Raw genomic sequence first — 72089 nt, 5'->3', positions numbered from 1 at the left:
GAGCATTTTAGTAGTCTTGTCTTTACTTTTGGTTATACTAATGTATAGATAAAGCATGTATTACTTTTTTTCCAAACAAATGTAAATTTCCTATGTAATGTAACGATTGTGTTTACTATGCTTACTATGTACATTGGTTGTGATACTTTAAATGACATCCACCACCCCGTAACCTTTCCGCCATCGGTTTCAGGGTGTGAAAAAAATCCACTATCTAACTCTGCTAAGTTTCTATTCTGAGATTCTTGATACATGATGTGACTGGGTCACATGTTGATGTTTTAAGAATCAAAGAGAAGTGAAGAAACTTAAAGAAAGAATATGCTGAATCTGATCGCGTAGGTGTATTTCTATCGCATAGTTTGAAGATCGGATTCTTGAGCTACTTCTTAGGAGTTATGAGATATTGCTTAGGAATAGATAACAACAAGTTTTCATATCGATTGTAAGGATAAGTTTTTCCGCAAAGTTTTAAAATAAAAGGAAAATTTTTTATTTTATTTATTTTATGTGCCCTTACAATGGCGTTTGTGGAAAATTGATGATTATATGATTCCATTAAAAGCAAGAGTGGGAATATGAATTTGATTCTTTCATTTGTGGCAATGTCTAAATTTACCGAATAAGGAAAGATTCTCATCACCCAAGTTTCAATTGGAGCGGAACTTAGAATCATGCTAGTTGTATAGCATGATGAATGAGAAGTTTCAAGTATTGGGAAAATTAAGACTAATTACTTGTCCACATGGATGTGTGAGTCATGTAAAGGACTAAGGGATCGAGTACATATTCTTGTGAACTGGCTAAGTCCACCACAAAAGATCGATAAGATTATTCGTCATGCTCAGTAAATATGGTTATACTTACAAGCTTAAGTGTATTTCTGAGACATTGGAAAAAGGTTCCAATGTATGACAGAGCGAATACGAAGAATCAACTTAGGTAGAAGGATAAAAGTTTCTCAAATATGAAAAGATGGGAGAGTACTTTAGAATCAGTTTTTGTGATCATCTTAATGATTAAGAAACCATATCAAAATTAATTCTCTATGGATATCTTAGTGCATTCTTATGACTAAGAAGAGGAACTTGAATTGTTGAAATGGTTAAATCAAGAAGATGAGTCATACTTCGTTCCAATACAAGTCTTAGAGTCATACTCCAAGATTGTAACTTGAGTGACATGTCTTAAAGAAGGTTTAAAACACTTGTCAAATGTAAGAGCAAAAGTTTTCTACTCTTGTACATTTGAAATTGGTAAGTTGTGATGTTTTGGATAAAAAAAGACCAACTATGGCCAATTGTGTGAAGTGTTTGTCTTGATTAGCATCCGCACTATCTCTTGGATGTTTGACAAGGGAGTCTTATAGGTCAAGAGGACAGTGGGAGTCTTAAAGGTCTTGAAAGTCTCAAGAACTAATCAAGAATAAAACCTAAAGTTCTTCACTAGCACACGACTTGAGGTTTATAACCTATTGTGTTGACATATTATGTGGCCATTCCAGTTAAAGTTGGCTTTGCATATGAGTTCTTAGAGTTCTCAATTGGATGATACTTGAGAGGATTTTTGAGTTTAGTCTTTTGGTAATTGGGGAGTAAACAGAAAATGACTAGTTTGGGGAGTAAACTCATGCTTAAGGCATGAGTTTACGTTTTTGGGGGTTGTTTACGGCCCAAACATAAAAGTTTGGCCGTGAACTTCTAAGACACGAGGTATTCACGGTTTAGAAAATTCGAGACCCGAGACGGCACATTCTTTCACCCGTTCATTTAAAGATTTATTAATAAAATAATCAAATGAACTCATTTTTCCTAAAAACAAGTAAAAGTAAACTTGACTTATAATATGAAGAGATTGACTTTTAGGGTTTGACCGAATGAAAATTTTGGGTTGTCACAGCATCATGTATTTGGATAGACTATTATTAACCAAAAATATAGTTTTTACATTACCGTACATCGTGTGAATGTTCACGAAGTGAATGTAATGGGATAAATATTATAGTACTGTAGTGTTGTATTAAGTAACTACTGTTGTACTAACTACCTTAAATCAATTGTTATTTAAAGTACAATGTGATCGACTTGTACCCTGCTACCGACTCAATAGTAAAACGACGATGTAAGACGCTGTAAGAAATGAGATTTGGCACCCATAGACTTGCAAGTACCACTATAGCGAGCAGCAAGGTGTAGGATAGTCAATACAGTATAGATCTATACGCAAACTCATACGCTCCCCAATTAAGGAGATTTTGGATACAAACACGGTCATGGTAGGTAGTGCCATGACCCGTTTAATAGCTCACATAACTGAATGTAATGTATATGTAACATATGTGCTAGCTGTATTGTGTGTTCTTCGTCTGTCTAGCATGTATGTTTGTTTCTCTTCACTATGTATTATGTTTGTTTCTAATCACTATGTATTATGTTTGTTTCTCATTACTATGTATAATGTTTGTTTCTCATCACGATGTATTATGTTTGTTTCTCATCACTATGTATTATGTTTGTTTCTCATCACTATGTAGTAGGTTTGTTTCTCATCACTATGTATTATGTTTGTTTCTCTTCACCATGCATTATGTTTATTTCTCATAACTATGTATTATGTTTCATGTATGAACTGACTCTTTGTGTGATTTATTGTTCTAGTATTAGCATTAGTAAAACCCTAAACTACGCCTATTGTAGTTTAATAGTAATATAACTAGTACGTATGAACATGGAAGTATATCCTTGCTACCCAAGGGTATTGACTGAACTGGGAGAACTTTTATGACTATATATGTACACATGATATATAACTAATATTTAAACGACCTTCGGACGGGTAGCCGATATCCCACCAGACCACATCTCAAGCGCGAAAAGGAAATAGGGCAGGCGGCCTTCCTAAGCCTTTTAAACATTTCTTATATAATTATACATATATGGACATGTAATTGATAATAAGTATAACAAAGTTTAAGTAAAGGTATTTGATAAGTAAAAGAGTTTGTAAAACAGTTTGAAGCAAAACAGTTTGAACAGTAAGAAAATCATTGGTTTTGTAGTTATTAATCACATGCGATTGATGTAATAACTATAAGTGTTCAAGTTGTATCCCCCCATTAAAACATTTAAACATTTAAAAGTATTTCAAAGGTTAGTTAAAGGGGTATGAACTCACTTGTAGTGAGTGGATTGGATTGAAGTGTCGAATACTGTGCTAGGTGACAAATGGAGACTTATACACACACACGAGCCTAGTTATCATATAATTAACATATATATATATAACTAATTAGCCAATTTATAACTAATAAATTAAGTTGGGAGACTCTAGAACATGAAAACACTTTGTTTCAAGTGTTAAAGATCACAAGGGTTGCATCCAAGTGTTTGTAGGGCAAAGCTAGAGTGTTTGGAGTTCAAGGGTAAAGTCCTTTGGAGTTTACGGTTTTAATGACCATTACCTAAGGAGTTTACAGCAGTAAAATCAAGCGTTTACGGTCGTAAACTCTACTATTTATGACCATATGTTGTTTTGAGGTTTTACAACTCCTTTGAAGCATTTCTACTTGGTCGTTAGGTCTTTGGAAGGATCTAGGGCACCATTTCACTCCTAAATGGAGTTTACGGTCCCTTTACCATTTTCCCTTGAGTTTACTACCTTAAACTCATGAGTTTACTACCTTAAAATCATGAGTTTACTACCTTAAACCCATAAGTTTGGTATTTAGGGGTTTTCAAGTCCTTAGCTCAATCATGGCAATAGTCTAGGTTAGATTTAGACATAAGGAATAACCATGGGACTTTTATGGGACTTTTACACACCTTTTGGGGTGTTTACGGTTTTGGGAGATCCCCAAACTGTAAACACATAAAAATAAAAGGTTTTTGTGCTTTTTGTGTGATAAACTCATCAAGGATGAATCTAGACAAGTCCGTAAGGCATGGTGAAGCGTCTAGGCACCTTAAGGCACCACTTTGCACCATATTTGGTGTTTACGGTTTTGGGAGCCTCCCAAAACCGTGAAGACTTTGATCTTGGTGTTCTTAGGACATTTCTTTGATGCTAACATGTAATACAAGCTTAATAAGACTCAAGGATGGAAGTACTTACTATAAAGAAACTTGAAATGAGCTAAAAGTCCAAGAACACTTAGTGTGTGTTATTGGTGTTTTTTGAAAACTAATAAAAACACAAAAATGGATGGATTAAAGGATGTAAAATCACTAGATTAAGTTATATACTAACTTGAAAGGGCTAGAAACACTTACTAGATTGAAGATATTGAACAAAACTTGGATGATACTTGAGAGGGTTTTTGGGTTTACTCTTTTGGTAATTGGAGAGTAAACATAAAATGACTAGTTTGGGGAGTAAACTCATGCTTAAGGCATGAGTTTACGTTTTTGGGGGTTGTTTACGACCCAAACATAAAAGTTTGGCCGTGAACTTCTAAGACACGAGGTATTCACGGTTTAGAAAATTCGAGACCCGAGACGACACATTCTTTCACCCGTTCATTTAAAGATTTATTAATAAAATAATCAAATGAACTCATTTTTCCTAAAAACAAGTAAAAGTAAACTTGAATTATAATATGAAGAGATTGACTTTTAGGGTTTGACCGAATGAAAATTCCGGGTTGTCACAGCATCATGCATTTGGATAGACTATTATTAACCAAAAATATAGTTTTTACATTACCGTACATCGTGTGAATGTTCACGAAGTGAATGTAATGGGATAAATATTATAGTACTGTAGTGTTGTATTAAGTAACTACTGTTGTACTAACTACCTTAAATCAATTGTTATTTAAATTACAATGTGATCGACTTGTACCCTGCTACCGACTCAATAGTAAAACGACGATGTAAGACGCTGTAAGAAATGAGATTTGGCACCCATAGACTTGCAAGTACCACTATAGCGAGCAGCAAGGTGTAGGATAGTCAATACAGTATAGATCTATACGCAAACTCATACGCTCCCCAATTAAGGAGATTCTGGATACAAAAACGGTCATGGTAGGTAGTGCCATGACCCGTTTAATAGCTCACATAACTGAATGTAATGTATATGTAACGTATGTTCTAGCTGTATTGTGTGTTCTTCGTCTGTCTAGCCTGTATGTTTGTTTCTCTTCACTATGTATTATGTTTGTTTCTAATCACTATGTATTATGTTTCTTTCTCATTACTATGTATAATGTTTGTTTCTCATCACGATGTATTATGTTTGTTTCTCATCACTATGTATTATGTATGTTTCTCATTACTATGTATAATGTTTGTTTCTCATCACGATGTATTATGTTTGTTTCTCATCACTATGTATTATGTTTGTTTCTCATCACTATGTAGTAGGTTTGTTTCTCATCACTATGAATTATGTTTGTTTCTCTTCACCATGCATTATGTTTGTTTCTCATCACTATGTATTATGTTTCATGTATGAACTGACTCTTTGTGTGATTTATTGTTCTAGTATTAGCATTAGTAAAACCCTAAACTACGCCTATTGTAGTTTACTAGTAATATAACTGGTACGTATGAACATGGAAGTATATGCTTGCTACCCAAGGGTATTGACTGAACTAGGAGAACTTTTATGACTATATATGTACACATGATATATAACTAATATTTAAACAACCTTCGGACGGGTAGCCGATATCCCACCAGACCACATCTCAAGCGCGAAAAGGAAATTGGGCGGGCGGCCTTCCTAAGCCTTTTAAACATTTCTTATATAATTATACATATATGGACATGTAATTAATAATAAGTATAACAAAGTTTAAGTAAAAGTATTTGATAAGTAAAAGAGTTTGTAAAAGAGTTTGAAGCAAAACAGTTTGAACAGTAAGAACATCATTGGTTTTGTAGTTATTAATCACATGCGATTGATGTAATAACTATATGTGTTCAAGTTGTATCCCCCCCCCCACTAAAGCATTTAAAACATTTAAAAGTATTTCAAAGGTTATTTAAAGGGGTATGAACTCACTTGTAGTGAGTGGATTGGATTGAAGTGTCGAATACTGTGCTAGGTGACAAATGGAGACTTATACACACACACGAGCCTAGTTATCATATAATTAACATATATATATATATATATAACTAATTAGCCAATTTATAACTAATAAATTAAGTTGGGAGACTCTAGAACATGAAAACACTTTGTTTCAAGTGTTAAAGATCACAAGGGTTGCATCCAAGTGTTTGTAGGGCAAAGCTAGAGTGTTTGGAGTTCAAGGGTAAAGTCCTTTGGAGTTTACGGTTTTAATGACCATTACCTAAGGAGTTTACAGCAGTAAACTCAAGCGTTTACGGTCGTAAACTCTACTATTTATGACCATATGTTGTTTTGAGGTTTTACAACTCCTTTGAAGCATTTCTACTTGGTCGTTAGGTCTTTGGAAGGATCTAGGGCACCATTTCACTCCTAAATGGAGTTTACGGTCCCTTTACCATTTTCCCTTGAGTTTACTACCTTAAACTCATGAGTTTACTACCTTAAAATCATGAGTTTACTACCTTAAACCCATAAGTTTGGTATTTAGGGGTTTTCAAGTCCTTAGCTCAATCATGGCAATAGTCTAGGTTAGATTTAGACATAAGGAATAACCATGGGACTTTTATGGGACTTTTACACACCTTTTGGGGTGTTTACGGTTTTGGGAGATCCCCAAACTGTAAACACATAAAAATGTAAGGTTTTTGTGCTTTTTGTGTGATAAACTCATCAAGGCTGAATCTAGACAAGTCCGTAAGGCATGGTTAAGCGTCTAGGCACCTTAAGGCACCACTTTGCACCATATTTGGTGTTTACGGTTTTGGGAGCCTCCCAAAACCGTGAAGACTTTGATCTTGGTGCTCTTAGGACATTTCTTTGATGCTAACATGTAATACAAGCTTAATAAGACTCAAGGATGGAAGTACTTAGTATAAAGAAACTTGAAATGAGCTAAAAGTCCAAGAACACTTAGTGTGTGTGATTGGTGTTTTTTGAAAACTAATAAAAACACAAAAATGGATGGATTAAAGGATGTAAAATCACTAGATTAAGTTATATAGTAACTTGAAAGGGCTAGAAACACTTACTAGATTGAAGATATTGAACAAAACTTGGATGATACTTGAGAGGGTTTTTGGGTTTACTCTTTTGGTAATTGGAGAGTAAACATAAAATGACTAGTTTGGGGAGTAAACTCATGCTTAAGGCATGAGTTTACGTTTTTGGGGGTTGTTTACGGCCCAAACATAAAAGTTTGGCTGTGAACTTCTAAGACACGAGGTATTCACGGTTTAGAAAATTCGAGACCCGAGACGACACATTCTTTCACCCGTTCATTTAAAGATTTATTAATAAAATAATCAAATGAACTCATTTTTCCTAAAAACAAGTAAAAGTAAACTTGAATTATAATATGAAGAGATTGACTTTTAGGGTTTGACCGAATGAAAATTCCGGGTTGTCACAGCATCATGCATTTGGATAGACTATTATTAACCAAAAATATAGTTTTTACATTACCGTACATCGTGTGAATGTTCACGAAGTGAATGTAATGGGATAAATATTATAGTACTGTAGTGTTGTATTAAGTAACTACTGTTGTACTAACTACCTTAAATCAATTGTTATTTAAATTACAATGTGATCGACTTGTACCCTGCTACCGACTCAATAGTAAAACGACGATGTAAGACGCTGTAAGAAATGAGATTTGGCACCCATAGACTTGCAAGTACCACTATAGCGAGCAGCAAGGTGTAGGATAGTCAATACAGTATAGATCTATACGCAAACTCATACGCTCCCCAATTAAGGAGATTCTGGATACAAAAACGGTCATGGTAGGTAGTGCCATGACCCGTTTAATAGCTCACATAACTGAATGTAATGTATATGTAACGTATGTTCTAGCTGTATTGTGTGTTCTTCGTCTGTCTAGCCTGTATGTTTGTTTCTCTTCACTATGTATTATGTTTGTTTCTAATCACTATGTATTATGTTTCTTTCTCATTACTATGTATAATGTTTGTTTCTCATCACGATGTATTATGTTTGTTTCTCATCACTATGTATTATGTATGTTTCTCATTACTATGTATAATGTTTGTTTCTCATCACGATGTATTATGTTTGTTTCTCATCACTATGTATTATGTTTGTTTCTCATCACTATGTAGTAGGTTTGTTTCTCATCACTATGAATTATGTTTGTTTCTCTTCACCATGCATTATGTTTGTTTCTCATCACTATGTATTATGTTTCATGTATGAACTGACTCTTTGTGTGATTTATTGTTCTAGTATTAGCATTAGTAAAACCCTAAACTACGCCTATTGTAGTTTACTAGTAATATAACTGGTACGTATGAACATGGAAGTATATGCTTGCTACCCAAGGGTATTGACTGAACTAGGAGAACTTTTATGACTATATATGTACACATGATATATAACTAATATTTAAACAACCTTCGGACGGGTAGCCGATATCCCACCAGACCACATCTCAAGCGCGAAAAGGAAATTGGGCGGGCGGCCTTCCTAAGCCTTTTAAACATTTCTTATATAATTATACATATATGGACATGTAATTAATAATAAGTATAACAAAGTTTAAGTAAAAGTATTTGATAAGTAAAAGAGTTTGTAAAAGAGTTTGAAGCAAAACAGTTTGAACAGTAAGAACATCATTGGTTTTGTAGTTATTAATCACATGCGATTGATGTAATAACTATATGTGTTCAAGTTGTATCCCCCCCCCACTAAAGCATTTAAAACATTTAAAAGTATTTCAAAGGTTATTTAAAGGGGTATGAACTCACTTGTAGTGAGTGGATTGGATTGAAGTGTCGAATACTGTGCTAGGTGACAAATGGAGACTTATACACACACACGAGCCTAGTTATCATATAATTAACATATATATATAACTAATTAGCCAATTTATAACTAATAAATTAAGTTGGGAGACTCTAGAACATGAAAACACTTTGTTTCAAGTGTTAAAGATCACAAGGGTTGCATCCAAGTGTTTGTAGGGCAAAGCTAGAGTGTTTGGAGTTCAAGGGTAAAGTCCTTTGGAGTTTACGGTTTTAATGACCATTACCTAAGGAGTTTACAGCAGTAAACTCAAGCGTTTACGGTCGTAAACTCTACTATTTATGACCATATGTTGTTTTGAGGTTTTACAACTCCTTTGAAGCATTTCTACTTGGTCGTTAGGTCTTTGGAAGGATCTAGGGCACCATTTCACTCCTAAATGGAGTTTACGGTCCCTTTACCATTTTCCCTTGAGTTTACTACCTTAAACTCATGAGTTTACTACCTTAAAATCATGAGTTTACTACCTTAAACCCATAAGTTTGGTATTTAGGGGTTTTCAAGTCCTTAGCTCAATCATGGCAATAGTCTAGGTTAGATTTAGACATAAGGAATAACCATGGGACTTTTATGGGACTTTTACACACCTTTTGGGGTGTTTACGGTTTTGGGAGATCCCCAAACTGTAAACACATAAAAATAAAAGGTTTTTGTGCTTTTTGTGTGATAAACTCATCAAGGATGAATCTAGACAAGTCCGTAAGGCATGGTGAAGCGTCTAGGCACCTTAAGGCACCACTTTGCACCATATTTGGTGTTTACGGTTTTGGGAGCCTCCCAAAACCGTGAAGACTTTGATCTTGGTGTTCTTAGGACATTTCTTTGATGCTAACATGTAATACAAGCTTAATAAGACTCAAGGATGGAAGTACTTACTATAAAGAAACTTGAAATGAGCTAAAAGTCCAAGAACACTTAGTGTGTGTTATTGGTGTTTTTTGAAAACTAATAAAAACACAAAAATGGATGGATTAAAGGATGTAAAATCACTAGATTAAGTTATATACTAACTTGAAAGGGCTAGAAACACTTACTAGATTGAAGATATTGAACAAAACTTGGATGATACTTGAGAGGGTTTTTGAGTTTACTCTTTTGGTAATTGGAGAGTAAACATAAAATGACTAGTTTGGGGAGTAAACTCATGCTTAAGGCATGAGTTTACGTTTTTGGGGGTTGTTTACGGCCCAAACATAAAAGTTTGGCCGTGAACTTCTAAGACACGAGGTATTCACGGTTTAGAAAATTCGAGACCCGAGACGACACATTCTTTCACCCGTGCATTTAAAGATTTGTTAATAAAATAATCAAATGAACTCATTTTTCCTAAAAACAAGTAAAAGTAAACTTGAATTATAATATGAAGAGATTGACTTTTAGGGTTTGACTGAATGAAAATTCCGGGTTGTCACAGCATCATGCATTTGGATAGACTATTATTAACCAAAAATATAGTTTTTACATTACCGTACATCGTGTGAATGTTCACGAAGTGAATGTAATGGGATAAATATTATAGTACTGTAGTGTTGTATTAAGTAACTACTGTTGTACTAACTACCTTAAATCAATTGTTATTTAAATTACAATGTGATTGACTTGTACCCTGCTACCGACTCAATAGTAAAACGACGATGTAAGACGCTGTAAGAAATGAGATTTGGCACCCATAGACTTGCAAGTACCACTATAGCGAGCAGCAAGGTGTAGGATAGTCAATACAGTATAGATCTATACGCAAACTCATACGCTCCCCAATTAAGGAGATTCTGGATACAAAAACGGTCATGGTAGGTAGTGCCATGACCCGTTTAATAGCTCACATAACTGAATGTAATGTATATGTAACGTATGTTCTAGCTGTATTGTGTGTTCTTCGTCTGTCTAGCCTGTATGTTTGTTTCTCTTCACTATGTATTATGTTTGTTTCTAATCACTATGTATTATGTTTGTTTCTCATTACTATGTATAATGTTTGTTTCTCATCACGATGTATTATGTTTGTTTCTCATCACTATGTATTATGTATGTTTCTCATTACTATGTATAATGTTTGTTTCTCATCACGATGTATTATGTTTGTTTCTCATCACTATGTATTATGTTTGTTTCTCATCACTATGTAGTAGGTTTGTTTCTCATCACTATGAATTATGTTTGTTTCTCTTCACCATGCATTATGTTTATTTCTCATCACTATGTATTATGTTTCATGTATGAACTGACTCTTTGTGTGATTTATTGTTCTAGTATTAGCATTAGTAAAACCCTAAACTACGCCTATTGTAGTTTACTAGTAATATAACTGGTACGTATAAACATGGAAGTATATGCTTGCTACCCAAGGGTATTGACTGAACTAGGAGAACTTTTATGACTATATATGTACACATGATATATAACTAATATGTAAACAACCTTCGGACGGGCAGCGGATATCCCACCAGACCACATCTCAAGCGCGAAAAGGAAATTGGGCGGCCGGCCTTCCTAAGCCTTTTAAACATTTCTTATATAATTATACATATATGGACATGTAATTGATAATAAGTATAACAAAGTTTAAGTAAAAGTATTTGATAAGTAAAAGAGTTTGTAAAACAGTTTGAAGCAAAACAGTTTGAACAGTAAGAACATCATTGGTTTTGTAGTTATTAATCACATGCGATTGATGTAATAACTATAAGTGTTCAAGTTGTATCCCCCCATTAAAGCATTTAAAACATTTAAAAGTATTTCAAAGGTTAGTTAAAGGGGTATGAACTCACTTGTAGTGAGTGGATTGGATTGAAGTGTCGAATACTATGCTAGGTGACAAATGGAGACTTATACACACACACGAGCCTAGTTATCATATAATTAACATATATATAACTAATTAGCCAATTTATAACTAATAAATTAAGTTGGGAGACTCTAGAACATGAAAACACTTTGTTTCAAGTGTTAAAGATCACAAGGGTTGCATCCAAGTGTTTGTAGGGCAAAGCTAGAGTGTTTGGAGTTCAAGGGTAAAGTCCTTTGGAGTTTACGGTTTTAATGACCATTACCTAAGGAGTTTACAGCAGTAAAATCAAGCGTTTACGGTCGTAAACTCTACTATTTATGACCATATGTTGTTTTGAGGTTTTACAACTCCTTTGAAGCATTTCTACTTGGTCGTTAGGTCTTTGGAAGGATCTAGGGCACCATTTCACTCCTAAATGGAGTTTACGGTCCCTTTACCATTTTCCCTTGAGTTTACTACCTTAAACTCATGAGTTTACTACCTTAAAATCATGAGTTTACTACCTTAAACCCATAAGTTTGGTATTTAGGGGTTTTCAAGTCCTTAGCTCAATCATGGCAATAGTCTAGGTTAGATTTAGACATAAGGAATAACCATGGGACTTTTATGGGACTTTTACACACCTTTTGGGGTGTTTACGGTTTTGGGAGATCCCCAAACTGTAAACACATAAAAATGTAAGGTTTTTGTGCTTTTTGTGTGATAAACTCATCAAGGCTGAATCTAGACAAGTCCGTAAGGCATGGTTAAGCGTCTAGGCACCTTAAGGCACCACTTTGCACCATATTTGGTGTTTACGGTTTTGGGAGCCTCCCAAAACCGTGAAGACTTTGATCTTGGTGCTCTTAGGACATTTCTTTGATGCTAACATGTAATACAAGCTTAATAAGACTCAAGGATGGAAGTACTTAGTATAAAGAAACTTGAAATGAGCTAAAAGTCCAAGAACACTTAGTGTGTGTGATTGGTGTTTTTTGAAAACTAATAAAAACACAAAAATGGATGGATTAAAGGATGTAAAATCACTAGATTAAGTTATATACTAACTTGAAAGGGCTAGAAACACTTACTAGATTGAAGATATTGAACAAAACTTGGATGATACTTGAGAGGGTTTTTGAGTTTACTCTTTTGGTAATTGGAGAGTAAACATAAAATGACTAGTTTGGGGAGTAAACTCATGCTTAAGGCATGAGTTTACGTTTTTGGGGGTTGTTTACGGCCCAAACATAAAAGTTTGGCCGTGAACTTCTAAGACACGAGGTATTCACGGTTTAGAAAATTCGAGACCCGAGACGGCACATTCTTTCACCCGTTCATTTAAAGATTTATTAATAAAATAATCATATGAACTCATTTTTCCTAAAAACAAGTAAAAGTAAACTTGAATTATAATATGAAGAGATTGACTTTTAGGGTTTGACCGAATGAAAATTCCGGGTTGTCACAGCATCATGCGTTTGGATAGACTATTATTAACCAAAAATATAGTTTTTACATTACCGTACATCGTGTGAATGTTCACGAAGTGAATGTAATGGGATAAATATTATAGTACTGTAGTGTTGTATTAAGTAACTACTGTTGTACTAACTACCTTAAATCAATTGTTATTTAAAGGACAATGTGATCGACTTGTACCCTGCTACCGACTCAATAGTAAAACGACGATGTAAGACGCTGTAAGAAATGAGATTTGGCACCCATAGACTTGCAAGTACCACTATAGCGAGCAGCAAGGTGTAGGATAGTCAATACAGTATAGATCTATACGCAAACTCATACGCTCCCCAATTAAGGAGATTCTGGATACAAAAACGGTCATGGTAGGTAGTGCCATGACCCGTTTAATAGCTCACATAACTGAATGTAATGTATATGTAACGTATGTTCTAGCTGTATTGTGTGTTCTTCGTCTGTCTAGCCTGTATGTTTGTTTCTCTTCACTATGTATTATGTTTGTTTCTAATCACTATGTATTATGTTTGTTTCTCATTACTATGTATAATGTTTGTTTCTCATCACGATGTATTATGTTTGTTTCTCATCACTATGTATTATGTTTGTTTCTCATTACTATGTATAATGTTTGTTTCTCATCACGATGTATTATGTTTGTTTCTCATCACTATGTATTATGTTTGTTTCTCATCACTATGTAGTAGGTTTGTTTCTCATCACTATGAATTATGTTTGTTTCTCTTCACCATGCATTATGTTTGTTTCTCATCACTATGTATTATGTTTCATGTATGAACTGACTCTTTGTGTGATTTATTGTTCTAGTATTAGCATTAGTAAAACCCTAAACTACGCCTATTGTAGTTTACTAGTAATATAACTAGTACGTATGAACATGGAAGTATATGCTTGCTACCCAAGGGTATTGACTGAACTAGGAGAACTTTTATGACTATATATGTACACATGATGTATAACTAATATTTAAACAACCTTCGGACGGGTAGCCGATATCCCACCAGACCACATCTCAAGCGTGAAAAGGAAATTGGGCGGGCGGCCTTCCTAAGCCTTTTAAACATTTCTTATATAATTATACATATATGGACATGTAATTGATAATAAGTATAACAAAGTTTAAGTAAAAGTATTTGATAAGTAAAAGAGTTTGTAAAACAGTTTGAAGCAAAACAGTTTGAACAATAAGAACATCATTGGTTTTGTAGTTATTAATCACATGCGATTGATGTAATAACTATAAGTGTTCAAGTTGTATCCCCCCCACTAAAGCATTTAAAACATTTAAAAGTATTTCAAAGTGTAACAACGCAAATTTTTCAAACAAATTTTTCTTTAAAAAAAATAAAGTATTCTAATTCAAAACAAGACATAATAATTTAAGTGTCATATAAAATACAAATTGTATAAATCCCAAGATCATAGAAGCATCCTTCAGTGTGTATCGATGACGCCGGCGCCTTCCCACGGTTCTCGCTAGTACCTGAAACGCATACATAACGACTATAAGCATAAATGCTTAGTGAGTTCCCCAATATACAACTTACGCACATACGCCTTTCCAGGCCCTGACCTTCCGGTCATCAACACAACGCCTTCCGGCCCATAACATACATAGCACATATAACAAACAGCTTACCACATATAGCATACATATCACATATCATACCTGACCTTCCGGTCACACAGTCAAACCCTTCCGGGTACAGTATAGTGAGAAGACTCACCTCGCGAATGCTGAAAGCTAGCAAATCCTGAAATCACTCGTGCACAATCCGACGAGCTACAACCTCCCTATCACATCACATATCTCATTAACACTTATATCTTCTAAGTGTGACTATCCCTAAGAAGTCAGACTTAGGTCAACTCTGGTGAACGGTCAACGGTCAACTCGACCGGACTCGGCGAGTACCATGGCGACTCGGCGAGTCTAGACGTCCTCCAACTCTCTGGGATTCCCTATCTACTCGTCTAGTATCTTCCTTGACCCGACGAGTTACTCCTGGAAGAATCGCGGGGCCACCCCGACTCAACTCGCCGAGTCTGAAGAACAACTCGACGAGTCCCAGTTAATCTTCAAGCTACTCGCCGAGTTTGCTCATCGAACTCGGCGAGTCCATGCCATGCAACCGCTCAAACTGCATCCTAAGGTCAGAACTGCTTCGACCATTCCTAGGTCCGGCCTTCCTAGGATGATCCACCACGTGAAGCCCTCATTTAGTGCTCATGATACACCATGTGATTCATAATTTACATTTTGACCTAAGGCATAAGGATTCCAATCCAAAACCTTCATCAATTCCCGAAATGCATAGACATGGGACATTCTGGACCTCCAAGGGTCTCAATACAGGGTTACACTCGTTTAGGGGACTAGGGTAACAGTCAATCTAATCACACAAGGGTTCCATAAACCCTAAATCCATAAATACATCAATATAGCAGAGCATACACGAATTCTTACCTGGATGATGTATTCTTTGTGTCCCCAAATCCTCAGAATGTGACCCCCTTGCTGCTCCTTTAGCCAATCTCTTCTCTTCCTTGCACAATCACTCTTCTATAATGAACAATGGCCTATGATCCTTGCTCCAGATGCACCCAATCGATTTAGGGTTCTTCTCAGAAGGCTAAAATGAATAATGACGGCCAATAAGTCTCCTTTATACGTCCCAAACCTGAACGGTTAGGGTTTTCGCTAAACAGCGTAGACTCGCCGAGTCCATATCTGGACTCGTCGAGTCCAGTCGCGAACCCGCGACCAAGTCTGCGATCCTACTCGGCGAGTCTAGGCTCCAACTCGCCGAGTCCCCTCCTAAATCACCCCAAAAACATAATTTAATAATACCTGAGATTTCGGGCTGTTACACAAAGGTTAGTTAAAGGGGTATGAACTCACTTGTAGTGAGTGGATTGGATTGAAGTGTCGAATACTGTGCTAGGTGACAAATGGAGACTTATACACACACACGAGCCTAGTTATCATATAATTAACATATATATAACTAATTAGCCAATTTATAACTAATAAATTAAGTTGGGAGACTCTAGAACATGAAAACACTTTGTTTCAAGTGTTAAAGATCACAAGGGTTGCATCCAAGTGTTTGTAGGGCAAAGCTAGAGTGTTTGGAGTTCAAGAGTAAAGTCCTTTGGAGTTTACGGTTTTAATGACAATTATCTAAGGAGTTTACAGAAGTAAACTCAAGGGTTTATGGTCATAAACTCTACACTTTATGACCATATGTTCTTTTGAGGTTTTACAACTCCTTTGAAGCATTTCTACTTGGTCGTTAGGTCTTTGGAAGGATCTAGGGCACCATTTCACTCCTAAATGGAGTTTACGGTCCCTTTACCATTTTCCCTTGAGTTTACTACCTTAAACTCTTGAGTTTACTACCTTAAACTCATGAGTTTACTACCTTAAAATCATGAGTTTACTACCTTAAACCCATAAGTTTGGTATTTAGGGGTTTTCAAGTCCTTAGCTCAATCATGGCAATAGTCTAGGTTAGATTTAGACATAAGGAATAACCATGGGACTTTTATGGGACTTTTACACACCTTTTGGAGTGTTTATGGTTTTGGGAGATCCCCAAACTGTAAACACATAAAAATGTAAGGTTTTTGTGCTTTTTGTGTGATAAACTCATCAAGGATGAATCTAGACAAGTCCCTAAGGCATGGTGAAGCGTCTAGGCACCTTAAGGCACCACTTTGCACCATATTTGGTGTTTACGGTTTTGGGAGCCTCCCAAAACCGTGAAGACTTTGATCTTGGTGTTCTTAGGACATTTCTTTGATGCTAACATGTAATACAAGCTTAATAAGACTCAAGGATGGAAGTACTTACTATAAGGAAGCTTGAAATGAGCTAAAAGTCCAAGAACACTTAGTGTGTGTTATTGGTGTTTTTTGAAAACTAATAAAAACACAAAAATGGATGGATTAAAGGATGTACAATCACTAGATTAAGTGATATACTAACTTGAAAGGGCTAGAAACACTTACTAGATTGAAGATATTGAACAAAACTTGGATGATACTTGAGAGGATTTTTGAGTTTACTCTTTTGGTAATTGGGGAGTAAACATAAAATGACTAGTTTGGGGAGTAAACTCATGCTTAAGGCATGAGTTTACGTTTTTGGGGGTTGTTTACGGCCCAAACATAAATGTTTGGCCGTGAACTTCTAAGACACGAGGTATTCACGGTTTAGAAAATTCGAGACCCGAGACGGCACATTCTTTCACCCGTTCATTTAAAGATTTATTAATAAAATAATCAAATGAACTCATTTTTCCTAAAAACAAGTAAAAGTAAACTTGACTTATAATATGAAGAGATTGACTTTTAGGGTTTGACCGAATGAAAATATCGGGTTGTCACAGCATCATGCATTTGGATAGACTATTATTAACCAAAAATATAGTTTTTACATTACCGTACATCGTGTGAATGTTCACGAAGTGAATGTAATGGGATAAATATTATAGTACTATAGTGTTGTATTAAGTAACTACTGTTGTACTAACTACCTTAAATCAATTGTTATTTAAAGTACAATGTGATCGGCTTGTACCCTGCTACCGACTCAATAGTAAAACGACAATGTAAGACGCCGTAAGAAATGACATTTGGCACCCGTAGACTTGCAAGTACCACTATAGCGAGCCGCAAGGTGTAGGATAGTCAATACAGTATAGATCTATATGCAAACTCATACGCTCCCCCAATTAAGGAGATTCTGGATACAAAAACGGTCATGGTAGGTAGTGCCATGACCCGTTTAATAGCTCACATAACTGAATGTAATGTATATGTAACGTATGTGCTAGCTGTATTGTGTGTTCTTCGTCTGTCTAGCCTGTATGTTTGTTTCTCTTCACTATGTATTATGTTTGTTTCTAATCACTATGTATTATGTTTGTTTCTCATTACTATGTATAATGTTTGTTTCTCATCACGATGTATTATGTTTGTTTCTCATCACTATGTATTATGTTTGTTTCTCATCACTATGTAGTAGGTTTGTTTCTCATCACTATGAATTATGTTTGTTTCTCTTCACCATGCATTATGTTTGTTTCTCATCACTATGTATTATGTTTCATGTATGAACTGACTCTTTGTGTGATTTATTGTTCTAGTATTAGCATTAGTAAAACCCTAAACTACGCCTATTTTAGTTTACTAGTAATATAACTGGTACGTATGAACATGGAAGTATATGCTTGCTACCCAAGGGTATTGACTGAACTGGGAGAACTTTTATGACTATATATTTACACATGGTATATAACTAATATTTAAACGACATTCGGACGGGTAGCCGATATCCCACCAGACCACATCTCAAGCGCGAAAAGGAAATAAAGCGGGCGGCCTTCCTAAGCCTTTTAAACATTTCTTATATAATTATACATATATGGACATGTAATTGATAATAAGTATAACAAAGTTTAAGTAAAAGTATTTGATAAGTAAAAGAGTTTGTAAAACAGTTTGAAGCAAAACAGTTTGAACAGTAAGAACATCATTGGTTTTGTAGTTATTAATCACATGCGATTGATGTAATAACTATAAGTGTTCAAGTTTTATCCCCCCCATTAAAGCATTTAAAACATTTAAAAGTATTTCAAAGGTTAGTTAAAGGGGTATGAACTCACTTGTAGTGAGTGGATTGGATTGAAGTGTCGAATACTGTGCTAGGTGACAAATGGAGACTTATACACACATACGAGCCTAGTTATCATATAATTAACATATATATAACTAATTAGGCAATTTATAACTAATAAATTAAGTTGGGAGACTCTAGAACATGAAAACACTTTGTTTCAAGTGTTAAAGATCACTAGGGTTGCATCCAAGTGTTTTTAGGGCAAAGCTAGAGTGTTTGGAGTTCAAGGGTAAAGTCCTTTGGAGTTTACGGTTTTAATGACCATTACCTAAGGAGTTTACAGCAGTAAACTCAAGGGTTTACGGTCGTAAACTCTACACTTTATGACCATATCTTGTTTTGAGGTTTTACAACTCCTTTGAAGCATTTCTACTTGGTCGTTAGGTCTTTGGAAGGATCTAGGGCACCATTTCACTCCTAAATGGAGTTTACGGTCCCTTTACCATTTTCCCTTGGGTTTACTACCTTAAAATCATGAGTTTACTATCTTAAAATCATGAGTTTACTACCTTAAACCCATAAGTTTGGTATTTAGGGGTTTTCAAGTCCTTAGCTCAATCATGGCAATAGTCTAGGTTAGATTTAGACATAAGGAATAACCATGGGACTTTTATGGGACTTTTACACACCTTTTGGAGTGTTTACGGTTTTGGGAGATCCCCAAACTGTAAACACATAAAAATGTAAGGTTTTTGTGCTTTTTGTGTGATAAACTCATCAAGGATGAATCTAGACAAGTCCGTAAGGCATGGTGAAGCGTCTAGGCACCTTAAGGCACCACTTTGCACCATATTTGGTGTTTACGGTTTTGGGAGCCTCCCAAAACCATGAACACTTTGATCTTGGTGTTCTTAGGAAATTTCTTTGATGCTAACATGTAATACAAGCTTAATAAGACTCAAGGATGGAAGTACTTACTATAAGGAAGCTTGAAATGAGCTAAAAGTCCAAGAACACTTAGTGTGTGTTTTTGGTGTTTTTTGAAAACTAATAAAAACACAAAAATGGATGGATTAAAGGATGTACAATCACTAGATTAAGTGATATACTAACTTGAAAGGGCTAGAAACACTTACTAGATTGAAGATATTGAACAAAACTTGGATGATACTTGAGAGGATTTTTGAGTTTACTCTTTTGGTAATTGGGGAGTAAACATAAAATGACTAGTTTGGGGAGTAAACTCATGCTTAAGGCATGAGTTTACGTTTTTGGGGGTTGTTTACGGCCCAAACATAAATGTTTGGCCGTGAACTTCTAAGACACGAGGTATTCACGGTTTAGAAAATTCGAGACCCGAGACGGCACATTCTTTCACCCATTCATTTAAAGATTTATTAATAAAATAATCAAATGAACTCATTTTTCCTAAAAACAAGTAAAAGTAATCTTGAATTATAATATGAAGAGATTGACTTTTAGGGTTTGACCGAATGAAAATTTCGGGTTGTCACAGCATCAAGCATTTGGATAGACTATTATTAACCAAAAATATAGTTTTTACATTACCGTACATCGTGTGAATGTTCACGAAGTGAATGTAATGGGATAAATATTATAGTACTGTAGTGTTGTATTAACTAACTACTGTTGTACTAACTACCTTAAATCAATTGTTATTTAAAGTACAATGTGATCGGCTTGTACCCTGCTACCGACTCAATAGTAAAACGACGATGTAAGACGCCATAAGAAATGACATTTGGCACCCGTAGACTTGCAACCACCACTATAGAGAGCAGCAAGGTGTAGGATAGTCAATACAGTATAGATCTATATGCAAACTCATACACTCCCCCAATTAAGGAGATTCAGGATACAAAAACGGTCATGGTAGGTAGTGCCATGACCCGTTTAATAGCTCACATAACTGAATGTAATGTATATGTAATGTATATGTAACGTATGTGCTAGCTATATTGTGTGTTCTTCGTCTGTCTAGCCTGTATGTTTGTTTCTCTTCACTATGTATTATGTTTGTTCCTAATCACTATGTATTATGTTTGTTTCTCATTACTATGTATAATGTTTGTTTCTCATTACGATGTATTATGTTTGTTTCTCATCACTATGTATTATGTTTGTTTCTCATCACTATGTAGTAGGTTTGTTTCTCATCACTATGTATTATGTTTGTTTCTCTTCACCAAGCATTATGTTTGTTTCTCATCACTATGTATTATGTTTCATGTATGAACTGACTCTTTGTGTGATTTATTGTTCTAGTATTAGCATTAGTAAAACCCTAAACTACGCCTATTGTAGTTTACTAGTAATATAACTGGTACGTATGAACATGGAAGTATACCCTTGCTACCCAAGGGTATTGACTGAACTGGGAGAACTTTTATGACTATATATGTACACATGATATATAACTAATATTTAAATGACCTTCGGACGGGTAGCCGATATCCCACCAGACCACATCTCAAGCGCGAAAAGGAAATAGAGCGGGCGGCCTTCCTAAGCCTTTTAAACATTTCTTATATAATTATACATATATGGACATGTAATTGATAATAAGTATAACAAAGTTTAAGTAAAAGTATTTGATAAGTAAAAGAGTTTGTAAAACAGTTTGAAGCAAAACAGTTTGAACAGTAAGAAAATCATTGGTTTTGTAGTTATTAATCACATGCGATTGATGTAATAACTATAAGTGTTCAAGTTGTATCCCCCCATTAAAGCATTTAAAACATTTAAAAGTATTTCAAATGTTAGTTAAAGGGGTATGAACTCACTTGTAGTGAGTGGATTGGATTGAAGTGTCGAATACTATGCTAGGTGACAAATGGAGACTTATACACACACACGAGCCTAGTTATCATATAATTAACATATATATAACTAATTAGCCAATTTATAACTAATAAATTATGTTGGGAGACTCTAGAACATGCAAAAACACTTTGTTTCAAGTGTTAAAGATCACAAGGGTTGCATCCAAGTGTTTGTAGGGCAAAGCTAGAGTGTTTGGAGTTCAAGGGTAAAGTCCTTTGGAGTTTACGGTTTTAATGACCATTACCTAAGGAGTTTACAGCAGTAAACTCAAGGGTTTACGGTCGTAAACTCTACACTTTATGACCATATGTTGTTTTGAGGTTTTACAACTCCTTTGAAGCATTTCTACTTGGTCGTTAGTTCTTTGGAAGGATCTAGGGCACCATTTCACTCCTAAATGGAGTTTACGGTCCCTTTACCATTTTCCCTTGAGTTTACTACATTAAACTCATGAGTTTACTACCTTAAAATCATGAGTTTACTACCTTAAACCCATAAGTTTGGTATTTAGGGGTTTTCAAGTCCTTAGCTCAATCATGGCAATAGTCTAGGTTAGATTTAGACATAAGGAATAACCATGGGACTTTTATGGGACTTATACACATCTTTTGGGGTGTTTACGGTTTTGGGAGATCCCCAAAACGTAAGCACATAAAAATGTAAGGTTTTGGTGCTTTTTGTGTGATAAACTCATCAAGAATGAATCTGGACAAGTCCCTAAGGCATGGTGAAGCGTCTAGGCACCTTAAGGCACCACTTTGCACCATATTTGGTGTTTACGGTTTTGGGAGCCTCCCAAAACTGTGAACACTTTGATCTTGGTGTTCTTGGGACATTTCTTTGATGCTAACATGTAATAAAAGCTTAATAAGACTCAAGGATGGAAGTACTTACTATAAGGAAGCTTGATATGAGCTAAAAGTCCAAGAACACTTAGTGTGTGTTCTTGGTGTTCTTGATGTTTTTGGAAAACTAATCAAAACACAAAAATGAATGGATTAAAGGATGTACAATCACTAGATTAAGTGATATACTAACTTGAAAGTGCTAGAAACACTTACTAGATTGAAGATATTGAACAAAACATGGATGATACTTGAGAGGGTTTTTGAGTTTACTCTTTTGGTAATTGGGGAGTAAACATAAAAGGACTTGTTTGGGGAGTAAACTCATGCTAAAGGCATGAGTTTACGTTTTTGGGGGTAGTTTACAGCCCAAACATAAAAGTTTGGCCGTGAGCTTCTAAGACACGAGGTATTCGTGGTTTAGAAAATTCGAGACCCGAGACGGCACATTCTTTCACCCGTTCATTTAAAGATTTATTAAGAAAATAATCAAATGAACTTATTTTCTCTAAAAACAAGTAAAAGTGAACTAGACTTATAATATGAAGAGATTGACTTTTAGGGTTTGACCGAATGAAAATTCCGGGTTGTCACATCATCCCCCTATTAAAGGGAATTTCGTCCCGAAATTAAAGTCTAAACAAACAAAGTAGTTACAAATAACTAAGAAAAAAGATGAGGATATTTCAGTTTCATCTGATGCTCACGCTCCCAATTGAATTCCTGTCCTCGCTTGGCGTTCCAACGAACCTTCGCAATCGGGATGCGGCTTTGCTTCGTCTGCTTGACCTCACGATCCATGATCTCTACCGGTTCTTCCACGAAGTTGAGGTTCTCGTTGATGTCGATCTCGTCGAGCGGGATTACAAGAGTCTCGTCGGACAAAAACTTTTTTTAGTTAGAGATGTGGAGGGTAGAATGTACGTTACTGAGTTCGTTCGGTAAGTTAAGTTTGTAAGCTACAAGACCGATTCCTGCAAGAATCTCCAAAGGCCCTATGTACCTTGGATTTATTTTTCCACGCTTTGTGAAGCGTATCAAGCCCTTCTAGGGTGAGACCTTCAATAGAACACGGTCACCCACCTGGAATTCCAATGCTTTCCTTCGCTTATTAGCGTAGCTTTTCTGTCGGTCTCTGGAATCTTTCAATCGTTCACGGATCTGAACGATCTTCTCCGTCATTTCCCGTATGATTTTCGGACCTGTGAGAGTGCTTTCAGGAACTCGTCCTTTAGCTAATTGGGTATCACCCACCTCAGCCCAACACAGATGGGATCTGCACTTTCGGCCATAAAGGGCCTCGAATGGAGCAGCCTTTATGCTCATGTCATAACTGTTGTTATAGGAAAATTCGACAAGGGGTAAATGAGTATCCCATGCTTTCCCAAAGTCGATCACACGGGCTCACAACATATCTTCCAAGGTTTGGATAGTTCTCTCACTTTTCCCGTCGGTCTGTGGATGGTAGGATGTACTCATGTCCAACCTAGTTCCTAGGGAACTTTGTAATGACTGCTAGAACCTCGAAGTGAATCTACTATCTCTATCCGAGATAATGGATAAGGCAACACCGTGCAGTCTTACAATCTCCCTAATGTAAGTTCTTGTAAGTTTCTCCATCTTGTCTGTTTCTTTGATTGGCAGGAAGTGTGCAGACATGGTCAGTCTATCGACGATCACCCATATGGAATCAAGCCCACCCGTCATCTTGGGCAACTTGGTTATGAAATCCATAGTTGTCCGTTCCCACTTCCATTCCGGTATCTCCGGCTGTTGTAGTAGACCGGAGGGTTTCTGGTACTCGACCTTAACCTTTGCGCAAGTAAGAAATTTACTTACGAAGGTAGCAATCTATGCTTTCATATTAGGTCACCAGTATAACTTTTTGAGGTCCAAATAGAGCATATCTAATCCCGAGTGCACGGAATAACGAGTGTTGTGCGCCTCGTTCATGACCAAGTCTCTGAAACCACCTAGTTTTGGGGTCCAGATCCGGTCCATGAATTAATAAGCTCCGCCACACTTAACTTCTAAGTTCTTATCCATCCCTCTTAGGGATTCTCTCACACCCCAAAACCGGAACGGCGGAAACGTTCTGGGGTGGATGACGTCATGTCAAGTATCACAACACATGCATTATAGTAATCAAAGTACAACAAAACATTGCATTAATAGTAATAGTTTTACAAGGTTACATTACAATACATCGAAGTAATACAAGTAAACCTAAGTAAGTACGGCATGGCACTAAGCTATCTTCCTCAACAGCTCCTGGGATGTACCTGTCTAATTTTTGACCTGAGAATACAAGTTATTTGAAAAGCGAGTATCAACATTTTTACAAATGCTGGTGAGTTCATAAGCATTTAGTGACGTTTTTATTCAAATAACTTTTATAAAAGTAGTAGTTTAAGTGTTTACTGTGCATTAGAGTTCTTTCCAGAAAATCCTATATTTTCTTTAAATAAAGCAGCTTTCTACCAAGACTGGCCAGTGATATGTGGTAAAAAGTAGTTTTCCCTAAATTGCTATCATTAACAAAATACTGAATTTGATTATTGAGGAAAACAAACAACATCAGGGAATAACATATGCCTCAGCAGTGAGGACTGCTGACTAAGGCAACGAATCATAGACTCCCAGAGAGTATCGAACAAACGACACGCCTGGTTCAGTCTAACAAATAGAGACTCAGACCCCGAAAGGTACCAAATGAAAGGTACAACTGGTAAGGTCTAAAACAGTGAATACAGACCGCAGACAATATCAAATGAACGATACGTCTAGCAAGGTCTAAAACAATGAATACAGACCGCAGACAATATCAAATGAAAGATACGTCTAGCAAGGTCTTAAAACAGTTAATACAGTGAATACAGTAGATACAGAGCCCAGACAGCATCGAATGAGAGATACGTCTTGTAAGGTCAAAACAGTGTGACTCTGAGAATGAATTACCAGCATATAATGTAAATTGCTGGCGAATTACCGTTACCTTAAAGCCATGAATTATAAGGTAACCCGGGATACTCGTAACCATACTGACTAGAGTTCCAAACGCCCTACAAGCGTCTGTAAGATGTGACATTTGTCACCCGTTGGCTTGGTAGGCCGGGACTGTAGCTAGCAGTCTGGGTGCGGGGTTGTCAATCCCGTATAGATCTATACACACAATGTCCGCTCTCCCTACAGGAGACTCTGGTTACCAACTAGACAATGGAGAAGGCCGTGTCCTGAAGATGCATACCAAATAGTGGGTAGAGGCTTCCAACTAGTGGGTTTCTAATGTAAGTGTTGAACTAGAGGTAGAGACTCTTAACTGAATTGACTGAAGTAAACCCATATGTCTATGCTTGTGTACATAATATATAACTGATGAATCAAACGACCTTCGGATGGCCATCCGATCCCACCAGACCACATCTCAACGAAGAAAAGGAAATAGGGCGGACAAGCCTTCCTAAGTCCTTCAATCGTTATTTATATGCATCTATACAAGCACAAACATACATCTAACTACGCTTGAGTGTGTATCAAGTGGAATCATATCGTGAAGTATAAGTGTACAATGTGGGATAACTGACTGGTGAAGTATAAGTGTATAGTGAAATATCCGAGTCGTGAAGTATAAGCGTACAGTAGAATATCCCAGTCGTGAAGTATAAGCGTATAGAGTGGGATAATCGAATCATGCAGTATAAGTCTACCAAGTGTAAGTGTATCACGAAGTGGAAACGACGATAAGTGAAGTAAGAGCGTCTATCAAGTATAAGCGATTACAAGTATAAGCGAAACATAGACAATAATAGGTATAAACGCATCACGAAGTGAAGGCGTTATCGAGTAGGAGTTTGAAATACATGAAATCGAAGCAGCAGTAACTAACAAGTAAAAGCATACGTCGAAAGTGAACTTTGATGAAAAACCTTTATACTCGGGGAAAATCACAATTTGTATTCTTTTGTAAAATATGTTTGAAAACCTTTGGAAATCTTTCGTAAACCAGTTTAAAATGAATTTAGATAAAACAGTGTAAGTAAGAGTTTTGAAACAAATGATAACCTTTTTGAAAACCATTATAGTGTCCTACTCGGTTAAAGAGTGTACAGTGGTAAAATCTTGTGCATACGGGTTATCAATCACATGTGATTGATATGATAACTAGCATGTTTAACTTGTATTCCCCCCCTATAAAACATGTAAAGACATTCAAAAGGTTCATTCAGGGGTATGAACTCACCAGGTGTATGTAGGTCCGACGAAAGTGCCGTTTGGGCGTTCGGTGTCACGCAATGACTCGAACACACACAATGACCTATTTAGCATATGATAACATATGTTCACATACAATTAGTATATTTAATTCTAATTAAACAAGTATACGCACTCAAAGGAGCGGAAAACACTTTAGATAAGTGTTTGGGTGCCCCGGGTAGCATTTAAGGGTGTGTATGGCTTAGGAATGGAGTTTACTCTCCGTGAGTAAACCCCTATTACTTAGTTTACGGCCCAGGGACTACTCACCATGACTTTACGGCCGTAAACTCATGGTGAGGGTATCTAGTGTGTTTAAGGCTTCTAGCTTGTTCATGGGATTTTTCTAAGTACATTTCCAAAAAGGCATGAGTGGGTTTAAGGCTTCTAAGGGCATCATATTGGAGTTTACGGCCTAGGGACAACTCCCAAGCGAGTTTACGGCCGTAAACTCTCTTATCATGGATTTAATGAAGTTTTAAGCCCTTAACTCACTTCTAGCATTTTATAGAAATAGTCTAAGGCCATTAGGGGGGGGGGGCAAAAACCACACTTTGGGCATGTTTTGGGGTGTTTACGGCCTTGGTATAAACTTGGGCTGTAAACTCCTTTTTCCCCTTCATTTTGATGTGTTTAATTGATCCAAACCCCAAATACTAAGTCCCTAAATTATGTATGAAGCCTAAGGGTGTTTTAGGAGTGTGTTTGGGGATTTTTGACATAGTTTTGAAGGGTTTACGGCCTAAGCATGTGCTTGGGCCATAAACTCTCTTTTATGCCCTAAATCATTGTGATTTAATGTTTAAACACTCCTAGGCAATTCCCCTGATTTATTCCCAAGCCATTAGGGACATTCTTGAGTCATTTTGGCCATCTTTTGGGGGTTTACGGCCTAAGGAGGCACTTAGGCCGTAAACTCCTTTTTCATGTCTCAATCTTGTGATTGTTAGGCTAACAAGACAATAATGCACGCATAGAACAAGTTAGGGTTGATAGTCTTACGTTTAGGAGTCGGAAATCGCGGTTTTTGAGTCGAAAACGAGCCTAGAGAGAGAGTATAGAGAGAGAGGGTGGAAAAGCTCCAAATGGAGTTTACTCCCCTTTATATATGGGTGGGAGTTGGAGCTCAGTGGAATTCTACCCAATACTGCCGTTAAACAGGGCTTTTGGTCGCACCCGATTTAGTGGTCGTAACAATAAAACTTAACATTTTCCAAATAAATGGAAATGGGTGTTATGTGTTTTTATTTCTTTTTATCATGACTTAACGGAATATTAAATGTAAACAAATGGAATGTTTATTAAATTGACGACCTCTAATTAACGGAACTTTTATAAACTGGAATATTCCGTTAACGGTAACGGGGAAATGTAACGGAATAACTTGGGTTGTCACATCATCCCCCCGTTAGAGGGAATTTCGTCCCGAAATTCAGGTATTGGCAAGGAAGTAGGTATGAATGGCCAAATAGAGGTAAGAGGGTACTTCCTACACGGTTGTCCTCGCAGTCCCAAGTGAACTCTAGTCTGTGATTGTCATTCCGACAGACCTTTACGTACGGAATGCGGATTCCGTCTAGTCTAGCTAGTGGGTTCCAACTGGTGTATCTACAAGGTTAGGATTCTCAATGGATTCTATCGAGATGAGTGAAGCACGAAGAGTGATGTCGGGAATTCACATATCAAGTCTAAGAAGTGGATCGAACGGGTGTGAATCTTGTGGTATATCCGAAGGTAGTGGCGGCCGGAAAAGGGTTGGACCGGGTCTCCATGAGAATTCTCATATGGTCCTAAGCTCTCGAAATGGTAGAGCTTTTCAGTACCAAGAACATAATGTACTCCTATGGTAAGATCATCACTAGCGTGATCGCCATTCCGAAGTTCCTAACGTTCTCACTCGTACTGGTAGTGTAGTCCTTCAGGTTGGTTCTTAGGAAGCTCGGGTGGTTTTGGTTTCGCGTTTCCTGTCAACTGGTTGATAGAGACTTTCTAGATCGTCGAGTGGGTTGCGTGACTATGGCTATTCGGTTTGCTGAAGAGTGTCTATCTCAAGCTTGTGCAAAATGGACCTGCACTAACGAATCTTGAGATACGGAAACCCTGAGGGTCGGGGAGATAGGGTTTCACCAGACGAGTGTTGGACCATCTCAGGAGGTGGTTCTACTATTTCTGGGTGAGATAGTATTCGTGGAACACCTAATAGTCCAATGAATCACTAAGACTTTGGTTTATTCTAGCGTGGAAAGTGCATGCTCCTACATAACCCTTCGACTAACACCAGGACTGGTGTCAAGTCTATAACCTCTTCGGGATCTGGGTCACGAGGCTTAACGCAACTACTTTCGCACTTTGATCAAGTATTCTTGGCTGCGAAGGTTATCATGTGGTTCTCGGTATCCTAGTGTTCACTTCGGAGAATGAAGTCTATCGTCTACAGGGCGACGACGATTTCCTCCATACCAGAGGGTGGAGGATGATAGGCACTACCTATCTATAATAGGGTGGACAAGGTGCCTGAGTAGTAAGAGCATCTACTGCAACTACTCTTCCGAAGGTTCTGAGTTTCCTCGGTCTAGGTCAACTCTAGTGAGTATAGGGTCTCATCACTCGGAACTTTACTAGTTTAATCCGCAGTGATTTTCTTGACTCCGGCTCCTATGTTATGGAATAGGGTGAAAGTGTTTTGCGAAGAGGTTCGTGGTAGAGCTCATGCTTGGCTTAACCACCAATACTTGGTGTATGCAAGAAGTATACAATTGAGGTCGGCAGGATGTTCAGCTGTGCGACTCCACCCCAAACCCACAACCCAACGAGGAACAGGGAATAGGGAGGAAACACACACCTTAAATCTTTTTGATCTCAATTATATGCCACCTTTATACATATACCTGGTTATAGTGGTCAGTCTCATGAGTTCTGTTCTCTGGGTTCACGAACCTGATGTGCGAGGTGTGAAGGGTCTTTCTGGGGATCTAGTAGGTATGCTTCGGGTGGTTATCGTCTTCTGGAGTATCTGCAGTGTCGTTCACTTCGGTGTCCATCTGACTACGAGGGGTCGGTCAACAGCGTACGGTACCCTCTCCTTGGGTACTTCGGAAGGTTTGAGATAAGAGGGACGATTGACGGATCGCATTAGGTTTGATTATTTGTGTTAGGTTTAGGTTCCAGAGAACCTTTATTTGCCGACATGGCTACGGAGAAAGTTCTTTTTACACAGCACCAAGAATGTACACATGGTTGCACGAAGTCGAACCACGATCAATAGAGTCGTCGAAGTTGGCACACTCCGGCATGATATAATGTGAGGGTCGATAGAGTCATGCACCGAACAGGCACACAAGTCCTAGCCGTCTCGGGTTTCATCCTGTGTATCACTACCGCGGATACTTGGACTGATAGAGTCGACGCGGAACTATAGAGAGTTCTAAGTGTTTCCGAATAGAGTATCTTTTCATGAAGGAATTCTCACAAGGCATTTCTATAATCGCCTTACATATACTAGTCATGTATATTTAAGGTGGGGAGGACTGTTGACTGAGCGACCCCACCCTAAATCCACAACCAAACGAGGAATAGGAAATGAGGCGGCATTCGCTCACTTTAGGTCTGTCCATCTTAAATATACATGGCCGTAACGTATATGTTTAGCCATTATAGTTTTACCTAATGAATTTTAAATTTTATAACCGTGCTGCGACTTTCGCCTTACTGGGAAGAATTTTCATTTGAATTAGTCTTTTATTGTTCTTAGTTTAGTTATCCGAGATCGAGAGACGTACCAAAATCTAACGAGTTCCTTGCCGCTTCTCCCTAAGCAGTAGTGTCAGGCTCCTTCTGTGTCTTTGTTGTTTCCTTCAGCTGGACAATCCCTTTTGAAGTGTCCAATCGCACCACATAGACGGCAAACTGGATTGGTCATCACTTTGGTGATTGATGCAATACGCTCCACCGGAGTTCTGCATGCACGAGCAGTATGCCCCTTCATGTTGCACCTAGCACAATAGAGTTCCCGGCATGGACCATGATGATGGTAGTTGCACTTGCTGCAGTGGGGAAAGTCTCCTAGATATGGTCTTCTTGAGGTCGGGAGGGAAGAATTGAAAGGAGTATAGACTGCCTCAGCTCGTTGCCCTTCAGAAGGTCCTTGAGCCGAGGTACTTCCCTCCTCAATCTAGAGTTTTCTCTTTATTGGGTTTGAGTGAGGTTCTTGGGTGGCTGAGTATGGAAGTGTTGGTTGCTGCTGTCCATTGCCAGGATTGGAAATCCCGACAGGGCCCTTGCTAACATTGGTGGTGTTAGCATTCAGGTGAGCCATGACAGCTGCTACGGCTGCTGAGACTGTAGTTTGGAACGTAGCTTCATCGAATAAGAGAGTAGGTTTCTTGCTTGTGGATTGGTTACGCTTCTTCGGTGGCATGGTTTTCCTACATGGAAAGGAATACAAGGTAATGAGAGACGATGGTTAACCCTAGACATTTCTGTCCTGAACATATTAGGCATAAATTTTTCCCGTGCCTTAGGTACTGGTCGTCTGAGTGTCAACCTACATCCCTATGATGTAGTCCTGGAAATCAAGGTAGGAGTATGAGTATCGGAAAAGGCCATAAGATGCGAGTCATTCCTACTAAGTTACCTTTATACTGGAAAAGGTTTCACTCACCGGCCTAGAGAGATTTGAGAATAGTTCGGAACGAAACTACGGAGAGAGAGGCTCATAAGGGCAGATGGCTAAAATGCTCTTAATAGAGATGCGGGGATCCGCCCTAATCGTGTATCTGGCAACGGGAAACGACGATTTACCTAACACATAGCGTGAGTAGTGTAACCACTAACTCACTAAATTGTATTATTTTATGGGTGTATTAGTGTGACGAACACGAGGAAAAGACAATTCTCGGGTTCCATGTACTGGCGCCCTCGGTCTGCCTTGTATCTTTGACTGGAATCGGCGTTGGTTCCCCTCGGGTAGTTTCCTAGGGTTTTCTTCTCGTATGGACATATTGAATTTCTACTCCGCCTTCCTTCTGATTCCGACTCTGGGTGTCATCACTTCATGATGGATGACTGGGAATCTCCGAAGTTTAGGCGAATCTCTCACCACTGTTCCTAAAAGAATATGGGCACTTGGTGCATTCAATAGTCTCAACCCAGTTCATTTATTTCCGAACAGTAAATCTTCTCAATGAACCTCCTTGGGGTCGGAATCAACTCTTCTGTCAAGCACTGAAGTGGGTAGGGTTGTCTACAGGGTTCGTGCGAGAATGGAAATGTCTAAAGAATCCTAAGAGATTATTAACATTTCACTGGATGATCCATATCGAGTCCTGCTACGATTACACAGGGTATACAAGTCATACATAGCTTAGATCCGATAGGCCTTCGAATATGTGATACTACTCTAGAGCCACATCCCAACGAGGAAAAGGAAATAGAGCAAAACCACACATTCTTAGCGTATGGGGTCCTTATTATATATAACCTTGGGAGTACACCCTCTGTAGTTGTAGGTATATCAATAAGGATCTTTTTAGTTATTCACGCAAGGTAGTTTATGGATTCTAAAATACCCCTATGGTATTTTAATTCTTGTTTGATTCTTATCTTCTGATTATGATTCTGGGATGAGTGTGGATCTTTTAGCATTCTAAAATACTCCTATAGTATTTTAACTTTATGTTTGGCTCTAGCATTCCTAGTTGGTAAGTTTCAGACCTGCTGCACATCACTATCACTCCCGAGCACACGTTCATCGCATCTCGGATAAATGTAGTTGATCAGGTTACATTTATCCCAACTTACAATTACATAAATGCCCAGGTTTGACGGTAATGCTCAACATCCGAAGACTTTTATTATTCTTCTTCTTGTGACACTTGTGTTTGAGTGTTTAGATTCTGGATGTTATTATACTTTGGTAAAATATGGTTATATTTTAAAGTATAATTCTTGGTCAGAGTGTTTTATCCCTTTGTGTTTATAGGTTGTATATCTTTTATGAATTGATATACTTACCTCACTATAAACAATGCTCTGATACCAATCTGTCACACCCCAAAACCGGAACGGCGGAAACGTTCTGGGGTGGATGACGTCATGTCAAGTATCACAACACATCCATTATAGTAATCAAAGTGCAACAAAACATTGCATTAATAGTAATAGTTTTACATGGTTTCATTACAATACATCGAAGTAATACAAGTAAATATAAGTAAGTACGGCATGGCACTAAGCTATCTTCCTCAACAGCTCCTGGGATGTACCTGTCTAATTTCTGACCTGAGAATACAAGTTATTTGAAAAGCGAGTATCAGCATTTTTACAAATGCTGGTGAGTTCATAAGCATTTAGTGACGTTTTTATTCAAATAACTTGTAAAAAAGTAGTAGTTTAAGTGTTTACTGTGCATTAGAGTTCTTTCCAGAAAATCCTATATTTTCTTTAAATAAAGCAGCCTTCTACCAAGACTGGTCAGTGATATGTGGTAAAAAGTAGTTTTCCCTAAATTGCTATCATTAACAAAATACTGAATTTGATTATTGAGGAAAGCAAACAACATCAGAGAATAACGTATGCCTCAGAAGTGAGGACTACTGACTAACGCAAGGAATCATAGACTCCCGGAGAGTATCGAACAAACGACACGCCTGGTTCAGTCTAACAAATAGAGACTCAGACCCCGGAAGGTACCAAATGAAAGGTACAACTGGTAAGGTCTAAAACAGTGAATACAGACCGCAGACAATATCAAATGAACGATACGTCTAGCAAGGTCTAAAACAGTGAATACAGACCGCAGACAATATCAAATGAAAGATACGTCTAGCAAGGTCTTAAAACAATGAATGCAGTGGATACTATGAATACAGTGGATACAGACCCCAGACAGCATCAAATGAGAGATACGTCTTGTAAGGTCAAAACAATGTGACTCTGAGAATGAATTACAAGCATACAATGTAAATTGCTGGCGAATTACCGTTACCTTAAAGCCATCAATTATAAGGTAACCCGGGATACTCGTAACCATACTGACTAGATCATTGTGATTTAATGTTTAAACACTCCTAGGCAATTCCCCTGATTTATTCCCAAGCCATTAGGGACATTCTTGAGTCATTTTGGCCATCTTTTGGGGTTTACGGCCTAAGGAGGCACTTAGGCCGTAAACTCCTTTTTCATGTCTCAATCTTGTGATTTTTATTCTGAAAAGACAATAATGCACGCATAGAACAAGTTAGGGTTGATAGTCTTACGTTTAGGAGTCGGAAGTCGCGGTTTTTGAGTCGAAAACGAGTCTAGAGGGAGAGTATAGAGAGAGAGGGTGGAAAAGCTCCAAATGGAGTTTACTGCCCTTTATATATGGGTGGGAGTTGGAGCTTAGTGGAATTCTACCCAATACTGCCGTTAAACGGGGCTTTTGGTCGCACCCGATTTAGTGGTCGTAACAATAAAACTTAACATTTTCCAAATAAATGGAAATGAGTGTTATGTGTTTTTATTTCTTTTTATCACGACTTAACGACATATTAAATGTAAACAAATGGAATGTTTATTAAATTGACGACCTCTAATTTACAGAACTTTTATAAACTGGAATATTCCGTTAACGGTAATGGGGAAATGTAACGGAATAACTTGGGTTGTCACAGATTCACCCGTCACATTTTCAGGATTCAAAGCGTTAACCTGAGTTGCCTTAATTTGTGTGGACAAGTGTGAATGGATAGTCATAGTCAATTATTTGACTCTAAGACCAGGATATTCTTTCCGACTCAAGGCGTCAACCACTACGTTGGCTTTACCCAGATGATAACGAATTTCGCATTCGTAATCACTGAGTAGCTCGTCCCACCGTCGTTGTCTCATGTTGAGCTCCTTCTGGTCGAATATGTGTTGTAAGCTCTTGTGGTCTGTAAAGATAGTGCTTTTCGTTCCGTACAAGTAATGTCTCCAAATCTTCAGAGCAAACACAACTGCTCCTAGTTCAAGATCGTGGGTCATGTAGTTGACCTCATGTGTCTTTAGCTGACTCGAGGCATAGGCGATGACCTTACCTCGCTGCATTAGAACATATCCGAGTTCTTGATTCGATGCATCGCAATAGACAACGAAGTCTTCTATTCCTTCGGGAAGGGATAGTATTGGTGCGTTGAACAAGGCTCGTTTGAGCGTTTGGAAAGTTCTCTCCTGCTTCTCTTCCCAGTCAAAGGCCACTCCTTTCTGGGTCAATGTTGTAAGAGGTTTTGCTATGCGGGAGAAGTTTTGAATGAACCTGCGATAATAGCCAGTGAGGCCTACAAATTGACGAATTTCTGTAGGCGTCTTTGGTGCTGACCAGTTCTCAATGGCCTTGATTTTGGAAGGGTCCACGTGTATACCTTCTTCGCTAACCACGTGGCCTAAGAATTCGACTCGTCGAATCCAAAATTCGCATTTCGAGAACTTCGTGTAGAGCTTCTCCGAACGTAAAGTTTCGAGGACTTGTCGCAGATTTTGACTATGCTCCTCCTTACTTTGAGAGTAGATAAGTATGTCATCGATGAAGACGATGAAAAACTGATCCAAGTAAGGATGACACACCCTGTTCATTAAGTCCATGAATACAACTGGTGTGTTTGTCAATCCGAACGGCATCACTACGAATTTGTAGTGCCCATAACGAGTTCAGAAGGCTGTCTTTGGAACATCCTCCCCTAGCACTCGTAGTTGGTGATATCCGGATCTCAAGTTGATTTTTGAAAAGAAGTTCACCCCTTGGAGTTGGTCAAAAAAATCGTCGATCTGAGGCAAAGGATAATGATTTTTGACTGTCAGCTTGTTGAGCTCCCTATAGTCGATGCACATACGAACAAGACTGGAGCTCCCAAGGGTGAGAAGCTTGGTCTTATAAAGCCCTTGTTGAGCAGTTCGTTAAGTTGACAGGACAATTCTTGCATCTCTGTAGGTGCTAGACGATAGGGCGATTTGGCTACGGGGGTGGCCCCTGGAACTAAGTCAATTTGAAACTCGACTTGACGTTGCGGAGGTAATCCTGGGAGTTCTTCTGGAAAGATGTCGGGAAAGTCGCGTACTACTGGAATGTTCTGAATGTCCTTTGTTTCTTGGATCTCATCGACCACATGAGCAAGGAATGCTGTAATTCCTTTTGTAAGAATTTTCTTGCTTGGATACTCGAGATGATATGAAGGTTTGTGCTGGGTTTGTCGCCATAAACTATTAAGGTTTCGCCAGACGGTAGATTTAGGTGAACAACCTTTTCGTAACCCATGATATCGGCACGATGACGACTCAACCAATCCATGCCAATAATGACGTCGAAACTTTTAATTGAGACTGGCATGAGATCGATAGAAAATAAATGGTTATCTAAAGTTAGGGTACACCCTATGAATGTACAATTAGTGCTCTTTGTCTTCCCATTAGCCATTTCTACAGTGAACGTTTCATTAAGTGCTCGTGATATTTGCTTAAGTAAATGACCAAATTTTCGGCTGACGAAACTCCTCTCCGCTCCACTATCAAATAGAATGCATGCATAAGCGTTATCTAGGAGGAACGTACCAGTGACCACTGTGGGGTCGGCAAACGCTTCTTTATGGCCTATGGCCAGAACTCATGCCGCTCCACCGACAATCCCTGCCTTCGGGCAATTCCTTTTGTAGTGGCCTACATCGCCACATCCGTAGAAAGCTTGGCCCACTCCTACACCGGGGAATTGGTTGATTGGTTTCGCCGGAGCTTTACAGAAAACGGGCAGTGTGCCCCTTTCTGTTGCAGTTCATACACTACATTTCCCGGCAGGCACCGACGTGATGGAAGTTGCATTTGTTGCACTTGGGCAAACTTCCAGAATACTACTTTACCGGAGCAGCAGCGGCAGGTGCTATCGTATCATGCACTGCCACGACCTGCTGCTTTTTGGAAGCCTTAGCTTTCTTCTTGTCATCCCAGAACTTCCGCTTGGAGTCAGCGGTTCTTGCAGGTTCTGAGACGGCCAGGATAGTTGTTGTTGCGGCCGGGGTACAAACCCCGTGGTCTATGAGCCGCTGTGCCAATCGCTTGGCACTATCAAATGTAGTGGGGTGTGATGCCAAGACATTTATCTGGTACGATCGCACCAGTCCCCATATGTAACGCTCAATCTTCTTTCCCTCTGTATGAACCATGTTGGGACAGAGAGCCACCAGTTCGTAGAATCTGGCGGTATAAGCGATTATGTTGGAGCCCTTCATGGTTAGGCTCCATAGCTCTTCCTCCAGCATTTGGATCTTGTCTCTCGGGCAGTACTGCTCAATCATGAGGTCTTTCAAAGTATCCCATCCCATAACATTAGCCACTATAAGATATAGTGACTTAACATGGCCCTTCCACCATGTTAGGGCTTTGGTTTCAAAGGTGCAAGCAGTGTACTTCACCTTGCTCTCTTCGGAACAAGAGCAGATTTCGAAAACCGATTTGGTTTTCTCGAACCATTGCGAGAGGGCAATGACTCCGCCAGTCCCGTTGAAGGACAATGGATTGCAGTTGGTGAAGTCCTTATAGGAGCACTCTCTTGAGCGCACATGAGCTTCAACCTGAACAGACAGAATAGGGGTTCCTCCCCCAACGAACCAGATGATTGATACTGAGCCTTGGTTGTGGCCACAGCTGCAGCTACAACAATATTTAAGGCTGTAGTGTCGAACTGAGGAGTAGGTGGTTGAGGAGGTGGTGTTTCGTTATTGAGGTTTCTCCGCGGATTTCTGCGAGGCGGCATCTTTGATCTATAGTTTATGAAGATGAAAATATTGATAAGGGTTTAATGGAAACCTAGTGTTAATAGATGATCACATTTGGATATTAATTCCCATAAGATTAGGTACCTGTCAATATTACTGGAATTAGACATGTAACAAGTTTGGGAAAAACGGCCAATGGAAATAGGCCTTACATCAACCAAAATGGGAAAATTTTGACAGAATTACAACCTGACTAAGACCAAACAGGCCTACGTTTTACAAGGATGGGGAATTAAACCAGAGTTTTACATACTAGGCTATATCCAAAAGAGAGAAGTTGATGAGAATCTATTGGCGACGAGAACTACTAGAGTGAGTTCTTGATCCTGATAGGAGACGTTCTATGTCCCTCATACGCCTGTCACCTCTTGCTTGCAGAGCTCGAAGTTCTCTAACTTCATCTCGCGTTTCAGTGAGTTCCCTCTGAAGAGCTGCATTGCGAACCATAGTCCTTTCATGAGCAGACTCTAGTTGGCGAATGTGGACAGTGTTGACACCAATGTTGGCATCAATCTCCAAGATTCGATTGATAGACGATTGACCCAGTATCGTGTTCCGAGACATCCTACTAACCATGATGGGTAGGACTCTATCAGTAGAACCTCCATCAGTGAGGTTGTAGAAACTTCTGTCTCCATTGTAGGGAATGGGTTGACACTGTTCATGGCTCCAGGTATTCAAGTTTGTTGCCCACAGAGGTGTCGGTCCTTGAAATGCGGGTCGGGGGTTGTCATTCGGAGCTTGACCTACTTGAGGTAGGTTGTTGACTTCAGGCTCAGAGTCAGATCCATCCAAGAAGACTTCAGCTTGATGATCATCCAAAGGGATTTGATGTTCATCATCGGACTCTGCTTCCAGCCATCCAACATTGCCGTTGGGTGGAAAGTACGGGTCGTCATGATGATGAAATCCAGCCATGATATCTATGCGAGAAAAGGGGTAAGGAAATAATTAATAGACGAGCTAACTAGATAATTATAAGGTGATCTCTATCAGTTACCCCAATACTTGACTTGGGCTTACTAATAAAGACCTTTAGTTCTCAGGTAAATAATCATAGTAACACCGAATACTCCTATAGTATTTTAAGTTTAATGTTATGTTCTACTGTTCTTATTGTGGTAGTGTTGGTAAGTTTTTAGACTTGTTGCAACCTCACAACCATCCTTAGGCACATGCTACTCACTCCTCGGATAATCTAGTTGATTAGGCTACATCTTCCCAGGGTTGACCATATGTCTCTAGGTCTACTTGTGTTGCCCAACAATCGTAATAGTTTTGTACTGTCTTAATGACATTGCTTTTAGCATGAATGCAAGTATGTATACTTGGTTAAATATTTTATGATTTAAAGTATAAACTCTTAATCAGAGTATTTTAATCCCGCTTGTGTTTATAGTTCGTATAGCTTTTATGGGTTGATACACTCAATTCACAATAAACAATGCTCTGATACCAATCTGTCACACCCCAAAACCGTGAATGGCGGAAACATTCTGGGGCGGAGGACGTCATGTATAGTATCTCAACAATGAATAGTAGTAAACAAGCAACAACATCATCCATTGCATTAATAATATAATTTCATACATGTGTGTTCTGTCAAAGTTATAGAAACCAAAAATATACTTATCAAAATAAAAGATGAGTCTTGAACGAACTCCATCTTCTCAAAAGCCTAGCACCTGTACCTATCTAGTGGTGACCTGAGAATACAAGTTATTTTGAAAGCGAGTATCAGATTTAAATTTGGTGAGTTCATACGTATATTAGTGTCTTAGTTTGTATGAAAGCGTTTGTAAGATGTAATGTATAAGTTTTATAAGTTTCCTACTAAGAGTAGCCTTCTACCAAGGCACCTAGGAACTGTGTGTGTCTCTTGTAAGAGTGTGTATTTTCCCAAATCCGACTATTATTAACCAAAAATATAGTTTTTACATTACCGTACATCGTGTGAATGTTCACGAAGTGAATGTAATGGATAAACATTATAGTACTGTAGTGTTGTATTAAGTAACTACTGATGTACTAACTACCTTAAATCAATTGTTATTTAAAGTACAATGTGATCGGCTTGTAGCCTGCTACCGACTCAATAGTAAATCGATGATGTAAGACGCCGTAAGAAATGACATTTGGCACCCGTAGACTTGCAAGTACCACTGTAGCGAGCAGCAAGGTGTAGGATAGTCAATCCAGTATAGATCTATACGCAAACTCATACGCTCCCCAATTAAGGAGATTCTGGATACAAAAACGGCCTTCCTAAGCCTTTTAAACATTGCTTATATAACTATACATATGTGGACATGCAATTGATAATAAGCATAACAAAGTTTAAGTAAAACTATTTGATAAGTAAAAGATTTTGTAAAACAGTTTGAAGCAAAACAGTTTCAACAGTAAGAAAATCATTGGTTTTGTAGTTATTAATCACATGCGATTGATGTAATAACTATAAGTGTTCAACTTGTATCCCCCCATTAAAGCATTTAAAACATTTAAAAGTATTTCAAAGGTTAGTTAAAAGGGTATGAACTCACTTGTAGTGAGTGGATTGGATTGAAGTGTCGGATACTGTGCTAGGTGACAAATGGAGGCTTGTACACACGCACGAGTCTAGTTATCATATAATGAACATATATATAACTAATTAGCCAATTTATAACTAACAAATTAAGTTGGGACACTCTAAAACATGAAAACACTTTTTTTCAAGTCTTAAAGATCACAAGGGTTGCATCCAAGTTTTTTTTAGGGCAAAGCTAGAGTGTTTAGAGTTCAAGGGTAAACTCTTGTGGAGTTTATGGTTTTAATGACCATTATCCAAGGAGTTTACAGCAGTAAACTCAAAGGATTACGGTCGTAAATTCTACACTTTATGACCATATGTTGTTTTGAGGTTTTGCAAGTCCTTTGAAGCATTTCTACTTGGTGGTTAGGCCTTTGGAAGGATCTAGGGCACCATTTCACTCCTAAATGGAGTTTACGGTCCCTTTACCATTTTCCTTTGAGTTTACTATCTTAAACTCATGAGTTTACTACCTTAAACTCATGAGTTTACTACCTTAAACCCATAAGTTTGGTATTTAGGGGATTTCAAGTCCTTAGCTCAATCATGGCAATAGTCTAGGTTAGATTTAGACATAAGGAATAACCATGGGACTTTTATGGGACTTTTACACACCTTTTGGGGTGTTTATGGTTTTGGGAGATCCCCAAACTGTAAACACATAAAAATGTAAGGTTTTTGTGCTTTTTGTTTGATAAACTCATCAAGGATGCATCTAGACAAGTCCCTAAGGCATGATGAAGCGTCTAGGCACCTTAAGGCACCACTTTGCACCATATTTGGTGTTTACGGTTTTGGGAGCCTCCCAAAACCCTGAACACTTTGATCTTGGTGTTCTTAGGACATTTCTTTGATGCTAACATGTAATACAAGCTTAATAAGACTCAACGATGGAAGTACTTACTATAAGGAAGCTTGAAATGAGCTAAAAGTCCAAGAACACTTAGTGTGTGTTATTGATTTTTTTGAAAACTAATAAAAACACAAAAATGGATGGATTAAAGGATGTACAATCACTAGATTAAGTGATATACTAACTTGAAAGGGCTAGAAACACTTACTAGATTGAAGATATTGAACAAAACTTGGATGATACTTGAGAGGGTTTTTGAGTTTACTGTTTTGGTAATTGGGGAGTAAACATAAAATGACTAGTTTGGGGAGTAAACTCATGCTTAAGGCATGAGTTTACGTTTTTGGGGGTAGGTTACGACCCAAACATAAACGTTTGGCCGTGAACTTCTAAGACACGAAGTATTCGCGGTTTAGAAAATTTGAGACCCGAGACAACACATTCTTTCACCCGTTCATTTAAAGATTTATTAATAAAATAATCAAATGAACTTATTTTTCCTAAAAACAAGTAAAAGTGAACTTGACTTATAATATGAAGAGATTGACTTTTAGGGTTTGACCGAATGAAAATTCCGGGTTGTCACAGCATCATGCATTTGGATAGACTATAATGAGAGAAATAACACTTAAGGTTGGTTAATATATTATAAGTTCTAATATATTAATAAGATTATTTAAGTAGTATTGATCAAGAATTAATCTAGGATTAATTAAGTGATCAAAAGTAGACTAATTAAATGTATGAGTTGATGTGTAAACCATCCATGCTTATATAGTGGGCTAATGCTCCATGGATTATCTAGTTGGGCTAAAACCCATATGATGCTCCATGGTGTTTTTGTACCCATGGATCATGGAAATGAAAGGCCATGTCAATTAGGGTTTACATGGTGTAACCATAACTATATATGCATCTTATTCTTGACCAAAATCGGCACTAGTATCATGCTAGAGAAGGGCTATCCGATTTTCATGAAGTGTGAAGTTCTCTCAAGTCATTCCATTTGTATTTGGTGTTGTGTGAACCATTTTAGGTGTCACACTTGGGGCACTAGGCACTCAAGCTTCATGAAGACATTCTACATCAAAGAGGTATGTATTATATCTTGTTATATTCTTTGTTTTATTGCTTAGATTAGGATAATACCTTGGATGTTCATATTTTCATGTATAATAGAGAAAACATAGATCCAACGTATTTAGGTTTGCATGTACACTTAGGAGTGTTAGAATGCTCAAAACCCAACAATAACAACATCCTATCTACCAGGATACTGATCTAACGGATCATAGCAACATATAACATCTTGTCTTCCAGGATACTGATCTAACGGATCATGACAACATATATCATCCTATCTATCAGGATACCGATCTAACATATCATAAAATCATATAACATCGTATCTATCTGGATACCGATCTAACATATCATAACAGCATATAACATCTTACCTACCAAGATACCGATCTAACAGATCATACTAGCATATGACATAATACCATCTTATAACCAGGACACCGGCCTAACCAGGTCACTAAGCATATGTTGGGTTTTAGTATACTACAACATCCTATGGTGCACATACAACCCTAAATACCTTGGATTTATGTTTTCTCTATGATACATGCAAATATGAATTTTCCAAGATATTACCCTATACTAGCATACAAATATCATATACTTGGCTAATAAAATAGATAGAATACATACCTTTTTGTTGTAACTTGTTTTCATGAAGCTTGAGTGCCTAGTGCCCCATGTGTGACACCTCAAATGGCTCACACAACACCATGAACACTTGGAATAACCTTGAGAATAAGGATACTTTGGTTCATCGGCGTTGCCCTTTTGTGTACACACACTAGTGCTAATTTCACCAACCAAGGACATCTTTATATAGTGTGGAGATTAGGGTTCAACCCTAATACCCATGACCTCTCATTTCATATGATCCATGGGTTAAACACTCCATGGACTATCCATGAAAGCTTAGCCCAACCTAAATGAACTTAGCCCATCACATACATATATCTTAGAGTCCATATTTAATTAGTTCCTTTTGTTCACTTAATTAATTATAAACTAATTCTTGATCAATACTAATTAAATAATATTATTATATATTAATATATTAGAACTTATAATATATTAATATAAATCACTAGTATCCTTTTTCCACATCTTGTCTGTCCAATTGTCCCGATGCCATGCAACCCAAATGGACCATGTCAGGTCAGGTCAAGTGTTTCCAATTATAATCCAACAGTCTCCTACTTGGATAAGTGTAAAACTATTATTGAGTATGACTTCAAACCCCGACTAGCAATCTTAGCTTTCAAAAGATTATGTCGAACTCTGACCTTGCCGATGAACTCTGACCTTTGTCAATGACTTGTCCATTAGATATTGGATCATATATTCCTCCATTCTAGATATCATATGGATTGAGACATGAATTATAAATCATTCTCTTTGTCCATTTGTTGTTTCCCGATTTCCGATTAATGACGACTGACTGATTGAACAGATCAAATCAGTCCCGGCTTGGCTAAACACTCACATGTGTCATCATTAAATTGTCGAGGGGCCCACAAATATCGCTTTTATCTAGAAGGTAAAAGGAATGGATAAACTTTGAATCATATGGCTTGTTCTACTACTTGTTGAATCATACACAAAGGCACGTTTTATAACATCGAGTTACCAAATGCGTTTTCATGCAATCAATGTACAACCAACTCATAGTAACAAATCATATCACCAGGTTTGAAGAATATAAGATATTATTGTCTCATGATAACTTGTGATAAAATCCATGAAGTGATTCAAATGAGCGCGGGTTGAATCCAGTACTCAGAACTTATGAGCACTCATGAGTGTTGTAGCACAACTTTGTCCACCAACTTCGACCTCTACAAGCCAACCCATGACAGTTTTGATTCATATCTACTTCCAACATATGACCGACTGTGGATGGTTTTGAATAACTTAGTCATTCTGGAAGAATAACCTAGTTATTATGGAACTCAAAACAAGCAAAGTGAAACACAAGAATAAATGAATCTAATATAGTATCAAAACGTATGAATATAAATAGAACATTTTATATTTATCACCATACTGATTACTCATTATTCATTGTTTCAGTTTTATCAACTTTATACTTGAACTAAAACACTAGGTGTCACATGCTCTAAGCATGTACACTATATTTTCTAAACAATAGCTTTGACATACACCAAGTATGCACTCTATGTCTTTCTATGATCCTTACTTTTGTGAAATAAACCAATTGACCAAAGTTTCAATGATTCTAATTTCACACTCCCAAATCGAAATATGTTAGATTTTAAACTTAAATGCACTACCCTCTCGCAATGAATGTGTACAAAGTCACAAAGACTTGTCAACAACCATTACATGGTATTCCAATGAAGACCTACTCCATGGACACAAAGCCTTATGTTCAAAGTATGCATTGCTTTTAAGATGCTTCTTGCACTAAGTTTTTTCTAATCTTATACAGATTGCTTCTGTCTATGGAGACACCTCTATATTCCTATTTTGAATACTACTTCTGAACAAGAGTTGCCTCTTTTCAGACTATGTAAACATGGTCCTTCCAATATTAACAGTATACTTCCAACTGTCCTTGAGCAACCAATCTTTGGTAAACCATTGATTGTCCTTGACAACTTGTTAAATTACTTTAGTCATATCCAATTCTAGTCATTGTTCCCCTTAATGCCCCAAGGCATTCGGAAAATTCAGAAAGGATAAATATTATAGCACATGTAATCGATCTTGTACCCAAAGTAAATGGGACACGATTCATGATGTTTTACATAAAGACATTGTTCTAGACCAGTCTTTTGCCATAATATTTTTTTGTTTGCCATATTCTCAAAATTTGACTATGAAAAGGGATGCCATAATCAAAATCAAATTTTGAGAACACAATATATAGAATTTTCTTAAGTTGAAACAATCCAACATGAAATTCATATATATATATATATATATATATATATATATATATATATATATATATTCTTGACTAAAGGTGATTAAAATCTTAATATAAGCTCTTTAGAATGATTATAAACTCAATCTAAGCTTTTTAGAATTGAAATGAAGTATAATTTTCTCTCCCTTAATTATAGCAAAACAACTTTTTCAACCCCTGCAACCTCACGAATTGAAACTTTTTTTTTTCTATAATTAACCATGCTAACTTGCAATACTTATCATAATTGTCATGCTCCTACTAACATGTTGATTATTAGCATAACACTTATGCTCCCACTAGCATTGACATGTATCCAAAAAATAGCTGGACCTCTAGAAGTCAATAGTTTATTGACATTCTTACCAAAGTTCATTTTTCTGATACTAGATTGCTTTCATAAGACTTTATCAAAATTACATAGATCACATGTGTGTCTAAACAATTTTAGAACTACGAAAAGGGATTCCGTAATCATAGTCTCAATTGTTTAGAACTTTGCCAGTTCACATAAGTCCATGTTAGTGTGCCGGTTAACCACGCACGCTCTACTAACGACTTTGAGAACTGCAAATATCACATTTTCTATCTACTTAAAATCTACTTAGTGAAAGAATTTCCTCACCATCATTTTCATGAATCGGAGAGAAAACTTATGACACTTAGATTTTATGGTATATGTGTTCTTATCCATGTGAATTGTCAAAACATAAGCACAAGACTAGGTTAGTGACAAATCCAAACTCATATGGATTGAACTTGTGCAATCTTTACCTCTTGCCACCTGGCAGCACAAGGGCCTACCATTGCTTCCAAGTAGTTATGAAAACAATTAAGAACATGTATAACTGAAATATATATAGCCAACTTAACTGGAATGGGCGCATAAATGTCAACACGATATGTTATAAACCTCTAGTTGTGTGCTAGTGATGAAATATCGGTTTTATTCTTGATTATTTCTTGAAACCCTTTCAAGATCTTTTAGACTCCCACTATCTCCTTGACATGTAAGACTTTCTTGCCAAATATTCAAGAGATAGTGTGGATTCTAATCAAGACAAACACTTAACACAATTGGCCTAAGTTGGTCTCTGTTTCATCCAAAACATCACAACTTACCAAATTCAAATGTACAAGAGTAGAAAACCTTCTACTCTTACATTTCAGTAGTGTTAATAAACCTTCTTTAAGATGTGACACTCAAGTTACATTTGTGGTGGGCTTGATCAATGCACAAGAATGTGTACTCGATCCCTTAGTCCTTTACTTGACTCGCACATCCATGTTAACAAGTAATTAGTCTTAATTTTCCAATGCTTGAAAGTTCTCATTCATCATACTATACAACTTGCATGATTACAAGTTTCGGTCCAATTGAAACTTGGGTGATGAGAAACTTTCTTTATTTGGTAAATTTAGACACTACCACAAATGAAAGAATCAAAACCATTTTCCTATATTACTAGCAACGGAATCATATAAACAACAATTATTTTCACAAATGCCATTGTAAGGATACTTAAAATAAATAAAATAAAAAATTTCCTTTTATTTTAAAAACTTTGCGGAAAAATTTATCCATACAATCCATATGAAAACCTTGTTGTTATATATTCCTAAGAAATGTGTCATAACTCCTAAGTAATAGCTTCAAAATTTTGATGCGATCGAAGTCCATCTTCGCGATTAGAAGTAGCATATACTTCCGTTAAGCTTTCTCTCTTTACTTTGATTCTTATAACATCACCATTTGACTTAGTCACATTATGTAATAAGAATCTCCAAATATGAACTTAAAAGAGTTAGACAATGGACTTTACCTGAAGTATGCAAACTTATTGACTTTAACATCCTTAGGTAAATTTGGCAGCTTCACAAACAGTGGCCCTTCCTTTGGCAATTTTAACAAATGGAACCTTTGGTAACGGTACATGGGACTATCACAGACTTAGCTTTTGTCATTGTCCATAAAGTAAATTTGGCCGATCCCTTTCCATTGGGAAGAGAATGCATTTTTTGGATTTCTAGGGTATCATTGTCATTGTCCATAAAGTTTTGGGAAGTCGATCTTCTAATCAAATTTTCTTTACTAGCCTTCCAAATCATTGTTGATTCAGCAGTACCAAGAAAATAGATAAGATCATTATGGGTCTTGTCATAGTCTTTTTCATAGGAGTCCCAACGGAATTCATTATGCGACTTAGAAAAGTTATTGAACCACCAACTTTCTCAAGACTTTGACACCCAACTCTCCCGGGTTGTTAATATGTGACTTCATCTCCAAGATGTGATCACGCCTAGACATTGCCTTGCCAGCAGGGCTTGAGTGACCTTGAACTTGTGGGTTAGGGAGAATAATTGGAGGAGGTGGAGGAAGTGAAGTTCTAAGAGGTTTGGGAAGATCATAGATGTCTGAACTAGACATCTTTTGGGAGATATTCAAGTTTAGTTGATTTAAAGTCTTTAATATAACACCCAATATGAAATATTAAGGCTAGGACCCAACAACCTATTTATAAGTGGAAGAGGGATGCCGTAATCCAAGTTATAAAATAGTTGAAGGTAGGTAAATGACGATTTACCAATTTCCACCATGAAAAATGAAATATAATTAAGTTTTAATTGGATTTGAAACACCTAGATCTTTTGAGATACATTGAACTTTCAATCGCGTGTTTGAATCTTGATTGTGCCCTCTCAAGATTGTGACTAGGATGCCGAGGATCACAAACAAGGTGTGAATAACCATGCAAATTGACTTTTTACCCTTATTTAAACACCCAATCGATGTGCCGGTTAACCACACACGCTCCACTAACGACTTAACAAGGTTGCAAAGTGTAATTTCATGGGTTAGCACCAAATTCATATTTTCCTAAGTAACTAAGATTAGGAATTTATAAGTGTTTAGTAACTTAGTATTTATCATTATACTTTTAATGAAGGGAAAAATTATAGTCCTTGTCCTACCCGTTTGTCTAACGATCCTCCACCAGTCAAGAAAGCGGTAGGTGAGAGTGGACGACTTGCTCTTATACATATATATAAATATTATTAGCTTATAATATTATAAAGTATAAGGGTTGAATTTTATCCTTTAAAATTCTAAGGGCTTAACTTGGAATTAAAGTATTCATTAGAGAAAACTTTTTAAATTCCAAAACTTAAGGGCAAGTTTTGAAACTATTCAAAACTCTTGGATTTACATAACTTATGAGTTTTAATTAAAACTTTAAAAGTTTTAATGAAGAGTCTCTTGGACATCCATAACTTGAGGACAACTTATGGAGTCATAATACTATTTAATGAAAATGACTCTTCATTTTTTGTATGTAACCTATGGCAAATGTGACCTTTTATGTAACTTGAGGACAAGTTACAAAAACACATTTTATGAACTACCTCTAGATTAATTAGGATTGAAAACAACTAAAACACAATTTTTTTTCCATTAATCTAAACTAACTCATAAATTAAGGAAACATAAAACTTTTAGTAATCCATAACTTATGGAGTTAAATGCTTGTTTTATGATGAAACTTTCCATGTTCCATAACTAAAGAATAAGTTATGGAATTATTTAAAACATTAACACCAAATTTTGTAACTCCATAAAAACTTTGAATAAAAATGTTTTTTAAACCTTTTCATATCCATTATGGAGGTTTCAAAACACTTAAGATCACAACTTTTAAAAAAACTTTTGAGCACAAAAAATTTTATGAAAAAATTTGTAACTCCTTGAAACATTTAGATCAAACTTTTAAAACTAATAAAATAATCATATCATTTTATCTTTTACTAAATTTGACCTAATTCAACTCATATAGCAAATGATTCAAATTTTACAAATAATTACTTTTTCGCAAAACAAGTAATTATCTTAAAATTTAACAAACTTCATGTTTGTTTTTCTTTTTCAGCTTTAAAAATCAAACATTTGCATGAATATAACAGAAAACAACCCATGGCTCTGATATCACCGTTGGGTTTTAATATACTACAACATACTATGGTGCACATACAACCCTAAATACCTTGGATCTATGTTTTCTCTATTATACATACAACATCCTATGGCACACAAACAACCCTGAATATAACAGAAAACAACCCATGGCTCTGATACCAATTGTCCCGATGCCATGCAACCCAAATGGACCATGTCGGGTCGAGTCAAGTCTTACCAATTATAGTTATGGACTTAGACATTAATCCAACAGTATAAACATAGCTCATCCTAACTACCAGGATACGAACCAATAAACATATCATTCCATAACCGGATACAATCCATAAAGGGTCAACCTTAGTGCCTTACACCCTATTGATATGGTGAGGATAACTCACCTCGCACTGTCGATCTGAACCGAACAATCGAACCCCTGAATCGTTGCCTCACCAAAATTTGGAACAACTGATCTATCGACTCCCAATGCTATCAATACCAAAATATCACTTAGCTCAAAACAATAATCCTCCATAGGGTAAAATGACCATTTTATCCCTAGTCCAACTTGGTCCATATCTAAGGCTCACAATCATAATATAAAAATCCCAACACTGGATGGTCTTCCCAAACCCACTAATGGCCCAACTTTTCTAAATTGGGCCCAATCCATCTTATGGGCCTTACCCTAAGCCCAAACATCTTCTTGGCCCACAATATACGACTCTTGATGGCCCGCTAAGCATGTAGGATTAGGTGTCTAAGCCCATAACTATTTTGGTATGCATTTGACCCGATTGTGAGCATGGTCCTTTTGGATTGCCTTAACCATAGCAAATGGTAGGATAAATTAAGGATAAAGAGGTTTAATTATGATTTATTAATACATTATGTGAATAATATATAAAAAGAGAAATCATATTCTTTAATTAATATTAGTCAAGAATTAATTAAGAATTAATTTTGTGGCTAAAAGAGATTAATTAAACTAGGGGACTAATGTTGTAATTATAAGAAGATTGCATTGTGGGCTATAGATTCCTATTGGAAAGAGGATTAGACGAAATCTATGGGAAGCCCATATTGATTTCAACCAATGGCTTTCTAAAGGGATTCCATGAGTTGCTTAAGGCCTAAGCAGAGAATTAGGGCTTTTCCTGAAAATCCTAGCAGCCCATACAAGTATAAAAGGACCCCTAGCGCACCCAAAAACGTGGCTAAGCATTCCTTGGAGTTTCTTGGACGTTTTGGTGCCTCCTCCCTCTCTCCTTGTTCATCTTGTTGCTCATGGTGTTTGTGACTCCACTACAGCTGCAACATTTAAGGCACTAAGCTTTCAGAAGTCAAGATCAAGAGGAATTAAGATTGCTATTGCTACATAACAATCAAGGTAAGATCTAAACCCTATTCCTATGTTAATATCAATTCTCACATGCCAGTCAATTAGGGTTTATTACTTTGGTATTCAATGTTGTATGTTTACTTAGAAAAACCTAGATCAAAACGATTAGGGTTGCATGAACACTATAAGACTGATGTTATGCTAATAACCTATCAGTGGTATCAGAGCCTAGGTCATTTTTCTAGTTGAATAGATGCAAAAGTGAACTGCCAAAGGATCAGAAAGTCGAGTTTTTTTTCCTTTCTACGCCGCTGAACTCAGCGAGTCCAGGGTGCTGTTGACGGGATTTTTGATTTTTTGTGCAGATTTTGTTAAGGATGATTACCAAAAGTCGTTTTTATTGCCTAAAATCGATTTTCAAACTTTAGAATGGTTATCCTCATCAAAATTGATGGATTTGGTTAAATATGGATAATATAGGATTATTATAAGTCAAATATTTAACCTAGTAACATTGAAAAGTTTCAATTTACACTCTTTAGGTTTTATAGTTTAAATTTGAACTCAAAAGGTTTTAGTTTTGAAATTTAAATAGTTAAACCATAATATTTTGAAAGGTTTCAAATTTGTCCTCAAGTTTTGGAGTATAAAATTTAAATTAAAAGGTATTAATTTTGAAATATTAAATTCTAGAACCCTAGTATTTTGAAAAGTTCAAATTATACCCTAATGGTTTTATTGATTTAATTAAGATTTTAATTAAAAGGGATAATTAATAAATCCATGATTATATGGTTTAAGGTTAATCAAATTAAAAGTTTAATTTATTAAATTAAACCACCTAGTATTTTAAAAGTATAAAAAACACCCTTATACTATATAGAATTACAAGTTTAATATTATATATGTATGAGTACATGTGAGTCTTACCGTTAGTAGGTCTCATTCACGAAGCTGGTCTATAAGGGGTGTTTAAGGAAGCGTCATGTAAAATGACCGCCATTGGGTATCCACTCTTACCCACCGCACTCTTGACTAGTGGAGGGTCGTTAGCCGAACGGGTAGGATAGGACACAAACTTCCATTATAAGTATAACAAAATACGAAGTAATTAAATGTTTTATAACTTCCCAAATCTTAGTTACTTTAGGAAAAAATGTGGAGTTGGTGTTGTTCCATGAGATTACACTTTGTACCCTTGCTAAGACGTTAGTGCAGCGTGTGTGGTTAACGGGCACACTAATTGGGCTCTAAGAAAAGGTGGAAAACGGTGACTCGATGTTTGTCATAGATCGATGTAGCGTGCGTGGTTAACCGGCACATCGATTAGTTGACTGTAACATTGGGAGCACCATGTATATTTGCATGGTTATCCACAACTTGTTTGTGATCCTCGGTATCCAAGTCACAAACGAAAGACACAATCGAGGTTTAAATATGCCATTGAAAAGTTCAATGAATCTCAAAAGATTTCAGAGTTTCAATTCATTCAAAATTTAATGGTGGAAATTGGTAAATTGTCATTTTCCTACCTTCAAATGTTCTGCAATTTAGATTACGACATCCCTATTCCAAATTGTAGAATATTGTGTTGGGTCCTAGCCATAATATCTCATTTGGGTGTTTTATTAAGGACTCAGTCAACAAACTTGAATTTCTCCCATTTTGTAGATGTCAAGGTCTGACAACGATGGTCTTACTGAATCCGTTGGAAAAAGTTTTCCACATGAAGATGATGTTCCACGATCGGATTGTGGAAATGGAAATCATGCTTCATCTCCTTCACCTCTTCCAATAATTGTCCCTGACCTACATGTTCGAAGACTTTAAAAGTTCAAGGTCACTGAAGCCCTATCGCCAAAAACACATGAAGTTGGAAAGTCGGTATGCGCTCATGTCTTGGATATGAAGTTGCATATTGATAGATTGGGATTGTTGGGTGTCGACGTCTCAAGGAAGTTAGTTGTTGACTGGGTTCTTCTGTCACTTCCCGATTCGTATGGTAAGTTCATTGGAGAATACTATATGATGGACGATGACGTGACCCTTATTGATTTGACATATTTTCTTATTGTTACTGAATCAACGATGACTTGGTGCACTGGTCAAGCAAATTTGTCTGGTAAATCAATGTCCTATCCTTCTGTGGGGAATGGAAACATTCGAAGTCTAGAAAAGTTTTCTCTATGCAAGAGAAAGGATGAGTCTGAGATAGTCCCATGTACCATTCCAGAAGAATCCATATGTTTCTACTGCCAAAAGAATGGGCATTGGTTAAGAAGCTGCCCTGACTACCTGAGAGATCTAAGAGATGGGAGAGTCAAGATGTATGACTCTTCTTCAGGTCAAGTCCACTATCTAACTCTATTGTGTTCCTATTTGGAGATTCTAAATACATGATATGATAAGATTACATTTGGTGTTTTTTAGGATCGAAGAAAAGAGAGGAAGCTTAAACTAAGAAGTGAGTTGAGTCTGATCGCGAAGAAATGGATTTCGATCGCATGATTCGATGATCGGATTTTTGGAGCTGCTACTTTTAGAGTTATGATAGACTGCTTACGAATATGTAATAGCATAATTTTCATTTGATTTGTAAGGACAAGTTTTTCCACACCTTTTATAAATAAAATAAATTTTGGTTTTGTCTTATTTATATATTTCCTTGCAATGGCATGAATGAAAAATTGACATTTGTGTATTTCTCGTTTTAGCAGTGTTGAAATGGATGTGATTCTTAGTTATGTTATTTGTGATAATGTCGAGAATTTACCAAATAGGGAAATATTCTTGTCGCCCGAGTTCAATTGGACAGAAACATGAAATCAACCAACTTATATCGTATGATGAATGAGAACCTTCATATTTGGAAAATTAAGACTAATTCCTTGACAAAGAGTCAAGTGAAGGACTAGGAAAATTGTTACACAATGTTGTGCACTAGTCAAGTCCACCACAAAGAACGATAAATTTATTCGTCATGATTTACTAAAAGTCTAGTAAATGTGGTTATGCTTACAAGATTAAGTGTGATTCTGAATCATTGAAAAGTTTCAATGTATTGCAGAACGAATAAGAAAAATCAATTAGGCAGAAAGATAAAAGTTTCTCCAATCTCAGAAGAAGGGAGAGTACTTTTGTATTGTGTTTTATTATCGTCTTGTTGATTATGAAACCATATCAGAATTAATCCTCTAAGGACATCTTAGTGCACTAGTATGGCTAAGAAGAGGAATTGGAAATTGTTGAAATGGTTAAATCAAATGGATGAGTCATAATTCGTTCCAAAATAAATTCTTAGAGTCATACTCCATGATTTTCACTTCAGTGACACATATTAAGAACTTATAACACACTCATCAAATGTGAAGTAAAAATTGTTTTTTCTTACTCTTGCACGTTTGTAATTGATAAATTGTGATGTCTTGGATAAGACAAAGACCAACTAATACCAATTGTGTGTAGTGTTTGTCTTAGTAAGAATCCGCACTAAGTCTTGAATATTTGTTTGTCAGGAAATGTTTTCTTGACAAGAGAATCTTATATGTCAAGAAGCCATTAGGAGTCTAAATGATCTTGAAAAGGTTTAAGAACTAATCAAGAGTAACCCTATTATTAAACACTAGCACACGACTTGAGGTTTGTAACCTATTGTGTTGAAGTATTCTTGTTTTTGTGCCAATCCAATTGAGTTGATTATGCATATGAGTCCTACGTGTTCTCAATAGACTACATAAGGCAAGCACCTTGTTCAATGAAAGTACATTGACTGTATAAGTGAGCAGCTAAATAAATTGGAAGCAATGGTGGGACCCTTGATGGCAAGAAATCAAGAATGAAAAAGTTATGTCCATAGGAGTCTGGATTTGTGACAAACATTATCTTACGATTATGGTTATGGCAAATTCACATGGATAGGAACAAATAAACTATAAAATCTAAATGTCATAAGGTTTCTCTCTTTAATGAAAATGATTGTGAGGAAAGACTTTCACTAAGAGAGATTTTAAGAAGATAGCAATTTTGTATATTGCATTCTAAAATTCGATTATGATTACGACATCCCTCTTCATAGTTTGAACTGTGAGATTTGGTGATTAGTCTAAACATTTTGGGACTCAGTAATATAAGTTCTGAAGTAGTGTAGACACACATGTGAGTTATCTAAGGAAAGGTGTATGAGTTTGAGATGCTCAGATAAAGGCTTATCAAAGCATATCGTATTAGGAAAATGAACTTTGGAAGTCAATAAGTATTTTTTTCTAAGAAGTTTAGCTGATTTCTGAATACGTGTCAAAGCTAGTGGGAGCATAAATGTTATGTTGGAATGGATATAATCATCATGTTAATGGGAACATGATTATTATTTTATGTGTTGCAAGTTAACAATATTAATTATAGAAAACAAAAGGTTTCACTTTGCAAATTTGCAGGGGTTTAAAAGTTGTTTTACTATAATTAAGGGAGAGAATGTTATACTTTGTTTCGAAATCTAAAAGCTTAGATCGAGAAATTTTAATCAAATTTAGTCAAGGATATATTAATTGCGTCCTCAAATTTTGATTATGATTACAACATCCCTCTTTATAGTTCGAATTTTGAGAATATGGTTATAGAAATGTTACGGCAAATGGCTGATAAAGTATCATGCTTTTATGTAAGACTTTTTGAATCGTGTCCCGTATGCTTATGGTATAGGATCGATTGCATATGTTGTAATATTTGACTGTTCTAAAGTTTTCCAAATGCCTAGGGCATTAAGAGGGAAAAAGGATTAGAATCGGATTTGACTAAAATAATTAAACAACTGTCAAGGAAAATCTAAGGTTCGCCAAATATTGGTCGCTTGTGGAGAGTTGGAAGTATACCAATGGATGGACCATTTTGACTTTAATATGAATAGATAATACTCTATTTAGAATGAGTTGTCATATGGAAAATACGGAAATGTTTCCATATTGGGAGTTGGACATTAAAAAAAATTATGTCTAGATTAGAAAATTTTATGCAAGAAGGATGTTCAAAGGAATGTACTTTGAATGTGAGACTTCACATCTGTGGAATTTTCTTGTAACAATCTCCAGTAGATCCTTTTGTAAGTTCATTGGCCGAGTCTTGGTGACTTTTGCGCCGTGACATTATGAAAGGATCGTTGCATAAAACGTTAGAATCTAACATATTCTAGTAGTTGCGAGAATTTTGTATTCTTACACTATTGATTAGGAATTGTGAAATGAGCATCATTGGAAATGTTTTCTATTGATCTATTTCACAAAGTAAGGACCATAGGTAAATATAGTGTGCATGTTTGGAGCATGGGACAATTATTGTTAGAATTCAAGTAAGAAATTGATTACCCGAAACAACAAATAATGAGTAATCAATATGGTGATTAAATAAAATGTTTTATTTATACTCAAAGGTTTGAGGCCATATAGTATTAGTATCATTCTTGTGTTTCACTTTGCATGTTTTCACTTCCCGAATAATAAGATTATTCAAACCCACCACAGTCGCTCATACTTTAGAAGTAGGTATGAAAGAAGACTGTCATGAATCCATATGTAGATTGTGTAAAGTGTTTGGACATAGCACAAGTTTGCTTTAGATTTCATGTGTGCTGCTATAAGATTAGAGTATTTGATTAAACCCACGCTTACCTGGATCGCATCATGGATTTTTATCTTGAGTGATTGGTGAGACGATAATATCTTATATTCTTGAAACCGAGATGTGTGAGTTGTATTCTGCAAGTCGGTTGCACATTGATAATATGTAAAGACACCAGTAACTTGGTGTTATAAAACATATTGTTGTGTGTGATTTGATGTGTGGGTACAAGCGAGCATTGAGTCAAATTTTATCCATTCTTTTTACCCAAACTGGGATAAATGCGATATTATGGGCCACTCGATGATTTAGTGATGACACCCTAAGTGCTTGGCCAAGTCAGGACTAAGTTGATGTCTTCAATTGTAGTCTGTTGTCAGCCATCATAAATTGGAAATCGGGAAACAACACATGAACAGAGAGTATAATTAAAATCCATGTCTCAATTCATAAGATATCTAGAATGGAGGAAAATACGATCCCTTATCTAAAGGACACGTATCTGATAAGATAAGAGTCCTGTTAGATTAATATCTAAGTCCATAACTATATTTGGTATGTACTTGACCCGACTCGGCATAGTCCATTTGGGTTGCACTTCACCGAGACAATTTATATGGATAATCTATTGAGAATAGTATATATTTATGATTTATATTATTATATTATAAGTTCTAATATATTAATATGGAATCATATTATTTAATTAGTATTGATCAACAATTAATTTAGAATTAATTAAGTGATCAAAAGGAACTAAGTAAATATGGACTCTTATATATATATATATATATGTGTGTGTGTGTGTGTGTGTGTGTGTTTGTGTGTATATACATATATATATATATATATATATATATATATATATATATATGTATATATATGGAATGGGCCAAATTAATTTAGGTTGGGCTACGCTATCATGGATAGTCCATGGAGTTTTAACCCATGGATCCTATGAAATGAAAGGTCATGGGTATTAGGGTTTACATGGATGTAACCCTAATCCTCCATACTATATAAAGAGGCCTTTGGCACAAGAAATGGTACTAGTGTGTGAGGACATAAGAGTGGGCCAATTTTAGTGTGCATATATATATTCTCTCAAGTTCTTTCAAGGTATTTTAGTTATTTGTGATTCCACTTGAGGCTTCCACACTATTGGGGCTATGCTCTTAAAGCATGAAGACATCAAGCTACATCAAACGGTATGTCATCTAACTAGAACATTGTATTATAGGTGATTTATAATATGCTAGTTAGGATGAAACCTTGGAATACATAATATTTGCATGTATAACAAAGAAAACATAGATCCAAGGTTTATAGGGTTGCATGTACACCATAGGAGTGTTAGAATGCTCAAAACCCAACAGTGGTATCAGAGCCTAGGCTTGTTTTGTTATATACTTGATGCAATTGCTAAAAAATCAAAGTTATCTTCCTATCTGGTCAGTGGACTCGCCGAGTTCACTCATGGACTCGACGGATCCAAGGAAAAATGCATCCAAGTCGTCGAGTTGGACCCCCTGACAGTATATCTTCGAGTTTTGGTGATGGAATTGCTCTAGAATCATTATCTTAAACTGTTTTGGACTTATAAAAACTATTTTTTGATGTGGTAATGATTATGGTAAACAAATTTTAGAGTTGTTATCAAAATTTCAAGTTTGATATGGTTAATTTTATGATTCTTAAAATTGTTTATATGCATGTTCTTAAACTTATGATCAAAAGATGATCATAGGAATTATTTGTAACCTTCTTGGTAGTTTAATTCTTGATCAAATTATTTATACTCAAGTTATGGATAACCAAAAGTCCCAAGTCATTAAATTGATTAAAGGAACACAACGGTTATATAAGATGAAAAGTCACTCATTTTAATAAGCCATTAACTCATAAGTTATGAGAAATAAGAAGTTTTGAAAGTTTACAAAACTTTCCCTCAAGTTTGGGAACATGTAAAGTCATAATTATAACTTTAGTTCCAATCCCTAGAATTTTAAAAGTTAAAATGCATCCCTTATACTTTATAATATTATAAGTTTAATAATATTTATATATGTATAAGAACAAAAGTCGTCTTACTATTAGTAGGCCTCATTCACGAAGCCAGTCTATAAGGGGGGTATAAGGTTACTGCCTATAAAAAGGCAGTTTAATGGGTGTCCACTCTCACCCACTGCTTCCTTGACCAGTGGAGGGTCGTTATCTGAACAGGTAGGACAACGACTATAATTCTCCCTTCATTAAAATTATTAATGATAAATACTAAGTAACTACACATTTATAAATTCCCAATCTTAGTTACTTAAGAAAAATGTGAATAAGGTGCTAATCTATGAAATTACACTTTGCACTTTGTTTAACCCATTAGTCGAGCATATGTGGTTAACCAGTACACTAACCTGGATTTAACAAGGTAGGCAAAGGGTAACATAATATTTATTATACTATCGGTGGAGTGTGTGTGGTTAACCGGCACATCGATTGAGGGGTAAATATTAAGGGTACGAAGTATATTTGCATGGTTACTTCACACCATGTTTTGTGACCCTCGTCATCCCAGTCACAAAACCTGAAGGGCACACTCAAGATTGAAACACGCCATTGAAAATTTCAATGAATCTCAAAAGAACTAGGATTTTCAAAACCAACTAAAACCTAAGAATGAATTTCGTTTATCTTGGAGGAAATTGGTGAATCGTCATTCACCTACCTTCAAATATTTTATAGCTTAGATTTCGGTATCCCTCTTCCAAGTTATAAAATATTTTGTTGGGTCCTAACCTTAATATTTCATATTGTGTGTTATATTAAGGACTTATATCAACTTTAATTGAATTTCTCCCATTGTTGATGTCTGGTTTAGACAACAATGATCTTCCAAAATCAAGCTTTCCTAATGAATGTGAGTTCCCGAGTTTGGCTCATGGAAGACATACTTCTCTTTCTCCTCATCCTCCAGTTATTCTGCCTGACCCACAAGTTTAAGGACTTGAAAAGTATAAAATCACTTAATCCCTACTCACTATAAAACATAAAATTGGAAGTCCTGTGTGCACTCATGTCTTAGGACTAAAGTCACACAGTGATAGGTTGACAATGTTGGGTGTTGTTATCCCAAGGAAGTTGACTATTGACTGTGTCTTTCAGTCACTTCCTGAGTCATATAGAAAGACTACTATGTGACAAATCACGACATGATCCTAATGGATCTTTCTTATTTGCTTATTGTTGCTGAATCAGAAATGTTTTGGTACAATAGTCAAGAAAATATGGATGGAAGGTCTATTTCTTAAACTTCCATGGACATGGACAATGGTGACATTGGAAGTTCAGAAAAACGTTCTTTTCCCAATGGAAAGGGATCGGCCTTGGTCAACATGGTTTACCGGAAGGTAAAGAGAAAGTCTCAGTCTGGAATAGCTTGTGTACCATTCCCAAAGATTCTATATGCACACATTGTGAAGAAAATGGGCATTGGAAGCGAAGCTTCCCAAGCTACCTGAAAGAAAGAAGAATCAAAAGTTTGACTCTGCTTCAGGTAAGTCCACTATCTAACTCTGTTAAGTTCCCAGTTGATGATTCTTAATACAAAATGTGACTCGGTTGCATTTTGATATTTAGCAGGATCAAGCAAAGGGATGGAAACTTAAAGAAAGAGTATGCTAAATTTGATTTCGAAGATGGATTTCTTTTGCTTGGTTGAAGATTGAATTCTTGAGCTACTTCTTAGGAGTTATGATAGATTGCTAGGAAATATGTAATAGTATAGTTTTCATTTCAAGTTACATTGTAAGGAAAATGTTTTTCCGCATTTTGATAAATAAATAAAAATTTGTTTTACTTTATTTTTTATCTCCTTACAATGGCGTTCATGAAAACTTGATGTTTGTATGTTTATAGCAATATTGGAAATATGAATTTGATTATTTCATTTGTGGTAGTGTCTAAATTTACCAAATAAGGAAGGATTCTCGTCACCCAAGTTTTAGTTGGACCGAAACTTGGAATCATACAAGGTGTTTAGTGTGATGTATGAGAATTTTCAACTTTGGAGAGTTAAGACTAGTTCCTTGTTCACATGTATATGTGACTCAAGTTAAGGACTAAGGTATCAAGTTCACTTTCTTGTGCAAGTCCACCACAAAAAATAGATAAGACTATTCATTATGATTTACTAAGGTTTAGTAAATATGATTATACTTACAAGCTTAAGTATAATTCTGAGAAATTTGAAAATTTTCAATGCATCACAAAACGAATAAGTAGAATCAAATTAGGTGGAAGGATAAAAGTTTCTCAAATATTAAAATATGGGAGAGTACTTTACTATCATGTTTTAAGATCATCATAATGATTTTGAGACCTTATCACAATTCATCCTCTAAGTGCATTCTGATAGTTAAGAAGAGGAGTTATGAATTGTTGAAGTGGTTAAATCAAGAAGATGATTCATACATCATTCCAAAAACAATTCTTAGAGTTATACTCTAAGATTGTAAATTGAGTGACATGTGTTAAAGATGGTTAAAAACATTTGTCAAATGTAAGAGTAAAATTTTTCTACTCTTGTAAATTTGAAATTGGTAAGTTGTGATATTTTGGATAAAACAAAGGCCAACTAAGGTTGATTGTGTTAAGTGTCTATCTTGATTGGAATCCACACTATCTCTTGAATATTTGGAAAGAAAGTCTTATAGGTCAAGGAGACAGTGGGAGTCTAACAGATCCTGAAAGGATTTCAGGAAGTAATCAAGAATAAAACCTGTATTTCGTCACTAACACACAACTAGAGGTTTATATCCTATCGTGCTGACATTTCTGTGACCATTCCAGTTAACTTGGATATATATATATATATATATATATATATATATATATATATATTTGAGTTCTACATGTTCTCAATTGTTTGCATAACTTCTTGGAAGCAATGGTAGGCCCTTGTGCTGCTAGGTGGCAAGAGGTTAAAATTGCACAAGTTCAATCCATATGAGTTAGGTTTGTCACTAACCTAGTCTTGTGATTATGGTTTTGACAAATTCTTGTGGATAAGAACACAAACACCATAAAATCTAAGTGTCATAAGGTTTCTCTCCGATTCATGAAAATGATGGTGTGAAATTTCTTTCACTAAGTAGATTTTAAGTAGATAGCAATTGTGATATTTGCGGTTCTCAAAGTCGTTAGTGGAGCATGCGTGGTTAACCTGCACACTAACATTGACTTATGAGGAATGACACAAGGTCTAAACATTATGATTACGACATCCCTCTTCGAAATTATTTAGACACACCTGTGAACTATCGAAGAGAGGTGTATGATTTTGATAAAGTCTTATCAAGGCAATCTAGTATCAGAAATCTGAACTTTGGTAAGAAAGTCAATAAAGTATTGACTTCTAGAGATCCAGCTGTTTTTGGATAAATGTCAAAGCTAGTGGGAGCATAAGTGTTATGCTAATAATCATCATGTTAGTGGGTGCATGATAATTATGATAAGTATTTCAAGTTAGCAATGTTAATTATAGAAAACAAAAGTTTCAATTTGTGAGGTTGTAGGGGTTGAAAAAGCTGTTTTGCTATAATTATGGGAGAGGAAATTATACTTCATTTCAATTCTAAAACGCTTAGATTGAGTTTATTATCATTCTAAAGAGCTTATATTGAGATTTTAATCACCTTTAGTCAAGAATATATATATATATATATATATATATATATATATATATATATATATATATATATATATATGAATTTCATGTTGGATTGGTTCAACTTATGAAAATTCTATATATTGCGTTCTCAAAATTCGACTATGATTAAGACATCCCTTTTCATAGTCAAAATTTGAGAATATGGAGAACAAAATTATTATGGCAGAAGACTGGTCTAGAACCATGTCTTTATGTGAAACATCATGAATCGTGTCCCATTTACTTTGGGTACAAGATTGATTACATGTGCTATAATATTTATCCATTTCTGAATTTTCCAAATGCCTTGGGGCATTAAGGGGAACGATGTCTAGAATTGGATATGACTAAAGTGATTAAGCAATTGTCGAGGACAATCTAAGGTTCACTAAAGATTGGTTACTCAACGACAGTTGGAAGTATACTGTTAATATTGGAAGGACCATATTGACATAGTCTAAAAAGAGGCAACGCTTGTTCAGAAGTGGTAGTCAAAATGGGAATATAGTGTTGTCTTCATAGGTGGAATCAATATGTGTAAGGTTAAAGAAACTTAATGCAAGAAGCATGTTCAAAGAAATGCGCTTTGAATCTGAGACATCGTTTCCATGGAATTACTCTCCATTGGGATACTCTCTAATGATTGTTATCAAGCCTTTGTGGCTTTGTGCATAATCATTACCAGAGGAACAGTGCATATAAGTTTAAAATCTAAACAGATTTCAATAAATGATAGAAATTTGGAATTCTTACATTTAAGACAAGGGGTTGGGAGTGTGAAAAGAGAATCATTGAATTATGTTCAATTGATCTAGTTCACGAAGAAAAGGATCATAGACAAACATAGAGTTCATACTTGGTGTATGGCAAAGCCATTATTTAGAAAACATATTGTACATGCTTGGAGCATGGGACACCAAGTGTTTTAATTCAATTATAAAGTTGATAAAACCGAAACAATGAATAATGAGTAATCAGTATGGTGATAAATAGAAAGTGTTTTATTTATATTCATAGGTTTTGATACCATATTAGACTCATTTATTCTTGTGTTTCACTTTGCATGTTTTGACTTCCATAATATTTGGGTTAATCTTCCGGAATGACTAAGTTATTCAAACCATCCACATTCAGTCATATGTTGGAAGTAGATATGATTCAAGACTGTCATGGGTTGGCTTGTAGAGGTCCAAGTTGGTGGATAAAGTTGTGCTACAACACTCATGAGTGCTCATAAGTCTCGTGTATTGGATTCAACCCGCGCTCATTTGAATCACTTCATGGATTTTATCACGACTGATCATGAGACGATAATGTCTTATATTCTTCAAACCTAGAGATATGAGTTGTTACTATGAGTTGGTTGTACATTGATTGCACGAAAACGCATTCGGTAACTCGATGTTATAAAACGTGTCTTTGTCTATGATTCAACAAGTAATAGAACAAGCCATATGAGTCAAAGTTTATCCATTCCTTTTACCTTCGGGATAAAAGCGATATCTGTGGGCCCCTCGATGATTTAGCAATGACACATGTGAGTGCTTGACCAAGCCAATACTGATTTGATTTGTTCAATCAGCCGGTCATCATAAATCATAAATCAGGAAACAACAAATGGACTGAGAGAAAGATTATAATCAATGTCTCAACAAATGGACAAGTCATTGACAAAGGTCAGAGTTCGTTGACAAGATCAGAGTTCGACAACGGCTTTAAGAGCTACGATTGCCAGTTAGGTTTTGAAGTCATACTCAATAATAGTTTTAGACTTACCCAAGTGGGAGACTATTGGATTAATGTCTAATTCCTTAACTATATTTGGTATGTAATTGACCCGACTCGGCATGGTCCATTAGGGTTGCAAATCACCGACACAATTTATATGGATAGTCTTTTGAGAATAGTATATTTATGATTTATATTAATCTATTATAAATTCTGATATATTAATTTGGAAACAAATTATTTAATTAGTATTGATCAAGAATTAATTTAGAATTAATTATGTGATCAAAAGGAACTAATTAAATATGGACTCATATATATATATATATATATATATATATATATATATATATATATATATATATATATGGAATGGGCCAAGTTCATTTAGGTTGGGCTAAGCTATCATGGATAGGCCATGGAGTTTTAACTCACGGATCCTGTCAAATGAAAGGTCATGGGTATTAGGGTTTACATGGATGTAACCCTAATCCTCCATACTATATAAAGAGGCCTTTGGCAGAAGAAATGGTACTAGTGTGTGAGGACATAAGAGTGGGCCAATTTTACTGTGCATACATATTCTCTCAAGTTCTTCCAAGGTGTTTTGGTGATTTGTGATTCCACTTGAGGCTTTCACACTATTGGGGCTAAGCTCTTAAAGCTTGAAGACATCAAGCTACATCAAAAGGTATGTCATCTAACTAGAACTTTGTAGTATAGGTGCTTCATAATATGCTAGTTAGGATGAAACCTTTGAATGTTTAATATTTACATGTGTAATAGAGAAAACATAGACCCAAGGTTTATAGGGTTTCATGTACACCATAGGAGTCTTTGAATGCTCAAAACCCAACAAGTTCGACAACGGCTTTTGAAAGCCACGATTGCTGATCAGGTTCTAAAGTCATACACAATATAGTTATTAGACGTATCCAAGTAGGAGACTGTTGGATTAAGTGTCTAAGCCCATAACTATTTTGGTATGTATTTGACCCGATTGTGAGCATGGTCATTTGGGGTTGCCTTCACCATAGAAACTGATAGGATGAATTAAGGATAAAGAGGTTTAATTATGATTTATTAATATATTATATTATGTGAATAATACATTAAAAGAGAAATCATATTGTTTAATTAATATTAGTCAAGAATTAATTTTGTGGCTAAAAGAGATTAATTAAACTTGGGGGACTAATGTTGTAATTATCAGATAATTGCATTGTAGGCTGTGGATTCCTATTGGAAAGAGGATTGGACGAAATCTATAGGAAACCCATATGGATTTCGTCCAAGGGCTTTCTAAAGGGACTCCATGAGTTGCTTATGGCCTAAGCAAAGAATTAGGGTTTCCCCTGAAAACCCTAGCAGCCCACACAAGTATAAAAGGACCCCTAGGGCACCCAAAAACGTAGCTAAGAATTCCTTGGAGTTTCTTGGATGTTTTGGTGCCTCCTCCCTGTCCTCGTTCATCTCATTTCTCATGGTGTTTGTGACTCCATTAGAGGTGCAACATTTGAGGCACTAAGCTTTCAGTACTCAAGATCAAGAGGAATTGAGATTGCTATTGCTACATAACAATCAAGGTAAAATCTAAACCCTATTCTTATGTTAATATCGATTATCACATGCTATTCAATAGGGTTTATTGCTTTGGTATTCAATGTTGTATATTTACTCAGAAAAATGTATATCAAAGCAATTAGGGTTGCATGAACACCATAGGACTGATGTTATGCTAATAACCCATCAAAGCGTACTATCCAAATGGTGCGTACACTGGGCGTACTTACTTGTAAGCTCAGTGTACTCCGTTGATAAGTCATTATCCCATTAAGTGCTTAATGCTCAGATTCGGAAGCTACAATCATATATCCAAGTCCTTTACAACATCTTAATCCATAAAGTCACTGACTTGGTGACCTTACTTGTCCCAACCAATCCCAAACTCCAAAAATGATGTATTACATTCATGAAGATGGTCTTAACCCTTGCATGAATCCATTAAAACCATCAAGGTGGCAACTTTTTGCCTTAGGGACTCATTTAGCACTAATGGTGGCAACCCTTGGCCTGTAAATCAGATTTAGGCTATAAAGCTTGCACCTGTGGACCAAAATTACTTCAAAACTAACCGTTACTAGATATTAGCACTCTTAGGTAAAGTTATGAACTTTATACCTCCAAGGAGTTCGAGATGATGATGTTATACTAGATCTATAAGCTCCAACCTCCCAAGTTCTTCCTTGCCAACTTCTTCTTTTCCCTTTCGAAGCTTACACCACCAAAATGAGCCTCTCAAGGTCAAGATCACTGAAAGATGAAAGAATGAGACATTTTAGGGTTTCTATGAGGTTGGGGTGGCTGATAAGGAGGCTAGGGTTTGAGCCATAAAGTTTATTATATAGTGGTTAGTCCAACAATTAGGGTTTAGGGTTTCTGGGAGTATGTTGGGCGTACTTCTTGTACGCTGGGCTTACTCCTCGTACACCCGCGATCATTTAAACTTCTACGTTGGGTGTACCCCAGCCTACATTGGGCGTACTCGCCCAGTTGCAAAATTTTCATGATTGATCCTTTCTTGCCACTTGATTCTAGCCCAAAGGCCAAAAGTGACATAATTTAAATCCGAGAGATGAATATGAAGCTAACTGAAAAATGGGATGTTATAGAACTCTTATCCATGATGAAGATGTTGACACGGTAGGTGGATCATCACTTGGATGAGAATAGAACACTGCTTAAGGAAGTGGAAAGGATAAGGGTGGAGATCCGTAAACCCATGATGAATAACCTTAATCTTACAACCAAGGATCCCGAATTTTGACAATATGGGATCCCTACGGAAATGTCCAGAATCAACTACTCCAACATGCATTGCTACCCCAACCGGGGGAATGATCCCAAACATCCAAACTCCTGTGACCCAGGATCTTAACGAAACCTTCAATACCCTAATAACAAAAATACCGATAACCTATTTAATACTAACACTTATAATACTAACTCTACGGATGTTGATGCAGAAATAAGTCCAGTTATGGTTCAAGAACTCCAACAACTAAGACAGATGATCTCATGTGTACAAGGGGTGGTCCAACCTATACAAGAAGCTTCCCCCACTAGTCACAGGATCTCAAAAATTTTCCCTGCAATAGTTGATACCGAAGTTTCTAAGCACTTCCAAACCCCTAGCATGAAGCCTTACGATACAACCATGGATCCTGAAGAACATATCGCACAATACAGGGAGAGAATGGAGATCATTCCTATTCCGCCATACTTGAAAGAAGCCTGTTTATGATAAGGATGCAGATCGACCCTTATTGGTTCAACCTTAAAATGGTTTCTTAACGTTCCTACTTATATGATTACCTATTTTTCTCATTAAGTTAACCTTTTCAATAAACAATTTTCTTGTAGTAGAATATTTGAAAGGATCACCAGTGATCTCTACTGTGTGGTCTAGGGTCCCAAAGAATCCTCAAGGGACTGTGTAAGCAGGTTTAGTAGGGAAGCCCTAAACAATCCAAACATCGACATGGCCATTGTCGTGGAGGCATTTAAGATGGGTTTGAAGAAGGATTCACCATATTATGAAGGACTTGTGATGACTTAATGCAAATGTATGGATGAAGTCAGATGTCGAGAATTAAGGTTCATTAGATTGGAAGAGGACAGATAAGTACAAAATAATGCCAACATGCCAAGTTCCTATGACAATCCCAATAGGAAGGTTGAATCCTCAGCCCTGAGATCCTATAAGTCAAAAACATATTCCAAAGCCGATCATCACAAGGTTAATGCCCTCGATGATGAAGGAGAGGACTAAGAATTTTCTAAAATTACTGATTTTTGCTTTTTTGTGGATGTTTCAGGTCTAATACTAAGGGTGATCAAACATATACCGAAAGTATCACCCACCAGTCACATGATCTTACGATTTATCCCATCGATAGCCAACACTAAAGTTCCAAAGCACTTCCAAACTCCCAGAATGAAGCCTTACCATGTAACCACGGATCTCAAAGAACATATAGAACAATATATATATATATATATATATATATATATATATATATATATATATATGTATATATATATATATATATATTAGTGTTGTAAAAATCGGTCTAGGCGGCCGATTAATCGGGGATTAATCGCTAGGCGGACTTCAACCGAATAGGATTAATGCTAATCGGTTGGCTTAATCGGTTTTGGTCAAAGGGGGTCAAAGTCGGAGCTAGACGTGTCTAATCGGTCCTAGGCGGTCCTAATCGATCCTAGGCGGCCTAATCGGCCAAAATTTTCAAATTTTCACATTTCAAATATTAAACCAAAATTTTCCAAATTTCAAAAGTTCATAGTATTTCAGTGTTCAACTAATATATAAAAATTAAAAAAAAAATTTAAAGTTTTTCTCCAAAATTTTCAAATTTTCTATGTTTTCAAATATACAAATACCAAAATATACTTCTTTTCTTAACATATATTAAAATTTGAATAACTTTTCTTATTAATTGGATGATAAATTGTTGTGCTTTTTTAAACATATTATTAAACTTTTATGCTTATTTATTTATATTCTTACGATTAAAGTTATATTTATAAATTTTTATATATTTTGTTAATAATTAATGGTCCCCGATTAATCCCCGCCTAACCGATTAATCCCTAGACCCCAGTCCACCGACTAGCTAACGTCTAACGTTTTCTGCAACCTTGATATATATATATATATATATATATATATATATATATATATATATATATATATATAAAGAGAGAGAGAGAGAGAGAGAGATAAAGAGAGAGAGAGAGAATGGAAATCATTTACATTCCATCACACTTAAAGGATGTCTGTTTATACAAAGGCTTCAGGTCAACTCTTAGAGGATCAGCCCTAAAATGGCTTCTTAATGTTCCTCCTTGCTCAATTACCTCTTTTGCTCACCTAGTTAATCTCTACAATAATTAGTTCTCTTGCATCAAAATATTCCAAAGGATCACCTGTGATATCTATCGGGTGGTCCAGGATCCCAAAGAATCCTTAAGGGACTACGTAAGTAGGCTTCACAGGGAAGCGCTGAACATACCAAACATCGACATGGCCACTGCCCTTAAGGCCTTTAAGATGGGCCTAAAGAAGGATTCTCCATTCTACGAAGACCTTGTGATGAATCCATGCAAATGAATGGATGAATTTAGAAGCAGAACACTAAGATTTATCATGTTGGAAGAAGACAAAGAAATACAAAAGAGGGCCAAAACACTAAATTCCAATGACAACCCTAGCAGGAAGCCCGAATCCTCGACCCAAAGATCGTGTAAGTCAAAATCATATTCTAAACCTAATCATTGTAAGGTTAATACCTTTGAGGATGAAGGAGAGGAAAACACATTTCTGAAAATTACCCATCATTTCTTTTATGTGGACGTTTCAGGTCTAATATTCGCCATGCAGGATCTTGGTGAAAAAACGAGATGGCTAAGAAAAGGAGAACAGTCAAACGGTTGGAAGAACAAATCAAGTGGTGTGCATATCACGAGGATTTCAGTCACAACACCGAGGATTGCATAGCCCTTAGTAAGGAGATTAGTTATCTTCTGAGCAAGGAATATATCAAAGATATCTTAGTAAGGAGAAAAGAAAGATCCATCAAAAAAGAGCAAGACCCTACGAAGATCCTAGAAAATCCAAGTTCCATTTCCTCAAACACCAAGGTAATCAATGTTATTTCTAGAGGATCTGACATATGTGGAACTTCTTATTCTACAACTAAAATTCATGCTAAAGTATCCAAGATGGAAATGGAAGAAAGACCCCGAAAGAACACGTGGATGAAAAAAAACAAGGAGATCACCTTTGACAAACAGGATAGGGAAAACATCCAAGATTCTCACCATGTTGGTTGGTTATTACTCTATATATCATTAACCATGTCGTCAGAAGGATCCTAGTAGACAGAGGATCCTCAGTAAACATATTACTTTTAGATGTTCTAACCAGGATGAACATACTGGAATCCAAAATCATCAAGAGATCCTCAATCCTAATAGGATTCAGTGGTGAAACAAAGCATACCATTGGAGAAATCAAGTTACCCATCTACATCGAAGGGGAAAATTCGATGCAACGTTTTTGGGTTATTGACGCTTTTTCTTCCTATAATGCTATATTAGATAGACAATGGATTGATGACATGAAAAAATATCGTCAGGATACCACCAGTGCATCAAGATGCCTACCCCATGGGGAACAGTGAAAATCGTTGGGGGTCAGCAAGAATCTAAAGAATGCAACAAGACCTCGATGAAATCATCAACAGTACCGAAATAAGAATAATAATTAAATCGGGGGCACGGTGTGTGCGAGATGAAAGAAAGAAAAATATGAAGGAAATGACCTTAATCCTCGAGGATCCTAGAGCCAGAGTCCTAATAGAATTCTCAATACTGGAATAAATCAACAAAGAACTAATAAAGTTCTTAAAAGCCAGAAACAAGACCTTCACTTGGAAGCATGACTGACAAGTATAGAGAAGAAAATTATAACTCATAAAATCAATATAGATCATTCTTTTAGGCCTATACAATAAAAAGAAGGAAACTTGCACCCAAGAGGAAGTAAATCATTTAAGAATAAGTTGAGAAACTTCTTAAAACAGGGAAAATTAATGAAGTGAAGTTCCCAAGATGGTTGGCCAACGTAGTGGTTGTCCAAAAGATGAATGGCAAATGGAGAGTGTGTGTGCATTTCACAGAATCTCAATAATGTATGCACTAAGGATCCTTTCCCTTTACTACACAAGACTCAATGATAGATCCCACGGTAGGACATGAGCTACTATGATTCATGGATGCTTCAGCAGGATTCCAACAAATACAGATGAAACTATAAAATCAAGAGGACACTGCCTTCATAACTCCCACATGTATATAATGCTATATTGCCATGCCTTTTGGTCTTAAAAATGCATGAGCAACATACCAGAGGATAGTGAATCGAAAGTGCAAGGTCAAACTGGGGGACATCATGGAAGTATACATTGATGTCATGGAATTCATGTCTAAGAGAGCTGACGATCATCTCAAAGGTCTTCAAGGAGCCTTTGACATCTCAGAAGAATTCAATATGAAAGTGAACCCCTCCAAATGCCACTTTGGAAGGAAGGCATGAAGGTTTCTTAGATATATGGTTACCAAGAGAGGAATAGAAGCCAACCTGGAACATATCAAAGATGTAGTTAATCTAAACTCCCCAACTACGACTAAAGATATCCAAAGGCCGACTAGAAGAGTAGAAACTATAAACAAGTTCATTTCAAGATCCTCAAAGAGCTGTAAACCTTTATATGACATCCTAAAGTAGAACAAGAAATTCGAATGGAACAAGGGGCACGAAAAATCCTTCTATGAAATCAAAACTTATTTAAGTTCAAAACCCCTACTAGTGAAACCATTAGATAGGGAGCCACTCCTCCTATACCTTTCAGTATCCTCGAATGCCGTGAGCACACTCCTGGCCAACGATCCTGACGGTAACCAACATCCCATCTACTATGCAAGTAAAAGTCTACTAGATGCTGAAACCAAGTATTCTCATTTCAAAAAACTAATACTAGCAGTAGTGACGACTTCTACTGTCACACCCCGAAGACCGAAGGCGGAAACATTTCCGGGGTTGACTCCACGTTGAGTATCAAATCCAATGTACATAGTAAGTAAAGTAAATCAACCATTACATTACATATATGAAAGTTTTACATTTGTTTCAAAAGCAAAAGTTATACATGTGATACATAGTATATATATATATATATATATATATATATATATATATATATATATATATATATATATATAAACAACACGAAACGAGTCTTCTACGCATTTCTTCTTCACCAAAAGAGATCATCGGGTACCTGTCTAATGTGAACCTAAGAATACAAGCGGTTTGAAAATCAGCATAGAGCTGGTGAGTTCATAAGCGGTTTTGTTTTCTGAAAATGTACGAGTTCCCTTAGTTTTCTGAAAACGTGGTTATCCAAGAAAATCCCATATTTTCTTATGTAAAGTTAGTTTCCATATCCGAAAAGTAAAGTAAACGATATACAATGAAAACACACTTGTTCTTGTGAATTGTAGTTCAATTATTTAACTTATTACACTTTTCTGATTACATACTACTGTTACTCAGGAAAATCCTATATTTTCCTATATGTGTGTGTGTGAGCTGTTACTGATTATGTTTGTACAAACTGTTACCGGTTCCGATTATGTTCAATGTTATCCCCAGGAAAAACCCACGTTTTCCTGACTGTGTGTGTGTGAACTATTAGCAATTCTGATCATGTTCGATGTTCTTCCCAGGAAAGCCCCATGTTTCCCTGACTCTGTGTGTATCTTTACCGGTTCTGGTTATATTCAATGTTCTTCTCAGGAAAACCCCATGTTTTCCTATATGTGTGTGTATTGTTACCAATCCTGTGTATGCTAACTGTTACCGATTCCGAATATGTTCAATGTTATCCCCAGGAAAACCCCATGTTCTCCTGACTATGTGTATGTGTGTGTGCCTGTCATTCTTGATCGTACATTAGTTTTATTACGTACATAAAACTAATAAATACTCGTAAAGTGTTAATAATCCTGATTGCGAGTCCTTAACCATACTCAGATTGGATATGACTCGGACCAGGGCCAGTATCCTTTTTATGACTTTCGTCACCCTTGAACCTTTCGGTTCGGTTGTAGCTAGCAGGCAGGTGTGGGATTGTTAGTCCCGTATAGATCTA

This window comes from Lactuca serriola, chromosome 3 (genome assembly GCF_051521515.1).
Source record: "Lactuca serriola cultivar US96UC23 chromosome 3, Lser_US96UC23_V15, whole genome shotgun sequence".
Taxonomy (NCBI): domain Eukaryota; kingdom Viridiplantae; phylum Streptophyta; class Magnoliopsida; order Asterales; family Asteraceae; genus Lactuca; species Lactuca serriola.
The sequence above is the reverse complement of the archived record's forward strand: the minus strand, read 5'-3'. Positions refer to the sequence as shown.